Raw genomic sequence first — 72,089 nt, forward strand, 5'->3', positions numbered from 1 at the left:
AAATTCAGCCTCTGGCTGACACAACCATGCAGTTAAAAATAAAGCAGCCCACTCGGCTGTACCAAAACCAAAACACAAAACTGCTAGCCGGCTAGACTTACACAACCAATAACATAAATACAAAACACCACATAACAACGTCAACACTCCAAAAATAAAACCAGAGTACAGAGCTAAACAAACTCATACATAAAACAAACAAACATACGTGAAACCGATAAGTCTTCTGATGTGACGTGGGGACCAGCAGACAGGATGCTCCAAGCGACACCATAAATAACCTGGTACCTGAAAAAGATAGTGTCAACGGGGGTGAGTTCAACAACTCAGCGAATACCAATGGACATGAGTAGTAAGATATATCTAACAGCAACAAACATGGAATACAACTTCCTAATCATATATATAGGGAATATGCAAAACTGAAAGGTAACTGAGGAAGCTGTACTCACCAGGAACTCCTATCCAGACAAAAGGGTCGTCAAACCGAAAGTGTCAATAATCCTGTATGCAGGTCAAAGGTATGCATCCAACCAAAATGCAGCAACCAAATGCAGCAAACACAATCACAATAATATAAATACATCAATGCATATGATGCTAATGATGCGTCCTGGTCACCCCTGACGCCAGTCAGTCCTCTCACACACAAATGGCGAGACCGAGTGGGTAGGGCTATGACAACTGTTGGTGCAATATCCCTCAGGTCAGATGCTGTCGGAGTACTCCTGTCCTGTGACCCCAAATCATAAATGGGGGAGCTCAATGCTCTCAACTCCCAGTACACGATGACGGGGAGGTATCTCTGCCGGCTACCACGCTGAGTCACCTGACCAACGGAGCCAAACAGAGTCCACCGTCTGCCGGCTACTACGCTGCTACACTAAATGCCAACGGAGCTAAACAGAGCGGAACTGACTACCGGCTACCACGCTGGGTCATATGACCAACGGAGCCAAACAGCAGAACCGCCACACACCTGCCTGATATACCACTAAACCATGAGTGGGGGTGTGTGCAGTACATGTAACTAGCGATGGGCTCAACCATAGTGGAGCCGACAATCGCACAGCATGCAATCATGATGCATGTCACTATGCATAACAAAAACTGATCAACATAACCATATCCATATATACAAAATGGGTACTATAAAAGCGATGGTCAATCCACGGATCTAGGGCATACAGGTCCTCTATGGTATAACAACCTAGATCCTAAACATATCTCCTTCCATAACATATGTACCAACAATATGCACATATCAAGAATCAAGGTCTAGGTACACGAATCATATATGATATACAAATAGAGGTACACAAGCCAGTCATGGCATAAAACCTAAGTATCAGACAGTCTCGATACACATGACTGAAACCAAAAGTCCAGAACCTAGTCCTAACCTCAGTAAAACATGGTATGTCACTTATTCTAGAAACTAAGATACTCATGGTAATACAGTACTCATGACAATAAATCACATGATATAAGCACGGATACGTCACAGGCGACAAACCTAACATGCTATGGATATCAAACAGTGACATACCAAAGGCAAACATGTTCATTGCTCGTAGTTATAAAATACTATGCATATCCAAATGACAATATCATAAATGATAAGTCAAGAGGTACCCGCCTCAAATGTAGATCGTGTGTCCTCTAACCAGAGCTCTAGTCTCAAATCAGAACCTGAAATAAATATACAATCAATCACTTAGGTTTATCGTAGATCAGATAATGCAAGCCAAAACCTCAATAAATCCAATCTAACAATCTCATCATTTTCTTCCAAAAATCCACCCAACACTTGATAATCATTTTCTGTTAATATAATCCACCTTAACAATTCCCCAAGTAAATGATTACCAATGAATCTAAATCTGTAACTAAACTACAATCATACAGCAACAGATTTGCTGAAACCCTAATCCTTAGTACAAAACTCACCTCAACAGATGAATTGTGGTTGATCCACAATTGAAGAGCTGCAACTGTATGCTGGACAAGAACACCTCAGCGCGAAAACCACCTTGCTGGATTCTCCCCTTCTGGTCAAAAATCAACCATAAGATCACGAATGGAGATCACGGATCATATCAAGGAATGAAAATCACTAGTCCAACCATAACCTAATTCCAACCAAATCTATTCATCTTACCTTTTCAAACGTCAGTGCTGATCACAGAACAAGGTGAACTAGTTTCTACTGGAAACAAAGTATACCACAGCAAGACCTCCTTGCTAACGTCTTCCCCACAACGCACAAATGCTTGGCTGGAACTCTTCCTCACAGCCGTGATTTCTAACCCACAGTAGGAAAATCTTCACTGAACAGATCACGTATGAAGATCAATAACGGAGATCAAGAATTCAACAAGGCATTCAAATATATCCTACTTCCATAATCCATCTACTAACCTTACTGATCACCAACACCTTCAATCCCACTGTCAAAATTACTGCCGCTTGTTGTCATCTTCTCCAGCTTCTGGTTTTCCGGCGGTCTAGGGCACCGAGTCAACCAGGGCGGCGGCGCACGGTGCTGAGGACAAGAAGAGGGGCGGCAGAGGAGAGAAAGCTAGGGCAAAGGGCAGATGGTACCCTGCCGGCAAGGGATCTGCATCCCTTGTGCTCGCACTGCCGGAGGAGGAAGGAAATCGGCTGCCGGCAAGCATCAATGATCAGCGTCGGCGTCGGCGCTACACAGAGTAGAGAGAAGAGAAGTGGCGCCGGTTGGTGGAGCAGTTAGGGCAGATCAGGGAGAAGAAGAAGAAGAGTCCGGCGCTAGGGATGAGGAGCGGCTCGGCCGGCGGTGGCTCGTGCTCGCCGGCGCTTGGGCAAGGACAAAGGAGAAGGAAGCCGCCGGCACTAGGAGGTTAGGGCTCGGGATGAGTTCGGCGGAGGAGAAGAGAAATGGCACGCAGGGAGGTTTGGGGCACGCACGGGTTCGACGGGGAGAGGAAGGAATTAAACAAAAAGAAAAAGGAAAAGAGGAAAAAAAATAATAATAACTTTTCCTCACTTAAATGGGTAGCCTAAACAGGCTTTCCTGGGCCCCTTTTTATCCCCGTAAAGTCTCTCATACGAGTTCCAAAAAATTTCCCGAAAAATTTCTAAAAATTCCAGAAAATTTCCTTATCATTATTCGCCATTTTTTTCCGGTATTTTACATTCTCTCCCACTAAAAAAAATTTGGTCCCCAAATTTCGTTATCTACCATCAGCAAATACCAACAACAAGTAACGCGTATAAATGCTGAACGGTAAATAAAATCACATATCTCAAATGAAAAATGGGGTATCGAGCTCGGATAGTATCCTCGAGCTCCCGAATAGCCTCCTCGTCCGAATGATTCTGCCATCCGACTTTAACCAGCCGGATAGTCTTGTTCCGCAACTGACGTTCCTTCCGGTCCAGAATCTGTACCGGAACCTCCTCATAAGTAACGTCAGGCTGAACTGGAACTGAGATATCTGTCAGCACATGCGTCGGGTCAGGTACGTATCTCCTCAGCATAGATACGTGGAATACATCGTGGACTCCTGCCAGGGACGGTGGTAGTGCCAACCGGTAAGCTACCACTCCAACCCTTTCCAAGATCTGGAAAGGTCCAATGTATCGCAGAGTTAACTTACCTCTGAGGCCAATCTCTTCACCCTTTTCGTGGGTGAAACTCGTAGAAATACATGGTCGCAAATAAAGAACTCTTAGAGTCTCCGACTCTGGTCTACCTAACTCTTTTGGCAGTCTTATACCTCTGACATCCTTTGTCTAATAGTACGGACCAACTCTGCCTCATGCTAGGCTCTATGAGGTCCCAACAACTAGGCCTTCCCAACCTCATCCAGAGGGTGGGTGTCCGACAAGGCCTACCATACAACACTTCAACGGTGGCATTTGGATAGTCGAATGCAAACCGTTGTTGTAGGCGAACTTTACCAATGGCAAATGGTCCTCCCAACTGCCTCCGAAAATCCAATACACATGACTTCAGCAAGTCCTCTAGAGTCTGAATGGTCCGCTGTGACTATCCATCTGTCTGAAGATGGAAAACTGTATTGAAACAGAGCTGCGTGCCCAAGGTCTGCTGCAGACTCTGTCAAAAACGAGACGTGAATCGGAGTCTCTATCCGAATAATAGTCAACGGAACATCACGTGATCTGATGATCTCCCGGCAAAATAGATCTACCAATCGATTCAGGAAATCAGTCTTCCGGATCGCTAACGAGTGCGCGGATTTGGTTAATCGATCAACGATTACCCAAATCGCGTCATGGCCTCGTTGTGTCCTCGACAAACCTACCACAAAGTCCATAGTAATGTGTTCTCATTTCCACTCAGGAAATAGGAATCCACTAAAATAATCCGACAGGTATCTGGTACTCATATTTCACCTGCTAACAAACCAGACATCTCGCTACAAATTTCGCGATGTCTTTCTTCATACCGTTCCACCAATAAGAACGTCTCAAATCTCGGTACATACGATTACCGCCTGGGTGGATCGTAAATCGAGAGCGATGAGCCTCCGGAAGTAACTTCTATAAGACCGGATGAGACTGAAGTACGCATAATCTGCCTCGGAAGTGTATAACACCCTCCTCGTCTCGTGTGAACTCGGTCTGCTACCCGGAAGCTATCTGGCTGCAAATAAACTGCAAATACTGATCAGCAGCCTAGGGCTCTCGTATCCTCGTCCTGATCAACGATTGAGCAACCATGGTAACTAGAATACCCTGCTCTGTCTGTCCTTACCCCTCAAGGCCCAAATCGGAGAAACCTTGAATCAAGTTTGTGACCACAACACGGTGGCAAGTTAAAGTCCCTTTAGACTTCCATCTAAGTACAACGACAACCACATTAGCTTTTCCCCAAATGATAGCTAATGGTACAATCAAAATCCTTCAGGAACTCCATCCATCTCCTCTGTTGGAGATTAGGTTCCTTCTAAGTAAAATAGATATTTGAGACTCTTATGGTCAGTGAGAATCTCAAATGTAACGTCATATAAATAATGTCGCCAAATCTTCATGGCAAAAATAATGGCGACTAGCTCCAGATCATGTACAAGGTAGTGTACGTGACTCACCTCAAATCCGTAATAAATCACAACATCGTCAACAAAGACAATGGAAACTGATCCAAACATTCTAGGGATACCCCAATCATCGAGTCCATGATAATATCTAGGGCACCGCAAGCACTAATGGTAAAACCAAGACACATAATGTCCGTATCACAGACATTCCTAACCATAAGATCCTCAACAATAAATCAGGAATCTGATCACCAACGATATATAATCACCAAAGAATAGATCCTCTAGTGCGAGAGCAATGCTCCATCACACGAAATACCACATATGTGGGAGCAACGCTCTACCACAAACAATCCGTAATATATGGGAGCAACGCTCCACCACAAACAAACAATAATATGTGGGAGCTACACTCCACCACAAACGATCCATAACATGTGGGAGCAACGCTCCACCATAAACAATACATAAGTGCCCAATGCACCTAACTATCCAGCTAGAGACTGCACGAGATCTCTCTACCACAAATCACTGTGGGTAGCCTAGGGTATAACAACCCAGTAAGCAAATCAAATCTATAGTCAACTCAATCAATATCGTAGTGGGTCACCCGCTGATAAGAAAATGGGTTGACAAGGTAGTCCAACAAATGACATAATGCAGACACTCCACATCCTGCATTCAACATAAGTAGAATCCTCATGATACTACCAACAATACACCTGGCACACGTGCACACACAACATAGGTATAATCGACATAATCCTCCAATTATTGTACACCAAACATATACACAACTCAGGTATATTCAGTATAATACCTCCCACATGTCAATCAGGCACGTACAGCTAACTAAATAGCTATGATCCACAAAGAACCTATAATAACCACATCAAGATGGAAATACCCACACTATCTGCAAATGAACTATCCATCATAGAACTCCTTCAACTCATAACAATCATATCTACACACCACATAAATATGCATAATCAACATATTTTAAATCCAATCTACCACACAAACCCTACGCCACCTTCTAAGTTATCCAATTAGGTACATACAGTCCAAAATTAAAGTACTCATGGAATAGGATACATCGATCCTCTATCGACTGACCAAGTCGTCATTAGTATATGGCTAATTCAATCCTTTCCCACGTCAGTATAAGCTAGGTACTCGATGTGCTCAAGATATCCAACTAAGCACGAATATCCCAAGATTCAAACATCTAAAAGTAAAGTAGGTCAATCCCCTACTGATCGGATCAACAAAACTAATCGGTCATCTACTAACTAATCAAGAATAAATAAAGCCTCTACAAGCATCTAAGGTAAATCGATCACGACTACCCAAGTCAACAAACATCAATCTATCTTCTACTGACCGATCTAACAAGAGTAAATCAATTATCTACGGATGAAATTAACTAAGATAACCTGGTATACTACTGGCTAGGTCAACATAAAGATATAGATACTATCCACTACCCAGCTAATAAAAGCAGAGGCTGGTATGTGCCTCAATCTTCTTACCAACTAGTAATAACATAAGCTAAAAACTACTGGTGTATGATATGATAAATCACCAGAAACTGTAACCCTTAAATTCTATCAAGGTCGATCATCATCAGGGTTTTACCTAATACATAAAATATCTACTATCTCAACTAGACAGGTACTAGTAAGAGTGCTAATACATGTCACAAACTATAATAGTCAACGGTGCATATACTAACAAGAATGTAGGATAACAGTATACCAACATACCTCCTATAGCTTGGAGATGTCCTGCTGCTGCCAGGTCCCAAAACCCGAAAAGTCACATCGAGAAGACCAAAACAGAAAATCCGAAACACCGGGAAAATAAGACTCGTAAGCCGATCTCTGATACCAAATAAATTGATATCAGATAAATCTCAAAAATCCAAAACACATAGCAAGTATCGTATACCGGCTCTGATACCACTAAATTGTCAAGCCCAGAGGAGTCTCTGTCCGAAGAAATTTCGGCAGCATCTCCCCTGTACGGCGGACAATCTGAAACTTTTCTACAAGCACTATATACCTCAGCCACATGCGGCTAGAATAATAACAATAAAAGAAAACAAACACCACGCAGTTAATATCAAATTCAGCCTCTGGCTGACACAACCACGCAGTTAAAAATAAAGTAGCCCACTCCGCTGTACCAAAACCAAAACACAAAACTGCTAGCCGGCTAGACTTACACAACCAATAACATAAATACAAAACACCACATAACAACGTCAACACTCCAAAAATAAAACCAGAGTACAGAGCTAAACAAACTGATACATAAAACAAACAAAACATACGTGAAACCGATAAGTCTTCTGATGTGACGTGGGGACCAGCAGACAGGATGCTCCAAGCGACACCATAAATAACCTGGTACCTGAAAAAGATAGTATCAACGGGGGTGAGTTCAACAACTCAGCGAATACCAATGGACTTGAGTAGTAAGATATATCTAACAGCAACAAACATGGAATACAGCTTCCTAATCATATATATAGGGAATATGCAAAACTGAAAGGTAACTGAGGAAGCTGTACTCACCAGGAACTCCTATCCAGACAAAAGGGTCGTCAAACCGAAAGTGTCAATAATCCTGTATGCAGGTCAAAGGTATGCATCCAACCAAAATGCAGCAACCAAATGCAGCAAACACAATCACAATAATATAAATACATCAATGCATATGATGCTAATGATGCGTCCTGGTCACCCCTGACGCCAGTCAGTCCTCTCACACACAAATGGCGAGACCGAGTGGGTAGGGCTATGACAACCGTGCACTCTGTCGTCACTGCTCCTGATGAGTGACCGAGTGGACGGGATGCTGTCGGAGTACTCCTGTCCTGTGACCCCAAATCATAAATGGGGGAGCTCAATGCTCTCAACTCCCGGTACACGATGACGGGGAGGTATCTCTGCCGGCTACCACGCTGAGTCACCTGACCAACGGAGCCAAACAGAGTCCAACGGAGCCAAACAGAGCGGAACTGACTACCGGCTACCACGCTGGGTCATATGACCAACGGAGCCAAACAGCAGAACCGTCACACACCTGCCTGATATACCACTAAACCATGAGTGGGGGTGTGTGCAGTACATGTAACTGGTGATGGGCTCAACCATAGTGGAGCCGACAATCGTACAGCATGTAATCATGATGCATGTCACTATGCATAACAAAAACTTATCAACATAACCATATCCATATATACAAAATGGGTACTGTAAAAGCGATGGTCAATCCACGGATCTAGGGCATACAGGTCCTCTATGGTATAGCAACCTAGATCCTAAACATATCTCCTTCCATAACATATGTACCAACAATATGCACATATCAAGAATCAAGGTCTAGGTACACGAATCATATATGATATACAAATAGAGGTACACAAGCCAGTCATGGCATAAAACCTAAGTATCAGACAGTCTCGATATACATGACTGAAACCAAAAGTCCAGAACCTAGTCCTAACCTCAGTAAAACATGGTATATCACTTATTCTAGAAACTAAGATACTCATGGTAATACAGTACTCATGACAATAAATCACATGATATAACAGGCGACAAACCTAACATGCTATGGATATCAAACAGTGACATACCAAAGGCAAACATGTTCATTGCTCGTAGTTATAAAATACTATGCATATCCAAATGACAATATCATAAATGATAAGTCAAGAGGTACCTGCCTCAAATGTAGATCGTGTGTCCTCTAACCAGAGCTCTAGTCTCAAATCAGAACCTGAAATAAATATACAATCAATCACTTAGGTTTATCGTAGATCAGATAATGCAAGCCAAAACCTCAATAAATCCAATCTAACAATCTCATCATTTTCTTCCAAAAATCCACCCAACACTTGATAATCATTTTCTGTTAATATAATCCACCTTAACAATTCCCCAAGTAAATGATTACCAATGAATCTAAATCTGTAACTAAACTACAATCATACAGCAACAGATTTGCTGAAACCCTAATCCTTAGTACAAAACTCACCTCAACAGATGAATTGTGGTTGATCCACAATTGAAGAGCTGCAACTGTATGCTGGACAAGAACACCTCAGCGCGAAAACCACCTTGCTGGATTCTCCCCTTCTGGTCAAAAATCAACCATAAGATCACGAATGGAGATCACGGATCATATCAAGGAATGAAAATCACTAGTCCAACCATAACCTAATTCCAACCAAATCTATTCATCTTACCTTTTCAATCGTCAGTGCTGATCACAGAATAAGGTGAACTAGTTGCTACTGGAAACAAAGTATACCACAGCAAGACCTCCTTGCTAACGTCTTCCCCACAACGCACAAATGCTTGGTTGGAACTCTTCCTCACAGCCGTGATTTCTAACCCACAGTAGGAAAATCTTCACTGAACATATCACGTATGAAGATCAATAACGGAGATCAAGAATTCAACAAGGCATTCAAATATATCCTACTTCCATAATCCATCTACTAACCTTACTGATCACCAACACCTTCAATCCCACTGTCAAAATTACTGTCGCTTGTTGTCATCTTCTCCAGCTTCTGGTTTTACGGCGATCTAGGGCACCGAGTCAACCAGGGCGGCGGCGCACGGTGCTGAGGACAAGAAGAGGGGCGGCAGAGGAGAGAAAGCTAGGGCAAAGGGCAGATGGTACCCTGCCGGCAAGGGATCTGCATCCCTTGTGCTCGCACGGCCGGAGGAGGAAGGAAATCGGCTGCCGGCAAGCATCAATGATCAGCGTCGGCGTCGGCGCTGCACAGAGTAGAGAGAAGAGAAGTGGCGCCGGTTGGTGGAGCAGTTAGGGCAGATCAGGGAGAAGAAGAAGAAGAGTCCGGCGCTAGGGATGAGGAGCGGCTCGGCCGGCGGTGGCTCGTGCTCGCCGGCGATTGGGCAAGGACAAAGGAGAAGGAAGCCGCCGGCACTAGGAGGTTAGGGCTCGGGATGAGTTCGGCGGAGGAGAAGAGAAATGGCACGCGGGGAGGTTTGGGGCACGCCCGGGTTCGGCGGGGAGAGGAAGGAATTAAACAAAAAGAAAAAGGAAAAGAGGAAAAAAAAATAATAATAACTTTTCCTCACTTAAATGGGTAGCCTCAACAGGCTTTCCTGGGCCCCTTTTTATCCCCGTAAAGTCTCTCATACGAGTTCCGAAAAATTTCCCGAAAAATTTCTAAAAATTCCAGAAAATTTCCTTATCATTATTCGCCATTTTTTTCCGGTATTTTACATTAAACGCGAGTCAGCATAGATCGTCAAGCGGCGACGTTAAACCTTGTCTCCATGGATCATCGAGCGGCAACGTTAAACTCTTGTCTCCACTAATCGTCGAGCGGCGACATTAAACTCTCATCTCCACCAACCGTCGAGCGGTGATGTTAAAATCTTGTATCCACCAACTATCGAGCGGCGACATTAAAACCTTGTCTCCACCAATCATCGATCGGCGACGTTAAACACAAGTCTACAACAAATCGTCGAGCGGCGACATTAAACATGGGTCTACAACAAACCATTGAGCGGCAACGTTAAAACCTTGCCTCTCCCGACCGTCAAGCAACGACGTTAAAACCTTGTCTCCATCAGCGATCGAGCGACGACCTTAAACCTGAGTCTTCGTCAACCTGTCGAGTGGTGACGTTAAACACTTGTCTCCATCAGCGGTCGAGCGGTGACCTTAAACCCGAGTCTTCGTCAAATCATCTAGCGGCAACGTTGTTGGAATGTATACTAAAAGCCTAGCTTTTTGTATAAACATTTATTTAGAAATAAGAATCACATTGGTCAAATGTCTACATTTATATGTTAAGTGTAGTGGTTCAATTAATTTATATCATAGATAACATGGTGTGTGGTGTCACACACAGAAGATCATGTTATCAGTTCCTTATAATTTATAAATAGTAGCTCACGACTAAGATAGATAGGAACAAACCATTGGAATAGTCGTAGTGTAAGTTGGTATTAATTTATTTTGACTATAAAATTACACTAGTACACTCTGAGTGTATTGAGTAGGACCATTTAAGGTAAGTTCTTTTTATACTGACTGCATAAAAGAACAAGACCTTTGTTATTATGGAAGCGTGTGCTCTTAATCATAATATAATAATGAGCACATATACTCAATATTCATTTCTTTAATTTAACAAAGGGTGTGATTTAGTTCGATAAATCAATAGGCCCGATAAGTTAGGAAATAGTATTATTTATATGGTGTGTTGTTGATTATAGAATGAAACTGCCCTAGTAATCTAGGTTGATAATATCCCCAAAAGGAGCTCATAAGGATTGTCATGTAAACCCTGCAGGTGGACTTAATCCGACATGACGATAAGGTTCAGTGGTACTACTCTTGGAGCTAGATATTAATTAAGTGAGTTGTCAGTAACTCATTTAATTAGTGGGCATTCGATATCTTAAACATAGGGAGATTAACACACTCATGATAAGAAGGAGCTCATATAGTAATATGGGATTGGTGCAGTAGTTCAATAATAACTCTTTAGTAGTATAAGTTATTATTGATGAACTCGAGTTGGGTGTTCGGGGCGAGCACGGGAAACTCAAGTTCATCGGGAGACCAAAACCAATTCCTTCTCTCGATCCCTATCATAGCCTCTTATTTATAAAGTCTTATACCCACCTATACTCACCTTCTTACCCATCCTTAGGTGGCCGGCCAAGCCAAGCTTGGAGCCCAAGCAAGGGCCGGCCAAGATAAGCCTTGGATGGACCAAGTGGTAGCCGGTCGGCCCTAGCTTGGAGCCCAAGCTTAGGTGGCCGGCCACATAAAAAATAAAAGGAGTTTATTTTAAAATCTTTCCTTATGTGGAAGTCATGGTTTTAAAAGAGAGTTTAAAATTTAAATCTGTCCTTTTATAACTTTCTACAAAAGATTAAGAGAAAGGTTTGATATCTTTCCTTATTTGTAGTTAAAAGGAAGATTTTAATTTTTGATGAAACTTTCCTTTTTTGTAACCATCCTCATGGTTTTAAAAGAGAGTTTTAAAATTTAAATATTTCTTTTTATAGCTTTCTACAAAAGATTAAGAGAAAGGTTTGATATCTTTCCTTATTTGTAGTTAAAAGGAATATTTTATTTTTTATAAAACTTTCCTTTTTTGTAACCATCCTCATGGTTTTAAAAAAGAGTTTTAAAATTTAAATCTTTCCTTTTATAGCTTTCTACAAAGGATTAAGAGAAAGGTTTGATATCTTTCCTTATTGTAGATTGAAGGGAAGATTTTAATTTTGGAGAAAATTTTCCTTATTGAAATCATCCATATGTTTTAATAGAGAGATTTTAATTTATAAAAGTTTCCTTTTATAACCAACCATGAAGAGAATTTTAAAGAGAAATTTTTATTTTAAAAATTTCCGGAAACAAATTATGAAGTTTTAATTTTGTGTTTAAAACTTTCCTTGTTTGGAGGAGTTGTAGGGGTTGGCCACATTGATAGAAGAAAAGGAATTTTTTTTAATTTTCCTTTCTATGGCAAGGAAAATAAGGAAGTTTTTATTAAAACTTTCCTTATTTTCCAAGACCAATGAATATAAAAGAGAGGGTAGAGGTGTCTCACCTCAATACAACATATCATCTAGTATTCCTCTCTTCTCTTCCTTGTGGTGGCCGACCCTTCTCCTCCTCTTCCTCTCCTATTCTTCTTCCTTGTGTGGCCAGCGGCATCTTCATCTCAAGGAGCTTGGTGGTGGCCGGATCTTGTTAGAGGAAGAAGGAGAGACAGGAGGCTTTGTTTCTTAGCATCCCTTGGAGCTTGGTTGGTAGCCGAAAGCTCTTCATCTCTTGAAGATTGTTGGTGGCCGAAACTTGCTTGGAGAAGAAGGAAGCTTGGGTGGATTCTCATCTCTGTAGATCGTCACCCACATGACGTCCGAGATAAGAAGAGGAATACGATAGAAGATCGTGATGTTTATTAGCTACAAAGAAAGGTATAACTAGTTGTCTTGTTCCGCATCATACTAGTTTTTTTTGTACGGATTTTGAAATACCAAACACAAGAGGCTAACGATTCTAGGTTTCGAATTTATGATTCAAGTTTGTGTTTCTTTTGTTTTTTTCGATCTTGTCATTCGATTGTTCTTAATGGTTAAACCTAGGGTTACTATAAGGAGATTAAATATTGAATTTCGTTTAAAGACTTTGTCTAGGAAGTGGTGGATGCTCCCATAACCAAGAAGGCCTAGTGCCTCGCCATGTTTAACCTGGAAGCCGATCTCTGAAATAAATATTTAATCAAATTTGTAACATAGGTGGATTTGGATTAATAATGTTAAACATCGTTTGTGATCCAAGTCTAAACCTCTAAGAACAGATAAATTGAATTTGGAATCAATAATGTTAAGTTCTATTTATGATTCCTAATTTAATTTCTAAAGAACATAATAGGTTGTTAGGAAAGGTTCAGGACTTGTATAAAATTTTTGTACAGGGGAACCGGTACGATATTCCGAGTAGCAACCAACAACTCTTGTCCCCCTCGTGGTCGAGTGGCGACCTTAAACTCGAGTCTATGACAAATCGTCGAGCAGCGACGTTAAACCCCTGCCTCTGCCAACGGTCAATCAACGACCTTAAACACTTGGCTCAGTGAGAGGACAAGTAGCAGCTACTCAAAGGCCCAAGTCTGCAAAATACGGTGACCGCTCAGCACTGCTCATCAATGTGCCCCGGGGATCGAGCGGCGGAGCATAGAACTAGTGCGCCACTGAATTTGAAGTGGGTCGGTCGTCCAAGAGGACCAACTATAGACAAGCAAGGGGCATAGGGCCGCGAGTTCGTTTCAAAATCAAAGGGGTCGAAAAAACATGCAAGAAAATAAAAGTCATTCGAATGGATGAGCATTCATTAAAACTTAGAGAATTATAGATTACAGAGCTCTGCCTCACTCGAGATAATCGAGAGTGTCATCGGGCAGTGCGGCTGTAAGCTTGTCCCGGCTTATAACATTACTGGTCAGATCGGCCGGTAGGTGGCCTCCCTCGCGAAGCTGATCGATGGTCCCGTCGATCGCTAAGTCGAACATTCAGAGGGCCCGACCGGTGACTTTATCACAGAATGTGTCCTAGTGGATGTAGGCTTGCTTCATGGCCTCGAACCTACTCCCCTCGACATCCTGATAAATCCTCAATGCCGCTCGGGAGCCCTCCAACTCATCCTTGGCGGCGGCTAGTGCAGCATCTTGGAGGCGATTTGGCCGCAAAGGGGCGTTTCTTCGGCCGAGCGGCTGTTCCGCTCGATGACAAGGAAATCTTCGACCTCCTTCAACTTCTGGGTGAGAGCCCGGACCTCCTTATTCTTCTCATCCAGGTAGGTGATGGCCCGGTTCTTCCTCGCATTCATCGACTCGATCTTATTATCAAAAGTAGTGACCTGCTTATTCAACCGCTCCAGCATGGTGGCTTGCCCGACGCTCTTGGCTCGTTCGGCCTCGTGCATCTTGTCGCTCTTCTCTAGAGCGACTTGGAGTCTGGCCACCTCGGCGGCTGTCTTTTCCTGAGCGACGGAGGATTGGCCACTTGACGCCTTCAGTTGTTTTATCTCCTCGTCCAAAAATGCGAGCCTGTGGCACATGGCAGGCTCTCCACCCAATATTACGGACAAGCAAAAAAGAGTTCATGAGGGTCGATCGGAGGTAAATTATGAACTTACATCAAAGTACTTACTCCGGTGGATATTTGGGTGTGGCTGTTCGCGAGAGCGCCCAGCGGCATCATCGCTGTACTCCCAGATTTTGACGAGCGGCCCCTATGTGATAATCTGGTGCTCGGGGCCTTAATACTTGGCACTTGGCTCGCTGTACTCTTCGGTGGGAAAATGGAGGATCACAGTGATATGACACTGATCGCTCGGGGTCGACTGCATCGAGGTTGCCTGACCCGAGGGGCGAGACATCGTCGCCGGACGGATGCGGGACTTCTAAACCTTGGAGGGCCTTGAAGTCGGTGGCATGAAGGCCACCGGCGACGCGGGGAGAGTCCCTTGGGGTAGATTGGCAATGGACGATGTCCGATCGAACGATAAGGAGGTCGTCGTTTGTTGAATCGGAGTTGGGGTCGAAGTTTCGACCCGCTCGACCGACTGCGCCACCGAACTGGCAGAATGCAATGAAGGTTCAGCTCGGTGCCTCTTGCCCCTGTTCAGTGGCATGTCAGAGGAGGCCGAGCCCGATGGCTCCTCAACGGGAATGATGGGGGGTTGCTCAGTTGGAGGCTGTGAGACCGGGGTGACTCCTCCGCTTGGCGCGTGGTTAGCCTCGCCTTCGCTCACCACCACGAGCGTCTCCTCGCTCATGTCAAGCGGATCTTCGTGGGAGCCGACCGGTTGCAACCCTCGGCTCGCCATTTCTTCAACGGCCACCTCATTGGTTGTGGCATCCTTGAGCTTCGCCTTGTCGGCCATACATGCTTGCATCATGACTTCGACCACAAAAAAAATGGAAAAATCAGTTAGCATCAAAGGAGGAATTAAAGAAGCTTTGTACCTAGGCTGGGCGACAATCGGGTGCGGATCGGACTTAAACCGAAGATGTACAAGACGCCCTCCAACAATATCTTATGGATGTCATATTTATGACCGGCTAGCATGGAGGCTGCGTTCAGGTAGTCTGATCAACTCTTGTAACTTTTCAGAGGAGGTTGAGGCGCCACTTCGAGCTGCCAACTGGTCGAGAAGTCTGGCAACTTGGGAAGACGCATAAAGAAAAAAATACTCTTTCAAGTACTTTTTGGAGGTCGACATCTTGTCAAAGAATACCAAACCGACTCGCGACTGGAAGAGAAAGGTCCCCAGATCAGACAGTTTAGGGTAATAAAGATAATGGAAGATCCGGAGGATAAGAGGAATGTTGTGCAGACGGAATTGGATAATGACTCCACAAAACAGCCGAAAGGAGTTTAGCACAAGTTGAGGAAGGGAAATGAGAAAATATTTACAAATCGTCGGAATACAAGGATGGAGAGCAAATCATAGACCGACGATAAATTGGTATCGAAAAAAACAAAGGTAGACGGTCGGTAGAGAATTAGGTCGATCGGACGAAGAAGGCAAATGATATGATGGTCAGGAGGGATTTCAAAAATATCTCGCAGGTTATCAGCATCACCCCCATCAAACTTGGACTCCATGGAGGTATACCAGGGTCTAGGGATAGGGAGCAAGCAGCTGTGAAGAGCTTACCATCGCAAAAACATACGCAAAGAGCAAGAAATGCGATCGAAAAGATAGAAAAATGTCAGTGGAATGTCGCCAGAACAAAGAGAAAGGCCGAAAAAAGATCAAAGGCAGACGCGATGGGGAGACAGCTTACGAGAGAAGGGTCACCGGGAAAACCGAGATCGCCTGAGAAGAAGCACCGAAGATCGCCAGAGATCGAAGGAAGCAAGAACTCGAACACCAGGGAACTCACACGTGAAATGTACGAAGGAGAAGTGGCGCAGCGACCTTATAAGGCTCGAGCTCGGTCGACCGGAACCGTCCGATTTAGGTCGCGAAAACCCAGGACAAGATCTCACCATTGAATTCAAACCGCCAGATGTCACATCACGCCTATCACGTCAGGTGTACGACGGCAGCGGGTGCGACACATGGAGCACTGCCATGGGTCGACATTTAATGACGCATGGAAGTGCGTTCAGCCTTAATGCGTAGGGATTTGCATGATTTCCAAGAAATCTGGATGACGTCAGCCGAATTGAGCTCACCCGACATAGTTCAAGGAGAATTTTTACAAGTACAAACCTTTGTCATGCCGATCAGACCGAGAAAGCATACTTATGCTCATTCGACAAGCTTTAATAGGTCGATCGACGAGGATCAAGCCTATCCCAATCGGAGGCCACACAGTAACGAAGGCTGATCGGGAGGGAACTTGTTCACATAATCGTCCAGTCAATCGGACTACAACCTCCTTCGACTAGACTTGAAGGGGAGGCTTGAGATGCGATGATTAGGAGGGGCCCCATCCTACTGCCACGGTGGAGGTCAAAGGCAAGACGGTCAACGGGTGAACGATGTTGGCCGGTCGGGCGAGGTATACTCCAACCAGGGATTAAGCACCGACCCACCATCTTCGACACAGCGCTTAGCCCAACAGCAGACTAGACATCAGACGAGCACGTGGACAATGAGCTACCCGCCGAGCGACTATCCCATTCGGCCCCACAATAGAACATGTGGACAGTAGGCCTCCTGCCGAGCGACTATCTCACTCGGCCCGACAATGGATGACACTTGGACAGTGGACTTTCAGCCGAGTGGCTATCCCGCTCGGCGTGACAGCAGACAACACAGGGATAATAGAATTCCGACCGAGCGGTCATTCCGCTCAACCGAGCAACGGACACAACAGGATATCTTTTGGGGCTAGTGCCGCTGACAGGCGGCATGGTCAGACAGAAGATCGTACGGCGAAAGCTTCTACTGTCACTTCAGAGATATGCTCGGCCCGTTAAGGTATTGTATCAAGGACACTTTGCTGACACATCTTTTCAGGAAAAGCTTTGAGATGCATGCTCACCTTGGGAAGTGTGTACGCGCACTTCCGGGGCTCTATATAAAGGGGGTCTAAGCATCGGCGGAAGTATGTTTTACACTCGATTTCTACTGTTGCGCTACAGTTCTCATTTCTTCTTCTTATTTCTTGTTTCGTCGGAGATTGACTTGAGCGTCGAAAGGCCATCGTCAGGAACCCCTTCCCTGGCTCGACACTAACGCTGCTTGTGTTGCAAGCGGCATGGTTAGACAGAAGATCATACGGTGGAAGCTTCCACTGTCACTTCAGAGATATGCTCGACCCGTTAAGGTATTGTGTCAGGGACACTTTACTGACACATCTTTTCAGGGAAAGCTTTGAGATGTGTGCTCGTTTTGGGAAACGTGCACGCGCGCTTCTGGGGCACTATATAAAGGGGGTCCAAAAATCGGCGGAGATATGTTTTACACGCAAATTCTATTATTGCGCTATAGTTCTCGTTGTTTTTTTCTTGTTTCTTGCTTCGCCGGAGATTGACTTGAGCGTCGGAGGGTCATCGCCGGGGACCCCTTCCCTGCCTTGGCACTGACGCTGCTTATGTTGCAGGCAGGGACGAAATCCACAAGAGATCAGCAGGAGTACCACGCTCCCAACATCCCTCTCATCGACTTTCGGACAGGATCAACTGGAATGGCATCAGTGAATGAATTTGAGCTCAAACGAAAAATCAACAGAAATTCATAGCTGCCGACCCATGTTGGTATTTCACGAGAAAATCTATTCTGGCCCATGTCCAATATAGTTAACTTTCCACAATTTTTCAGAAAAGAAGGAAATCTCCCAGAGAGTTTGTTGTTGTTCAAGTGTAAATAGACCAGATCGTTGGGATATGAGTTGCTGCAATTGGGGAATTCCCCAGTCAAGTTGTTATCAGACAGTTCGAGAGTTAAGAGGGCAGTCAGATTGCAGATGGAGGAAGGACTACTGCCATTGAGCTTGTTATGCGACAACGACCAAAAAGTAGAGGGAACTATCATGGTTAACACTCAGTGGTATAGGGCCAACAAAAGAGTTATTGGAAAGATTGATCCAGCTAATTATAGACCCCAATTGAGGTAATGGACCAGTCAAGTTGTTGGAATCCAAGTAAACAGCGGCCAACTCGAGATTGGAAAACCAAACTGGAAAATTTCCCGACAGTCCAACGCTTGACAAGTAGAGAAATCACAAGCTAGTTTGGTTCCGACCCCAGTTAGGAAACGCAGGTAGATGACAATAGCTCATATCAATGTAGAAGACATGAGTAAACGGGGGAATCCAATCACTCGACAGCATCACATTCAAGGAGTTGGAAGAGATATTCAAAAGGTACAAATTGGTGAGGTTGGAAAAGTGAGTTTCGTTGATGTCGCCTTGGAATGAGTTAGACGACAGGTATAAATTCTGTATTTGAGATAATTTGCCAAGCCTTGTGGGGATGCTCCCGCTCAAGTTGTTGCCCTGAACATTCAAGGATGACAGAGGCGTTCCCTGAGCACAACTAGACAAACCATCTAGCAAATCTGTCAGCTCTCCATCTATTTTGTTCTGGGATAGATTTAATTCTGTCAAGTTGCACAGATCGCTCATGGTTCTTGGGATCTGCCCTGTAATGGAGTTGCCTTCTAAATGCAAAACTCTAAGTTTTGTAGATTCCCAATCGTTTCTGGAATCTGTCCAGAAATAAGGTTATCAGACAAGCTTACCTCCTGCAGCAAGACGAGCTTCCCCAAGCTCTCTGGAATCCTTCCGGTGATGTTTATTATAGGACAGATCTATTTCTGTCAAGTTGCATAGATCACCCATGGTTCTTGGAATCTGTCCTGTAATGGAGTTGCCTTCTAATGGAAAACTCTCAAGTTTTGATTGTTCCCAATTGTTTCTGGAATCTGTTCAGAAATATTGGTATTAGACAATCGTACCTCCTGCAGCCTTCTTGGAATGTCGTTGTCCAGATTTACGGTCCGTTTATTTGAGAGAATTAAAAATAAAATTAGGAGAAAATTTCTAAAGTTTACTTCATTAAAATATATTTTTAGATGAAAAGATAAACATAATTCATCAATAGATAATTTTAAATTAAAATTAATCATCTCAAAATCAAACAAAAAATAATAAATAAAAAAATAACAGATGTACCTTTTTTATTTATAAAATTATACTATATATAAAAAAATGACACTTTATCAAAATAAACAATGTAAAGAAAGATAATTTTTCACTATAAATTTATTCCCTTTTCTCATTTTCTCATATGTATTTAACATAATATTAAGTGATCATATTTAATGCATTAGGTCTATGCCTTCTAATATAGTTGGAATCCCTAAATTTTTATATTTATATTATTTATATATATATTTAAAAAATATTCAACCTTAAATTTAGATAAATTTAAAAATTTTAATTTTAATTTTAATTTTAATTTTAAATTATTCTAATTTTATTTATTATTATTTTTTTAATTGTATGTTTTAATTTTTTTAAACATAATTGATTTTTTTCTCCCGTTCTTTTTCTCCTTAAATCATTGATCTTATCTCGTTCTTCTCTCTCATCAATGATACTTTCAAAGATGTCATTTTCCTTTCTAATTAATTATCTATTTTCTATGTTTTTTCTTCCTCTTTCGTATAAGAACAAAAAATAAGGATTCTTTATGGATTCAATTTAATACAAAATAGTATATTAATTTTTTTTAAACATCAAATTAATTTCGGATATTAAAAACACATTATTCCATCAAAATGTAAACTATATATTTGTTAATAATTTTAAAATAAAATCTCAAAAAAAACATTTGAAAATTTGAATGAAAAATTAATTAAATTTTCTTTAGAAAATAATACTTTAGAAAAAAAATAGAAATAATAAATCCATATTAAAATCAATACTTAGTTATGAACAAAATATTTTTTTAATACATGAATAACTTGTTGGATACTATTAATAATATTTGTTAATATAAAATCATAAAAAAATTAAAAATTAAAATTAATAAAATTTTATTTATGTTCAATAATATCTTATAAAAATAAATAATTTAATAATTTTATCCCCAAAAAAAATTATTATCAAGGTTAAATATAAAATTAAAAAAAAAAATTCATCTCAACAAAATAAATTTTATATAAAATAAATTAATATTATTTTTTAAAAAAATATTAAAAATTTACTTAAGGCCTTTAACCAGTTAAGACTGTCATGCAGTCTTTCCCAGGCTCTCGAGTATCTGTCTGACGAAGCTCCTACAAGATTGAAGAAATAAGGTAGCTGGTAGATAATGAATTGAAAAATAGATATCTAAATTTAATAAAGAATCTTTTTTATTTTAAATTATGTAGATAGAAAATTTGGGATGAATACTCTAAGAATCAAATTAATAAGACGGGGCTTTCAACCATTTTTTTTAATTAATTATTTTAACTTTGAATAATTTGAAATATACGGAGATAATTTTAAATTTTTTGTATATTAAAAAAATTGACATGTCATTTGAGGCCGGCCGGAGTACTAAAAGAATAATAAATCAAGAAGTGAAATCTTAGATACTAATCTAATTAAACATAATAATAATAAATTCGTTTTTTCGATGCATGAACAATTTATAAAATACCACCTATAATACTTTTAGTCTAGTTTCAATAGACAGGGTTTTCAAAATTAAAATTAATAAAATTTTATTTATATTAATAATATCTTTTAATTAAATAATTAAATAATTTTATCAATTAAAAAAATTCTTATTAAAATTCAAAATATAAAAAATTAAGTAATAATTTTGCAATTCAAAATGTCAGAAAATTAATTTTATATAAAGATTTGTTTTTAAAAAAATTGGTATTTAATTTTTTTGTAAAAAAATAATAAGATTCTAAATATTTTTTATTAAAATTTAATTTTAAAAATGATTGAGACAACCAGGAGGAAGATAACGAATTTTGATAAACCGTAAGAAATCATTTGTTTGCGATATGGAAACTGGTGTGATGATATCGATGGGAGAAATCATTTGTTAGACCCCACTCAGGCAACCTGCAATAACGTCCACGAGCAGTACTGAAGGTGGTGTTACTACTAAAGAATAAGTCACTCAATATTACATGTCGATAGGTTCTAAATGTCTCATCATTTTTAAGCTTACAAAATAGACCTACTTGGAGTATCATTTTCTGAGAGTTGCCACTCTTCTCCAACAAAATAACTCACCATATAAAATTTGTCATATTGATTTAACTTACATGCCCTTGCACAGATTCAAATCAATCAGGTCTAGTTTACATATATAGCACCCCAAATTTGCTGCTTACTCAGAGCAAAAAAACAATTGATTTTTGTCCTGTTCCTTTGGAGCCATATTTGTGAACGTACACAACGATCACACAATTGAGTTGTGTGGATGTTCCCATCCACCAAACCATTGTTTCTTCGTCAAAAAAGATTACATTTCCATTGGAGAGATCAGGTTCAAGGATTCTGTAGATGTGTTGAAGCACTTGGTCCTATTGGCGATCCATACTACATTTCCTTCTCCAAGTGGGAGATTGTCATGCCAGATTCCTATGCATCGGTTCGCTGAAATGTTAACATAATCGAAGAAGCCCACCTGGAACAGTCTCGTGTTGATATTAATAAGTGAGCTGCTTCGGATCATTGTATCTCCTGCACAAAAGTCAATAAATAAATGAATAAAATCCGGCCTTATAAATATTAATTTATCATTTTTATATATTTTGAATGGTTAATACTGGACCATTTTAACTGTAACACACTATAATTCAGGAAATTATTCAAGTATGATTTTGTCCCGTCTTCATCTAGTATGTATTAAAAAGATACATCAACGCAACAAAGATGATGATGATGGAGCAAGTAAGAATCAAATTTTGACTCTACTTAGAATCACTTCATAAACTAGATCAAATATAAACCTGATGTTAAACATTCGGTTAAATTTTATATACATAAATAGGCATTAACTTCAAACATAAACATGAAGTGAACTTTCCTACTATCTAGGCTCCAACTCTGATATTGAAACATCATTTTCAGAAATTTTCAATAGAATTTCATTGCTTCCTCTAGAGTTCCCTCTCCTTGGAATGCCATTTGATTCACCGGTAGTATTAAGGTTGCTAAGAAATGATGGTGCTGAAGGAATAGGAAGGTTGACAAAGTGGCTGTTGAGCATAAGAACAACATTGGCCATGGTGGGTCTTTGAGTTGGATCTTCTTGCACGCATAGTAACCCTATATGTATGCACCTTAATATTTGGGGAGCATCACATTGTTTAACTAGATCTTGATCAATCACTTGCAGGGCACTTCCTTGGGTCCAATGGCGCCAAACCATCTAAAATGAGATGATAGCATGTGTAGTTAAGAACTTTACTTCATTTGAATAAAATGTGTATCAAATTCTTATCACTCAATCAAATGGATGATTAATATAATACTTACATAAGTAACAAGTTCAATTGGATATTCAATTCCTCGGTGACCACTATTCTTCTGACTCATTAGAATCTCCAAGACTAGCACACCATAGCTATACACATCTGATTTAATTGAGAAGAGCCCATGCATGGCATATTCCGGTGCCATATATCCACTGTCATTAACAAGAAAAATATATTGAGATTTTCTCTATTTTTCAATGGTTCTTGTTCATTTGAAGTGTTAAATTTGGTCAACAATGATAAATAGAATATTTACGTACAATGTTCCGGCAATTCTTTTAGTGTTTCCTTGGGTTTCATCTGCACCAAAAAGCTTCGCAAGACCAAAATCCGAAATTTTAGGATCCATGTTTGCATCTAATAAAATGTTACTAGCTTTTAAGTCCCGATGAATGATCTTTAGTGGTGAATCTTCATGAAGATAAAGAAGTCCTCGACTGATGCCCTCAATGATCTTAAATCTTGTTGTCCAATCCAACTGCTTCCTCTTTGAATTATCTGCAACATCCATATGTACTATTTGGTTACTAATTTTGAAGATCATGGTGTGTACAATAGAGGAATGGAATCTTATACACAATCAATCTTAAAACATATATTCAAGAATGGAATTGAACAAGTACATTACTAAGTATTGTATTAGATTAGCAAACTACTAGATAATCAATTCCATGGATTGAGGATGTTGTCATGAAAAACGGAGATTGAAACTATACCAAACAAAAACTTGTCAAGACTTGTATTAGCAAGGTAACTATAAACGAGTAGTTTCTCCTCTGATTCTAAGCAACAACCCAATAGCTTCACGAGGTTTCTGTGTCGAAGTTTTGCAACTAGAAACACTTCATTTTTCAACTCATCTAGTCCTTGTCCTGAGCTTCTTGAAAGTCTTTTTACTGCTACATGCTCTCCGTTTGCCAACGTTCCCTGTTTTCAAATGTCACCAGAATTATTACTCATTTATCAGAATCATCCACAGTTATATACAACATTGCCCTAATCTTCGGATTGACCTTATAAACAGGCCCAAATCCTCCTTCTCCTAGTTTGTTTCCATCAGAGAAGTTGTCCGTAGCTATCCTAATAGCCACTAGATCAAACAATAGAGATTCTGCACCTCTTATTTCATGTTGATCTTTATGATCTGTTCAAAAGATATTTTTCGTAGTAAAGAATAAGCAGGTATATATATATGTTCAAACACCATAAAATAATAGTTCAGTAGCCATACTGGATGTTGCTGCAAGTAGGTTCCCTTTTCGTATCGTTGCTTTTGTTCTTCGATGGTAAATAAAAATTGCACAAAGGAATAACAGTGCTGCAGCAATAGAGATGACAATAAATAGAAGTCTTCTCCCCGTGCAATTTTTTCCTAAGCAAACATGAAAAATAGATACACATTTAATTGGATGTCTCAAAGAGAAATTGTAACATGGAAAGCATATTTCTTATTTTATTTGTCTTGCAAAAGAAAAAAAAAACTGCCTTTTTAGTGCTAAATGGTTAGTGAATAAACAAGTTAATGGATAAATTAGTGAAAAAAAGATAGATGTTTGATTAATCGTACTTGGATGATCCAGCAGATGCTCTCCTGCGAGCCGAACGTATAAATCATTTCCTCCAACGACAAAAGCCCTGAGATCCAGAAGATCACCAGGCCAAGTTATGCATGATCCATCATCCCCGCTGATCAGCGCATACGCCACGCAGGAGCAATCATTCAAGCACCAAGTCTTGCATTCATCGAGACTCATGTTTCCTCGTGCTGTAGCGTTCTCAGTGTCGGGCACCTTCACGTTGGGCACCTTGGAAAACTGGTTGTTCGACGAGCATTTCAAAGGCTTCTTCCTCTCGCACCACCCGGCCTCGCTACTTCCGTTCTCGACAATCTTTATGAACCCGTCCAAGCAATCGCAGTTGACGGTATAGTAGTTCCAGGTGCACACACTATTGCGGCCGCAGTGATTGTACATATCACAGTCGTCCTCCGGAACCTTCCAAAGAAGTTGCCACTCTCCCTTGCCACCACTGTCTAGACGCCAACTCTGGAGGGTTCCATTGGCACACAACACCGACCGTGACAGCAAAGGCGTCGGCGAGTCCGTGTAATTAGCCATAAAGTATATCTCATTCTGGTTGTACACAAACGTGAAACTTATTGACCTCGCCTGGGGTCTGCTCGCCATCATTGGATCGCCGACGAAACCATATCCGTTCCATGGGCCGCCTCGATGGGTTTTGGCGGATCCTTTCAAGATAACAATATCCGGAATAGCTAAAGCAAGAACCACGTGGGTGTAGTCTCCTGGAGAAGGATCCTCGGGGCTCCTCCATGACACTTGCCGCCGTGAAGTATTGGTCCGGAAGTTAAATCCGAGCTTCATGCCTGGGAGATACGTCTGGCTGTCGCCTGGGTGGTCGAAGCTCTGCCATAGATTAATCGAGTTGCTGTCGTTCAGCACGAGATTTCCAGAATCTAAAAGATGCAAGCGTGTATAATTTAGTCCTGTGGATCTCGTTCCCGTCGACCAAACAATTCTGTCTTCCTCAAACAAGATTAGATTTCCATCGGAAGTGAGGTTGAAGGATGCCATGGATGTGTTGATAGACTTGTTTCGATTGGCGATCCATACTACAGTGCCTTCTTGCGGTGTGAGATTGCAGTACCAGATTCCTAGGTATCCCTTCCCTGAACTATTATCTGGATTGAAGAAGCCCAGTTGGAATAACTCTCCTGTCGATCTCAACGTCTGGCCATTCACAAGTGAACTGCTCTGGATCATTGCATTAAGATCTCCTGTATCAAAGTCATAAATACAATAATTTTAGTTAACTGTGGATGAATTTGGATGATATCTTTGAGAACTTAGGTTTATTATTCCCCTAAACTATGTTGATAATCATTTTTTTTTATGAATTTAAACTTTATAAGAGCGTTAAACATCATTTTTATTTTAATTAAAAGTAGTTGAAACACTAGAAACCTCATATTCATGCCAAGCTAGGGATGAGAAAATACCTGAAATTTTGGTATATTATATATATTGTACCGATATTTATTATTTATATTGAAATTTTTATATACTGAAAAGTTTGATACCATACATAACTTTTCTATATGAGTATTGATATAATATTTATCATTTTTTTTGATATTTTGATATACACCAAAATACCTAATGTATATTTTTAAATTAATTATTATTTTATTTAAACTAAAAAGTTACATGGGGCAGACTAAAGTTGACATTAAAAATTGATAATAATCATAATTACATTGAATTGAGATTAAATATAAATTATTTATTATTTTTAAAAGTAGCGTTGGAATATCAGCTAGATAAAAAGTTCTTCCTTTGAATCTTTTCTCAACTCCTCCATAATCTTCATCGTCGACTCAGACGAAAAAACCAAGCCACTCCTACTCCCCACCTTAAGCTTGTCAATGTCACCTCCATCTACGGTTGACTCCCTTCTTTGATCTCTTTCTCCTTTCCTCTTCTCGAAAACTCTACAGAACCCAGTTCTCTTAAAACACTAACCCCAAACCATCTTCTCATCTCCCTTCTTATTTTTCTTCACGATCCCTAACTCGAAGTTGCATACACTCCTCAATTACTTGAAATATTTGTTGAAGTATTCATCGTCTTCACAAAGTCTATTCTAGGATTTCAACAAGAAAGCCAAAGGTTTAATTTCTCTTATCCAACTTTTATTCTAGATTTTTTACTCTCTTTTTTGGATTTAGTATTGTATTTACTTATTATCTTTTGTATCATAAATTCTCTATTTCCACATATAGCGAATCATATAAACATTACCCTTTTTCAAGATGGAATGTATTGTGCCGCCAAATTCATCCCAAACATCAAACGCAATAGAATAATTCGAAACACAGATATTTACGGGTCAAAAAGGAATTAGAAAATCTTCAAAATCAAAGCATCCTATAGCTCCTACATAATCCAAGAATCCATTTATAAAGTTCAAATCCCAACAATCTACGAAAGTACTAGCAAATTAAAAAACCACTTGATAAAGAGGTGTTAAGTCAAGTCCATTCTACAAAGTGAGTGAGAATGATGAAAGTCAAACTATATTGACTAATAGATTATGGGACAAGGAACTGCATTGGTTCCTCATACTTTTAATCAAAAAATATGTGAATTGAAATTGACAAGGTATGTGATTGTTGATGAAGTGCCTTTTAGTGTTGTCAAAGGGAAGGGATTTGTAGATTTATTGTACGAATTACAACCGAGATTCAGAATTCCCGATCGAAAGAAAGTTGCAAGTATGATTTATGATTTATTCTTAGTTGAGAAAGCTAAAATACAAAGTTAGATTAATGATCAAAGGGTAAGTGTCACAACTGATACTTGGACATCCATTCAAAACATCAATTATATGGTAGTGACAGTTCACTTTTTGGATAGTAATTCGAAGTTACATAAAAGAATAATTAACTTCACAAAAATCACTAGTTATGTAGGAGAAGAAATTGGCAAAATGGCTAAGGTTTGTCTCAAGGAGCGGGGGCTAGAAAAAAGTCTTTTCAATTGTAGTTGACAATACTTTCTCTAATGACACTGCAATTGATTACTTGAAAAGAAGAATGAAAAGTGAAAATTCATTATTATTTGAAGGGAAATACTTACACTTGAGGTGTGTCATATTCTTAACTTAATTGTTAAGGATGGTTTGAAAGAGCTTAATGTTTCAATTAAAGGTATAAGAAATGCAGTTGATTTTATTCATTTTCTCCATCAAGATTAAAAAAATTTAGGGAGTTTGTCATACTAGACAAGTTTTCTAATACGTCAATAGTACCTATGGATGTCAAAACAAGGTGGAATGCAACTTATAAAATGCTTGAAGTTGCATTAAAGTATAAAAGGGTGTTCGAAAGGATTGTCGAAGAATGGTTTCTTTTTATGAATTATTTTCGTTAAAAAGATGAAAAGGGAAAAGAATGGATGGGACCTCCAATTATTGATGATTGGGAGAATGCAAAAACTTTTGTACACTTTCTGAAAAGTTTTATGATGGCTAGTCATGCAACCCAATTAATTTATCAATCAATGATTGTACTACAAATTGAGATTAAGAAAAAGAGAATTGATGATTCAAATCCAACTCTTCAAAAGGTAGCATGTGAAATGAAGTTAAAGTTTGACAAATGTTGGGGGAATTGGAATAATATGAACTCTTTGATATTTATTGGGAATATTTTGGACTCAAGGAACAAACTTAGATGATCAAAGTCAGTGTCAAAAAATTTGGAGGTACTCCTACAAGGATCCAAGAGTTCGCTGATAAGGTCAAACAAAACTTAGGAACTTTGTGGACGGAGTACAAGGGAATAAATGATAAATTGAATGTTGAGAGTCAAAGTATACAGATAGAATGTTGTGGTAGATATGGTGGTACTAGTGGTGGTGGTGGTCTTTGTGATGAATTATTTAATGATGTGGAAGTACAAAAAAAAAGAAGAACAACTTCAAGAGATATTCAATGAAGTGGATAATTACCTAGCCGATGAGATTGAAAAATGATCTAATCAATCTTTCAATCTTTTGGAGTGGTGGAGAGGAAGCGAAACTAGGTACTCAATCCTTTCAATTATTGCCAAGGATATTTTTGCAAATCCATGCTCAACCATTGTTAGCGAGTCCGCTTTTAACTTGGGCAAAAGGATTGTGGATCCTTTTAGGACCAGTTTGAGTCCTAAAATGTTAAAGGCATTAGTGTGCACTAGTGATTGGCTAAGAGCGGAGGAGTTTAGTTTTGGAAAGATCCAACAGATGATGACCTTGAATTATATAAGAAAATTGAAGAAATTGAAAAGAGTAAGAGTTTTTTTATTTAATTAAATTTAAATTTAAATAATATTTATCATTGTTAATCTAACATAAATTATAATGTTTCTTTTCACAACCATAAATTCCACTCAAAACTATTCCAGAGCTACTTGTTCTACTTCCACCTCTACTTCGGTCTAACTTGAAGAGTAAAATTATATTTATATTGCTAACTAGATGTCTATGTAGCATGGATGCTCTGGAATATTTTTTTGAGGTATTGGATACAGATACAGATATGATACGGGTAGAAGCTATGTAGCTGCTACTATATAATGTAGTTGCTACAATTGTAGCAGCTACATAACTGCTACAACACAAAGTAGCTGTTATAATTAAAAAGCTATGTAGCTGCTACAACATACTACAACATAAACACGGTTACAATTGTAGCAATTACGTAGCTGAGACAACATAAAGGAGCTACTACAACACAAAGTAGTTGCTACAACATGAAGTAGCTGGTACAATTGTAGCAGTAGCTACACAGCTGCTACAACACAAAGTAGCTTTTATAATTGTAGAAGCTACATAGCTGCTACAACACAAAGTAGTTGCTACAACACACAAAATAGCCGCTACAATTATAAAACTACATAGTTGCGACAATATAGACTTTGTGTTGTAGACTTATAATAGCTATAAGCCCGTAGTTACTACAACGTAGAGTTTGTGTTGTAACAGCTATGTGCTCGCAGTTGCTACAACATGATTAAATAAATTATGATCACGTTGTAGTAGCTATGGTTATGTAGCTGCTACAATAGTCAACATAGAGTTAACATCCGTCGCTATTACAATAGAAAAAAAAATCTGCTATATATAGTGAAAATGGGGCATAGTCGTGCAATGGAAGTCGGGTAGGATATAATTTCTATTGATTTTAAAGTTCTCATCCATGGATACTTTAAAATAATTAACTATCTATTATCCTCATCTTGCATCTATTTCTACAAGTGTGTTATATGCCTACTGCAGTGAAGGAGCAGATGTGAGATGTCACTTCACATTCATTTAAAAAGTGGTTTGATCCTAATACAAATTATAAAGTATTTACTTTTGTGTTTTTTTGGATAAGTAAATTTTGTTGGATAAGAAAAAAATATGTTTTTTGTAATCAATATATACTTTAGTTTATGTTAATTGTTACTGGTGAACTTTCTTTTATAATTCAATATTTTAGTTGTTGTTAATAATTGATCATATTCGACTAAATTTTATTGTTGGTTGTCAATTTGTTAATGCATTGTTATTATGAGTAGGAGTATTATGTGACTTTTGAATTAGTTATATTTCTTAGTGTTAAAGTGATTTCGGTATACCAAAATTTTCGTAATACGAAATCTTTGGTATGACCGATATGTAATTTATATTGTACTGAAAATTCGGTATACTAAAGTTTCGATATACCAAAGTTTTGATAATCTACCGGTATAAATCTTTTTATATTGAAATTTTTGTTATATCATATCGAACCAACCCTATGCCTAACGTGCAATATTGTAATTTTAATATTCTCTTAAATTTGTTATGTTAATTTTTTATCCTATATAATTGTTAAACACTATTAGCTAAAAGAATTTGATCACTACAGATGATTCTAATCGACTGAAATGATTTTTAGCCAACTAACTAATTGAAGTCAAATTAAGCAGGTCAAACTAAGCAGGTTGAGCGAAAAAGCATTTTTTAAATCTTTAATAAAATTAAATGCATAAATTATCAAATAAATAAATTAATCAATCCTACGGTGCTATAATTTATTTCTAGACTAAGATTTCTTTATTAAACGTACCAGAAGCTGAGGACCGGACAAGAAAGGAGAGCGTTACTGCTACTGCTTTTAGGAGCCGAGAAAGAAAGAGCTGCATCTGTCCAATGGAAGCTAAAGCTCTACAATGTTGTATTGGCTTTTAGAGTTCTACAAATCCTAACAAAAAGTCTCAATTCAACGCCTTAAATTCCAAACTGATGGTAGAAGTCCAGTCAATTGTCTTATCGGTGTTAAAAAGATTGAAAAATTGTGTGTATGTAATTAATTTGGAGATTGCAAAATGGCTGACTTAAGTCTACAGTTTGTACATGTGATCTACATAATTTAGAGATGAATCTTAAAGATATTAGAGTGAATGTAATTATCTTTATTATAAAAAATGCACCAAATAAATATTATTGTATTTTAAATTTATTTTCCTTTATTTTGAAGTTTCGACAAACTAAAAGTATTTTCTAAATATATTTGGTTATTTTAAATTTTATAAGATTGCCAAATGTTTTTGAACAATAATGAATAACGTCTAATTGACTATAGATTATTAAATATTTTTAATAAGGAGTATCTGATGTTAGAGGTTTTAAATTTATTTTAAATAGGCACAGTTTGCAGTCTTAATTATATATCAAACATATTCATTTGTATTGATTTTCAACCTTGTGAGATCATTAAATATTTTAACTAAAATTATATATTTAATGATATTGAAGGTCTAATATTTTGATGTTCAATTCTATTAATTTTTATTTTATACGATTGTCAAATATTTTCAACCCAAAAGACTTATTCCATTCCCGATTTAAGCAATAAAAATGGATGAAATGAAGCAAGTCAAGTTAAACAGAGGATTTAAAGAACAAGAGGAATGCATCTTAGGTGAAAGTTCAAAATAAGATGAGTTTTTTTTAATATTTAGTAAAATTAAATATGGACAAGTATTTCTTTCTTAAACATACCTGAAGATGAGGAGTGGCCAAGGACGAAGAGCGTTACTGCTAATAGAGAAAGAAAGAGCTGCTGCATCTGCCCAATGAAAGCTTAAGCTCTTAATGATTTTGAGCTGCTTCCAACTGCAATTTAATCGGTTGTATTGCCTTTTAGAGTTGCTACAAATTTTAGCAAAAGACATAATCTAACATATTTTTTTTTTAATGGACACCTTTAAAATCTGATGGGAACCGGGAACCAGGAAGATAGACAAAGAGATGAGAATGGTTGACTAATTCAACAAAGTGTCAACATCCGATTAGAAAAATAAATGGGAACAATATGAAGTGGACGACCTAGTCGACGACTGAGTCCATGTAACATGGTAGTGAAAACGTGGAATTCGTAATCCCAGTAATATATATATATATATATATATATATATATATATATATATAGATAAAAGAATTTTTTTCTCTTAATTTTATCAAGATTTGAACTCTTACCTTATGATAGTAATTTTATTTCGTACTAGCCAACTCAACTTTACCCAGGGGCACCTAGTCCATGTAACATGATGGCAATAGAAGAATATACTCATTTCAGCGCTCCCGCTAATTCGTCCCAGGGCCAACATAAAAGAGGTAAATCATAGACGACTACTAACTTTTGGAATAATAATTAGCACATAAAAGAGACATTTACTATAATTTTATTAAAATTCGAATCCTAAATCTCATGATGACAACCCAATCTATGTAACATCCACCATGAATAACTAATTTAATTAAAATAATTTTATGAAGAAAAACACATTTTTTTAAAATGTCTTTTCAACAGTTAACCCGTCACCTACTTTTACAAAACTACCCTTATTCTTTTAAATCAAACTATTAAATTTTCTTTCTCTTCTTTTATCTCCTCCTTAAAAGTCTTTTTAGATCAAATTATTCTTATTTTTTTTTAGACTAGAAATAAATTTATTTTACAAAACGAAAAGCCACAAAACACTCTTTCCAATCATTCTAAGTCACCAATCTCTTGCCCTCTTCTTACAAAAAAAAAAAAAAAAAAAAGCTTCTTCTCCTTTAGCTTATGATTTGATGTATCACATTTTCCGTTACTTCTCTCCCCCCTCCCTTTAGATTTTGGCATTTTAGAAACATATATTATGTGTTAATTGTTAGTTTGGTGCTTTAAGTTTTCATCTATTTTGATAGTAGGAATCTTAAATATTTTCTATTATATAATTGTTGAATATTTATTAGTTTTATCATTTAGGATTGATTCTAAGTATCTTTATTACTTGACAAATTATGTCTTGATTTCTTGTAGAACTATTTAATATGTCAAGATATTTTTTCAAGAAAATCAAATGTTCAAGAATCATCATCTTCTAAAAAAAAAGGAATACTGATCAGTCCACTAAAAAAAAAGAATTATGAAACTTGTGTTGAAAAAACTCTCAAGAATCTTCTGATAAACTTCATATTAGTTCTATAAGAATTTAAATCAAATTTTGTACTAAATAAACATGATAGCTGAATGTAAAAAAATAATAATCGATTATTATCTCCAACTATTGATATCTTGAAAAATGCCTTGAACACCACTTGAATGATGCTTAATGTTTTAGAATCTTCTAAATACTCCAAACCTCTTATGTAGATGATGTTATTATTCTTGAAAGGTTGTATATTTAGGGACCCTAAAGGCCAGAGACTCATTACTATCATTGAGTTAATTCTTAAGATTATGACAAATCATGACACAAAAATCATAGCATATTAAAAGATATGATATGCCTATTAAGGTAAGATTTTGATTAATTATGCACATTTAAATCTTACAATATATGAATACTTAATTAAGATAAAAAATGTGCATTAAATAAAATCTTAACAAATTTGAGTTACTTAATAAGGTAAGATTTTTACTAAAAATAAAATCTTTCCAACATTCTCCCACTTGACACATATATATCTTATCATTCACTAAATAAGTGAATAAGATACATGAATCATGATGATAGATTCTCTAAACATGAGTATTATCTTCCATCTATCACAATGCATCATGCTTCTCAACCGATGTTTCTTAATGAATACACCTTATACTTATTCAAGGTCCAACTTTAGTGATATTTCTCAAATTACTGAATGTGTACACAAATATGAGAATACATCATGATTGAGTTTCATTAATTACCAAATTATTTTTACAACTAAAATTAAATAGAAACAAGTTCTATTCTTTTTTACATGATCCCTAAATTTCAACTGTGGCATGCCTTTAGGATCAACAATCATCAATTCAATGCTAATGTTTTCAATAACCACTGTCCTATCTCTAACATATTCTTTTATGACTAGATACTTAATGCCAATATGTTTAGTTTAATTCCTACTTTTATTGTTTTTATCCCCAAAAAAATAACAACTGAATTGCCACAATATATCGTCAATAATCTATAAATAGAATCCATAATTCTAAGCCCTGAAATGAAACTCTTTATCCAAATACTATGTGAGGTCACCTCAAAATAGGATACAAACTCATCCTCCTAGTGAAAGTGACAGTTAACGTCTATTTTGCATTTCTCCAAGACACAACTCCATTAGCTAGCATAAAAATATATCATAAAGTTGATTTTCATGAATCAATATAGCTATCGTAGCTTGAATCAGAGTAGCCAATCACTTCTAATTTTTCAGCACGTCTAAATACAAACATGTAGTCTTTAGTCCCTTGAAGGTATCTCATCACCTTCTTTGCAGCTTTCCAATGGTTTATACTCAGATGACTTTGTGTAGGATCGTTGCGCTAGAGGGGGGTAAATAACGCTCATGATTTTTCAAGTTTTTCGAAAAACATTTGAGAGTAATAATAGGCAGCAAAAATAGAATGTAAAAGCAAATAAACATTAACACAACCAAGTCGTAATTGGTTCGGAGCCTATGATGACTCCTACTCTAAGGCCTATATGTGAGAGTGCTTTCGTTGGGCAATCACTAATCAATCGTAAAGATTACAGATACAATATCAATTTAAGTGCAAGTAATTTGAAATGTCAACAATATTGATGACTCAAAGGTAGGTCTTTAGCGTAGTCATCGTTGAAGTAGCTTTCGGGCATTGTCGAGTCATCTATCGAGCAGCGCGCAGGAGAGAAACTTGTTCATACTGATGTTTGCAAGCTGCTAGTCAAACCCTCTTTTTATATCCCCACCCGAGTGCTTAAATCCCCTCCTGGATGTCTGGAGTGTGCTGACATGGTGAGCTCTTATTGAAACTTTATCCGAGAAGTTTATCGATGTCCATGCACCGAAAACATTGACATGGGTCAACAAGTTGATGAGTTACTATTTGATATAGTCTTTTGGGTTAATATTTGGTGTATTACATTTAATTTCACATGTTTATATTTACTTTTTATCATGTTTATACATGGAGATTGTTTTATCTCAAGTGTATATTGTTTTATCTTAATTCATGATATTAATCTCACAATTTAAATTTAGTTTTGTAGGGCACTTGAGTTGATTCAATTGGTACATGATCAAGGCCAACAAGTGATCCATTCCACAAATGGAGAAGATCATACCCAATCTAGTTCAACCTATTCCTACTTATTCATCTTAACCCAAGTCAAACCCACCTCAACAAAACCCTAATGTTGCATTTGAATCTAACTTAAACCCCCAAATAAACTTGGTTCAAAATCTGATATAAAAACCCAGATTTCATGGATGAACAGTGGCTTGCGCTACTATTCATCCGCGATCTTCTTCATTGCACGACGCAACCCACCATCTTCTTCCTCCAGATTTTATTCTCAGTAAGTTTCATTGACGACGAGGTTCCCAGCTACTGGTGTCCAGGTTCCAGCCATCTAAGCTCGCTTTAAGGTGTTCCTGTGTTGACAATTCTGGTTCGACGACTCTATTTCCGCCCTAATCAGTGGTGTTCCTTCAATTCATTGGCTCTGCCTCACAGCAGTGATCATCGGCGGCGTTCCTTTGGTATCACTCGATCCCTTCCGACAACCTTACATCCACCACTAGTGCCACATTGGATCAGAGTTTCTAGAATCACAGAATTGCAGATCCCCTGAGTTTGGCAGCTCCGATCTTCATCAGCTTCACTTGGAGAGTTGTCCTATGGTTTTGGCAAAGGTCAAGTTGAGTATAGTGTTTGTGAGCTTCTTCTCCGATTGCCGAAGTGAGGTTTCACCAAGCTTCCTTGTGTAACAGTAAGGAGAGACTTGATTGAGAAGTGGTTTGGTGTGGAGATGGTTTAGATTTCATTTTTTTAGCATTCTTTTTATTGTTGGTCGATTTGGATTTCAATGTGTCATTTGGATTCAGTAATCATAGTTCTTTTTAGCTTAATTGTTTGAATTCAAGTGTAGTGGATACTTAGTTTCAATTGAGTTCCAAGTAGTTGTTCATCTTGCTTTAGCTTAGATTTTGGTTCTATTGAGTAGTTTAGTTTTCTTTAGCTAGGATTTAATTCTTGCTTTATATAATTCATTTGTGTCTTGCTATTTCATACCTTAGTTTAATTGTGTTGATGGTGAAACTCATAGCGTAGAGTGACAATACGTTGTGAATTAATTATTGGTACTTAGTTAGATTTCATTCATGCATTAAATTCATTTCTTACTATTTTGCTTTTACATTGGTTAGATTTAGAATTAAAATCAAACAACCCCCATTTTAATAAAGAAAAACCTCAAAATAGTTCTAAGTCTAAGATAAACATCCGATTGTTAGTTCCTCAAGAGATTCGACCCTGGGCTCTTTATTATGACATCATTGTGAAGTTAAGGGGTTTATTGGAATTACATTGTTAATTTGATAAGTATACTCATGACGCTCAATTTAGACTCTTATCAAATTTTGGCGCCATTGCCGGGGAACATCGGTGTTTGGTGATCTTAGAATTATTTTACTAAATTGTTTGGTGCCTTGATACGTATTTGTTTTATATATCCATGTGTTTGATATTTTAAGCTTCCTGTGTCTGGCAATATTGTTGGTTTCATTGTTTCAGGAAAGACCAGGATATGTATTTAGTAGCCATGGATCCATTTGAGGCTTTGATGATGGAGGGAGCTAAACATGATAATATTGATCACATGAAGAAGATGCTCACTACCATTAAGTGTACTCCACTTCCTTATTGACTCCTATTATTGAACCGTATTCGACCACCTGAAATTCAGGGGAGTTTGTTCCATTCCATCTTTAATTTGTCATTGAAGATACCATGTCTTTATTTTGTTGCATGAATAATCTCTTGGTTTACTTTAGCACTCTTTTTGGTTTTCATAAATAAAATGTACCCCTTGGCATTTCTTTATATCATTTTAGAGATGTTGAAAGCTAGTTAAATTTGATTGTTAAGTAATGTACGTAGATTATATGCACTTTTATGCATGTTTTAACACACATCTACTTGTATTTTATTAGCATAATCTATGTTTATTGTATCCTATTTCATTATGATGTTATATTTCCACTTATTTTGTTTAGAGATATACTCTTTGATTATTTTGATTGATAGGATGTGATTTGGAGTGAAAATGGAGCAAAAAATGTACATTGGAGTAACTTATGAAAATCTAGCTCAAGCTTTGTGAAACCACATGGCCGTGTGGTCTTGCCCATGCAAATTAAGTTCTGGCCATGTGAACTCACACGACCGTGCCATACTCCAAAAGAGAAGCAGCACACAGCCATGTAAATATACATGACCGTGTGACTCTACATGGCCGTGTGGTCGGACTAGAGGAGGAGCAGTACGTGGCCGTGTGATCCCACATTGCCGTGCCACCCATTCAGAGACAAAGACGAACACGACTGTGTGAAACCACACGGTCGTGTCACCTGACCAAAGGCTAAGAAGAAATTTGTTGTGTGGAGGAGAAGCTGAGGTCGTGTCACCCATCCAGCAACAAGTAGAGTATAACCATGTGATCCCACACGATCGTGCAACTCTAACAGAGAAGGAGCAGAACACGACCGTGTGAATCAACATGGCCGTGTCACTAAGGCCGAGACCAAGAAGGCTCCGGCCGTGTGGATACCACACGGACGTGGCACGGGCCTTGTGAAGCCCGTACCCAACCCTATTTAAGGGGGTTTTCTCCCTTTTTGGAGGATCTTTGGCTTGGGGATCACCCCCATTCCTTGGAGAAGGGTTCCCCCCTTGGAAGAACCCTAGATCTTCCATCTTTGCTAATCCGTCCACCTCCAGAGTAAGGGAATGCCTCCAAAGACACTACGCTTCAAGGATAATCACTCTCCTCTCTCTATTTCTATGTATTGAGTTGTATTTTGCTTCTTTCTTCATCTCTAGTTGTATCTCCCTTGCTACGAAATAAATTTCTAGATTTAGGATGTAGGAAGTAGCTATGATGTGATTGTGGATGTATGAATTATGTATTCGGATATTTTCTTGTGCTATGAAGTGTTTATATCATGTTCTATTTGTATTGTGCCTTATATGTGTTCGATGAAATGTATGTGAGGTCAATTCATGTAGATGTATGGTTTTGATCACCATGTAGAGGAAGAACATTGGATTGCATAATTATGGGGCGTTATGATAGAAGATATTCCTTACTTTCTACGGTGTTTCCTTGAAACAGGGATCAATTCTCTACTAGGGAGGTTAATTAGAGTTTGGAGGGTTCTCCCAAATTAATGTTAGGAAATGACTTGTATAATCTAGGAACATATAACCGGAGGGCCCTGTGACAGAGCATAACCCTTTAACGAAACTTCCTAAGTTACCTCTTATACTTAATTGTATTAATCGACCATTAGAAAGTAAATCAGGTAACTCTAGAATTGAATGACCGAGGGACCCTAGTGATAGGAGTATCCCATTAACAGACTTTCTAGAGATACTTCTTTACTTAATAGCAGTATAACTTGGGTAGACTCTCTGGTGCAACCTATTCGGGGTTGTGCTAAGCTTTAATTAGGATCCCTACATAAGTGTAAGCATGAAGTTAAGTAGATGAATAATGCATAGATACATTAACTAGTATCATAACGAAATTGAAATCCTATAATCTATTCACTTTCACTCACTTACACTCTTTCTCCCTCTATCTACTCTCTCTTTCCTTCTCCCTCTCTTCAACCTCTCTTCTAGCATTTGTGAACCATCCTTCGATTGTTTAGATAATTCATTGTACGAAGTTAATTAGTACTTAATGAATAGTCCCTATGAGTTTGATATCTTTTGCATTGCTGACGACGTAATCGTGCACTTATGCACTACAAGAAAAACCTTCATAGACATCGGTGGAACAACAACGGTTTTAAGCAAAAACCGATGTCTTTGAGTATTTTACACCGATTTTTCTAAAAACTGGTGTCTATGAGCGCAGATTTTCGTTCATAGACATCGGTTTTTTAGTTGGTGTCTATGAGCGCCTTTTTTTGTTAATAGACATCGGTTTTAACAGCGGTTTTTAAAACCCAGTGTTAATAAACAAAAAAAAATAATTTAATTTTTTCACCGGCCAAAATTTACAACACTTCACAAAATTCCCTCCAAACCTAAACCAATATCGTGCCCCTTCTCTCAGCCTAAACCTAAACCTCAGCCTCATCTCCCTCTTCCACTTCCGCCGCCTCGCCCTCGGAGATCTCGCCGTCGCCGTCCCCTTCGTCTGCAAGTCCTGGTACCGCGCCTCCCTCGACCCTAGCTGCTGGCGCCGCCTCAACTTCCGCTCCCTCGGATTCACGCCCTGTAGCCCTTTCTCCCGCGCCTTTGCGCTCCGCTACTGCCTCCACTCCCCCCTCTCCTTCTCCGCCTTCCTCCGTTTCACCCTCCACCGCTCCCGTGGCATCGTCGACCAACTCGCCTTCCCCCTTTCCTCTGCCGTCTCCATCCATGACCTCGCCTATGCCTCTGTCAAGTGAGTCTACGCCTCCTTCTGGTTTCGTCGCCCTCATTGCTCACTACTTGTTCGACGAATTTGCTCATCGATTATTAGCGCAGATGCCTGAGATTGAAGGCGCTGGCTTTGCCGGACAACCTGATGCTGGAGGACGACCTTCGAATCCCGGAGCTGGTGCGGTGGTGGAAGGATCTGGAGCATCTGGAGATGGAGATAGTTGGCATCTTCGCCCCACCCATCCTCTCTTCCTCGCGCTCCTGCAATCTATCCTTTGCTATCCCCATCTCCCTCCCCAAACCTTTGTCTTTCGCCACCTCTTCCCTCCCACGCCTTCACTCACCTCCCTCACGAAACCCGGGGCCTTTCCGTGCCCAAGTTAGTGTCTCCGCTGCTCAGAAGACGAAAGATAGGTTGCCAGCCAACCTCATTGTGACGGAGACCAAAGGGCCTCACTCCACTGTCTGTACCTTTCCTTTTTCTACCTTCTAAATCGTTTTTACTTCTAATTGATCTGATAGTCAAGTGGAAGTGGTAGTCTTGCTTCAAGGCTATAATTTTCTTACTTTCTACCTATCTTCTTGTATAATTTGGAAATATGTTTGTTTGTTCATCTGGCAATTGAAATGAAGAGGCAATCTTGCTTCAAGGCTATAGCTTTCTTGATATCTCTCTTCCCCTTGCTTGAGTGCATTCAATCGATTGTTAGTCCTACAAGTTCACGAGAATCAATTTGTCCAGGAAGTATGGTTATGTCAATTCCCTGATAGCTCATCTTATTTGCAGATTAGGTTAAGCGTAGAAGTTCCTCCAGCAATAAGCCAAGAATGTTACGGAGAAGTCTTAGATGAATTTTCTAAGAAGGCAAAGGTATTATTTTCAGTATGCAGTCATTTAAGGGGTCTATTACTGTTACAGGATGAATAAGAATTCATCTGTAGGATAATTTTGTACTTAAATTATTTTCCATTTTCTGTTTTGATCATTATCACTCTATAGTAATCAGAAAAATTTGAATATGCTACCTAACTTTTACTAAGCCCTCTGGGCTCTGACATATACTAATCTATATTTCTTCTTTCTTTCTTTGGAATGTCAAGGAATTCAATATTGTTCTCCCCTTTTATCTTTTCATCCGATCCAAGTTTGTTGATAGTTATGTTTTCCAGTACCTGTTATTTACTTATTTCCACTTAAAGCATGATTGGAATTGCTTGTACTGGGGTTTAGTCATTTCTATGCTGAACTAAAGTTGAGGGAAGACCATGCTAAGTAAAAATGGCCTTTTAAATGTCACTGGAAGCTTCTTCTCTTTTTCTACCTTCTGTCTCTAGTACTAGATTCTAATTCCTTTATCTACCTTTTCTTCTTGAATACTCATTATTGAAGTAGTATGTTGTGATGCCATGCAATTCCTGATAAAAAACCTTATTCATACAGGTTCCTGGCTTTCGGCAGGGAAAGAAAGTTCCAGAAAATATTCTTCTAAACTACATTGGTAGACAGAACATTCAACAAGCTGTAGTTGAGGCAACTTTGAAAAAAACTCTTCCACATGCTATGTCTTCCGTACGTGAACATAACATTAGCTTGCCAACTTGTAGTAGAAGGCAGTCATTTATCCATCCAATATTATGACAAATTTCTGTTGAAATAACGGGTAGAGATTGTTGTCATACTTTTTTATTAATCCACTAGCATAAATCTTTTAATTGGTAGAAATTACCTTCAATGTCATTATTGTTTTAAGTGCCAATCCCTAGAAGTGGCAATGGGCATGGGATGAGCGAGATGTGGCCAGCCCGCATTCCATGCCTAATATCACGTCGGCTTAGAAATGAATGGGCTGGGTTAGGTTAATCTAGTCTTGAGTTGGCGCGACAAGTAGGTTTGGAAAGTTTAGCGTGCATGACATGCAAGACTAAAGCTAGTATGGTGCACTTTACACCTTACAACAACAACCAAACCTTATCCCACTAGGTGTGGTCGACTATATGGATCATTTTACGCTAGCTCTATCTCCTACTATATATGGATCGTTTAATTGGTTTTGAAGGACATCTATTGCAAATGCTCTTTTCGTGAAAACCTCTTCTTTTTTTTTTCCTGAAACTTGTCTCTTCTTCTCACTTCAAATCTTTATGGTTCTTGATGGTTTCTTGAGATTATCCTGTAGTTTTGCCTTTCTTTCTTTAATTTCAATGACAAAGAGAATAGCCAGTCTGATGACTTGGTATCGTTCTTAGCATCTTTAGAATTGTGACATCGCTGCGTTTCCTCTATAAAGAAATGTCGTTTTGTTTTGTGTAGGATATTCTCGGATGTTGCTGGGGATGTAACTATTTATGTGGATGGCCAATCGTTCCTATTGCACAAGGTATACATTCTTAAACTGGCTCTGCAGACATATCTTGATATTGTTTTTCATAACTTCCTTTTCAATTTTTGCATATTGTTGTCCAAGTTCCCTCTGGTTTCACGAAGTGGAAAAATCTGGAAAATGGTAGTTGAATCCAGGGAGCCAGACCTTTCCAGATTAGAGCTTCATGAGGAGATATGACTTGTGTGTGTGAACAATTTTTATCTTCTTTGAATTTTTATATATGACTTGCGTGTCTAGCAGGGCTGGATAGAAGATATCATGTGTGAACAATTTGAATACCACTGCTTTATATGTTAATAAATTTGAAGAAATATAACCACGGCTGGCTATACATAGTATAATCTCATCATGGTCTAAGGCCTTCATCAAAAAATGGTTCAGCATCAAAATCAAAGGTCAGGAGAGCCATGTCGACGAGATTGATAGCAAAGGTATGCCTGGTTTCTTCTTCTTGTTCAATTCCAGAAACCCTAGTCGACGAGAATAAAGTGCACTTGTTTGCCTGCTTTTCTCTATAGTCGTCTTCATCTTGTCGACAAGATGATTTATTTGTCTGTTTGCTGGAGAAAATGATACAACAGTTAGAGGAGTCTGATGTAGCTTGTTGGCACTTGTTTGCCTGCTTTTCTCTCATCTTTTTTCTATTCCTAGCTTTCAAAGCATTTGTCTATCTTAGACTTGTTTGTTTGACAAAATCAATATGATTTTCTTCCTTTATAAAGAACCAAGGACAATAAAAATTGTCACAAACAATTTGGTGAGGAGATCATGGCCTCCGTGAAAGCATGTGCTCCATACTTCTATATGATTGTGTCCCAGTTCGCGTATGCTGGATCCAGCATCCTCGGCAAGCTTGCATTAGGACAAGGACTAAGTGCACTTGTCTTCGTAGTGTACAGGCACCTTATTGCCATGCTCATCTTGGCTCCTCTTGCTTATGTGCTCGAAAGGTTCAAGGAGCATGTCTCATTAGAATTGTTGAGAATAAGATATATGACTACAAATTGAATGTTTTTAAACTCATCTCATGGTTGTAGGAATCGAAGACCCAGCTTCTCATTTGGTGTCATGCTAAAAATATTCATTCTTGCTATGTTGGGTATAACAATTCAGCAAAATGTATACTACGTTGGACTCCATCTCATTTCTCCAACTGTTGCCAGTGCCTTGGGCAATGTCATTCCTGCTTTTACTTTCTTATTGGCAATTGTACTGAGGTTGATTCAGATATTAATTCCAAGTAATTTTACAGTGAATTTAGTTCATTCAAATATCATTCTATATTTGGTCTTTTTTTGCTCAGGATGGAAAAGCTCAACTTGAAGACTGTAAGAGGGAGGGCCAAGCTTGCAGGGGCCATCTTCTGCATCACTGGTTCCCTGATCTTCACATTTTGGAAAGGTCATTTTGTTGGGGGCCTTTGTTACTTCACCTATGATCCAACTTCATTTCGAAAGTCCTGAGAAAGGCGATGCCTGGCTTAAAGGCTCTGCTCTTATGCTATTCGGCTATTTTGCATGTAGTGTATCACTTGTTCTTCAGGTATTGCGTCAATGGTGTCCCTTGTGTTGTCACATGTATCGCTTTTGATGTAAAAAGAATGTTTGGGTATTTTATGGATATTGTTGTAAGAAGATTATTTATATAATTTGTGAATATTTGTGTATTTTATGGATATTATTGAATGAAGAATATTTGTACAATTTGTGAATATTTGTGTATTTTTTTTGTTATTATCGGTTTTAAAATCAAATCTGTGCTGTTAAAATATATACATATTACATCGGTTTTCCACCGATGTAAAACCGGTGTTATAAAGTAATATTACATCGGTTTTACACCGTTGATGAAACGATGTTGTTAAGTAATACTACACCGGTTAATAACCGATTCGAAGACCGATGTCGTTAAGTGATACTACACCGGTTTTAACCCGATGTCTAAAATGACAGACTTTTAACATCGGCTTCATAGACATCGGTCGAAAATCAAATAGACACCGGTGGAAAACCGATGTCTATGAGCGATTTTGTTGTAGTGATGGTTCATAATAAGTTTTTGGCATCGTTGCCAAGGACTATTTTTTATTAACATTATTCGATTATCGTATTAGTTACTCTAGATATGTTAATAGTTTTTCTTACTTGTTTGTTTTTATTTCTACACCTTTCTTTCTTGCAATTTAAATTTTACATTTACTTTTTGTTATTAGTTTAAAGTTCAATTTTTCCTTTTCTTAGTTTCTACTTTTTCTTTCTTGCTCTTAAATCTGTATTTTTGTTTTTTTCTCTCATAATTTTTTTAGATATCCATGAGCACTAACATGTCAAGCAGGCCTTTGAGAGAATTTTCTGCACCCATTTCTATAAGATTTATGTCTCCCATTATGCAACCTCATATTGAATTAAAAAGTTTCCAACTAGACCCAGAATTAATCACCATGATACAAGGTTATAAATTTGGAGGAGAAATATCAGAAAACCCATACTTCCACCTTGAAGAATTCCTAGAGCTTTACGATATCGTGAACTGTGAAGGAGTGTCTGTAGATGCAGTTTGATTGATGACATTTCTTTTCAGTATCAAGGATAAAGCAAGGATTTAGTTATATTCCCTCCGTCCTCAAAGCATTACGAGTTGGGAACAATTGGAGCAGCAATTTCTTAATCACCTTTTCCCTCTAAGTAGAACTGTTTACATGAGGAATTGCATCACAAATTTTGCTCAGGCAGATGGAGAATCCCTATTTGAAGCATGAGATAGATTCAAGAGTCTACAAAGATAGTGCCTTCATCATGGCTTGGAAAGTGGCTGACTCTACATATATTCTATAGGGAATTTCTTTCTCAGATAAGTTTTTATTAGATTCATTAGCTGGAGGTTCTTTATGAACAAAAGTGTGGATGAAGCATATACATTAATTGATCGAGTAACATTGAATCTCCAAGAATGGTCAAATAGAAATTGGATGGAATTTCACCTGAGAACTTTAGAAGTGAAAGTCATAAAGGTAAAAGAGTCTGTCATACAAAATATAGTTCAACCTTATAAGATTTTGAAAAATCACAAGTCACAGAATGAGGGATTCAATTAGTTGGAGGCAAGGATTGATAACATAGTTCAAAATGGTTCAAGCATGACCTCCTGTTATGCAACCACAAGTGCACGGTTTCATCGCCAGTAATAAAAAGATTATCGATCCCATATGGACTAGTTATAAGCACTAGAGATGTCTCACAATGAATTAGCTAAACAATCGACAAAGGAAGTGAATGTAATAAGTAGCAACTCGAAATAGAAATAGAAAATCAAATGTAAGAACTTGGGTTTATGAGAGTTCTAGGAGTTCGGTTTCATTGTGATATTTATCAATGTGAGGTGATCAACCAATTCTTATCCTCGATTGTCATGTATTTACAGGAAGTTGCTAGTTTTCTCCTGCAGAACTTAACCAACAAGGAACTTTTATCTATACCTCTAGTAATTTAATAGTCATAATCCCTATGAAGTCCATTAGCGGGGCCGCCTGTCACCAACGCCCCTTGGTCATACAATATAGAAACACATCACCATTCAATCCACATAAAGGCATAGGGGATAAATGCACTTAACTATTCCACCTCTTTGTAGAGACTAGCTTCACCTTTCAAGGTGATTACCTAGACGACTGTTAAAAGGGCAGCGTGTCACTAGCGCCCCTCGGTCATACGATCTAGGGAATCCCTCTACAAGATCCACAAGTAGGACAAACATCCAATCAAGCATGGTAATTAGATCCAAACACAATAATCCATATAAGATCAAATAGATACAAAACATAACAACATCATTGAGATAGGAAATTGACATATCCGTAAGATTCTTACATCAAATCACACCACAAATACTCCCTTATTCCTAAAATAATGAATCTACTCTATAATATAAAGATAGAGATCCAAAGACAAAGAGATCACAAATATTTCAATCTCAATCAAGAGAAGAGATTAGAAATGCTTATCTAGTTACGATGAGTGATCTTCGGAACTAATCCCTAGATTCTGGAGTTAAATCGGAGATGGAATTGCTTTGGAATGCTAGATAGGTTGGAGAAGGTGAAGATTGGGCCCAAACTTGATCTCCACAAAAGGGAGAGCTTCCCCCTTTGAAAGGGGGAGAAACCCCCTTTATATAGAGCAGGGCACGGGCACCACACGACCCCAATTGCTTTGCTCTCGGCCAAGGTCACACGACCATGTGGCCTTCACACGGTCGTGCACTTTTCTGCCACTAGTTGGCTCACACAGCCGTGTGGCTCACATGTCCTGGCAAATCTTGGCCTTTGAAATTCTTGCACGGCTATGTGGCACACATGACTTGGGCTTGCCTCTTCTCTGGAAATGTTACACGACCATGTGGAGATGTTGCTTGGGCTGTGTAGATCTACACGACATCGTGTTGCTGGGGTGACATGGCCGTATGGATCCATACAGCCATGTCAAGCTCCTCCTTTGCTGAAGCTACACGGCCTGCCTTCTCCACACGACTAAGGTCATTTTTCTCCCTACTCCTTCAGCATGGCCGTGTGGCTCATATGGCCAATGTTGTCTTCCTTTGCTTGTTGGTTGGATCAACCATAAACATCATTTCTTCTCCAAATTTGACTCCTGAAGATAGAAAATATACAAGAGCAGATCTCCAAACAAAGAAGAGTATTTATACTGAAAGTAAGACAAAGAGTATGAAGGTGCTTAGACAAAGCATGCATAAAATATATGAATATGCGTCAAAACATGCTAAATAAGTGTATATAATCTACGCACATCACACCCCCAGACTTAAACCTTTGCTTACCCTCAAGTAAAATGTCGTAATCTAAACTCATGTGTTCTATAATACATTATAATACCTAGTGTACTTTCCTAAGTCTATCTATAAGTTTCATTGATAAGCATGATCGTGAAAATAACTCAAGTATGACATAAGCATAAGTTTCTTGTGCATAGTGCAATAAGTGACCCAAACTCTTCAGGTTTTAATCTTTGTCCTAATCAAGTCATCATCCAATCGAGTTCCTAATGTTCCCGGTGATAGACACTTACCTGCCACACACTTGGTTCATATTTCTCAATCAACCCAAGGTCTCAAAGGTGTGCTCGATATCAAGAGAAACATAGAAGTCATTTCCCCAGTAACCGAACTCGGTCTCAAAGGGGTAACTTACTTGTTTCCACTTACGACAACTATTTTTTATATCCCTTATTCATTATTTTTCCCTTTATTTAGTGATTGCAAGATACAACACTTGAACACAAATGTATATAAGTGCAAATGTTGGGATATTTTGATTTTTCCAAATGAGCTTACATGACTTGAGCATCATCTAGTAACCAAGATGTAATTTGAGAAATCACCATGGGAACTAAGTACTAAACAAATAAGATGAATCATGACTATTCCAATGATATCAACTATTCAAGCTCAAGTAAAGTGATAATAGAATACTTAATATTAAGCCAAAACTCAAATTTGTTTCCATACAATACTTAGCTCATATCATGCTACTTAAGATAGAGAAAAGAGGTACACTAAACATACTAGCATTATATCCAAAACATGATGAATCAAGAAATAAACGCGCAAACACTTTTGCTCTTAGATAAGTTAGCAGTAATGAGGAATGATGTTCTCAATATGCCACAAAATGTTTCAAAAGACAATCAAGTGACAGTAAAAAAACAAGCCAATCAAATAAAACAAAGAAAAACTGAATGCAAGACATAAGAAAAAACTAAATGCAAGCAAAGTAAAAAAGAAAAATTGAAAATGTAAAAAAAAAACAAAAATTTTAGGTTATAAACACCCCCCCCCCCAGACTTAAACTTTTCATTATCCTGATGAAATCAATATCGTGGTGGTGGAGGGGGAGGGCAGGGAAATGGAGGTCTACACGGTCGGCCAACAGGAAAACTAGGAGTCTCGCTTAGGATCCTATGATATTCATAGAGGGCATCAACTTATTAACACGTAACGGTCATGCCCTCTATGAACTCTCTCATTCTAGCTTGATCCGTATCATAATCCTGGACAAATTCAGCCACCTGATCCTAAAAGTTCCTTGTGAACTAAAAATGACCTTGCACCTCTCTATACTGGTCATCAGACAAGGTGAAGCAACCCTTTAACATTACTCGTTGGGCCTCTTTCTTCTCTTGAAGCGAGTCTAGAGAGGCACGGAAATCTGAAAAATCAAATCTGGAGTGACTCGTACCATAGGCAAAAGAGTGCTTAGTAGGTTCCGGATGTCCGGACGACTACGAGTGTCTAGATGACGAGGGCTTAAGGTGGGACTCGGTGTCTTTAGACAAGGAAGAGACATTCTCGGGATCTAAATCAGTGATCACCTAATTAGCGGGGTTACGAACAGAGGTTCGCTCGGGATAAGGAAGGGGTAAAGAAAACCCATGCTTCTTAGGAAAGGCAAAATCATTCTCATCTTGACAAATTAGCTTCATGGCAAGACATGCATCGATATCGATCATGTCATTGCCATGAACAACTTCTAACTCGTCTAGATCATAACCCAGATTTATAGCTATTTGGGTAATCAATCCACCAAAGACAATCAATCCTGAGGATGCTTTCCCGGCTCTCACTAGGTTTTGCAAAAAATGGAAACCAGAATCAAAGTCAACCTTATGTAACATAGCCCATAGAGCATAAAGTTCCACTTTCCTAATGACTCCATCGCTTTCTCCTCTACCAAAAATAATTTTACTCATAACTCGGTGTAAGCTAAAGATGAGGTTTTGCATATGAGAAGCTTTAGCTCTAGAAGGCTCATAAGGTTGATCCAGTCTGGTGATTGAATTCCAAAAACTATTCCAATTAAATGTAGGGTCAAACCTGCGAGAGCCGCTAGTAGATAAACCAAAATAACTGTTGAAGTCACTAAATGGCCACTGAATTTCTTGATTCATTAACCTAAAAGTAATTTTGCCAACATAATCATCTTCATTTGAATAGTGGACATCTAATGAGCTTAAGAATTTAAATATAATTCGTGGGTATGTAGGAAGATGTGTGTACATAATGTCATCCTAATCTAGAGAACTAACATCCAATTTACATCATCTCTAATTCTTAAAATGTTTAAAATAGTTGGGTCCATGTATCGTGTACACACAACCTTCCTTGTGACAAGAATATCAAATCTAGCTTTATGATCCTCATTTCTAAAAATGATATTGAATTCATTATCGTTATCTTCGTCGCGTGCCCTCCATTTGCCTTTCCCCTTTATGACTTTCTCCTTGCCCTTTTCCTTTGATAGATCCTTTTCTTGGCTTAAACCACCACTTTCTTTTCGAAGCTTCTTCAAAAGGTTAGACATGATGTCGAGTTCCAAGAGGGAAAAGTGTTGTTTATTTGGAGAAGTGAGATCTTGAGAGAATGGGTCTTGAAAAATAGGATCTTAGGGAAGGAAGTTGTAGATCTTGAGGGTACGAGAGGAGAATTGCTATTTAGATCTAGATCTAGATGCAGTTTGTGGAAAAAAATTATTGAGAGATCTAGATCTGAGAGGTTAAGAAGGAAGGTTGAAGATGAGAGAGGGTTGGAGAGAAGACTTGGCTTGGGGGTGTGGCCGACACGGCCTTGGCACGACCGTGTCTTATAGACACGACCAGGTCGAGATGCTCCACACGACCATGTAGATCTACATAGCCCAAGCAGTCCTCCTTTCAGTCAGATTCACATGACCATGCCAAATGACATGGGCAGTGCCATCTCTTCCTTGACTGGGCTCACACGGCCAGTGTGTGTCACATGTCCGTGTTCATTTTCTTCTTTGTCTTCCTCACATAGCCATGTGTGTCACATGGCCTCCTTCTTCTCCTCCTCTAGAATTTTCACACGGCCCTGTGAAATCACACGACCTTATCCTTCTTCTTCTCGGGTGAACTCACATGGCCAGTGTGAGTCACACGGCCTTGTGCTCCTCCACCTCTGTAAGTGCCACACGGCTATGTATGTCACACGGCCGAGTTCTCCTCCTTCTCTGGAAATGTCACACGGCCGTGTATGGTACATGATCGGGCTCTGTCAAGACCAAAAAGTGCTACATTTCCTCTTTTCTAACTTTTCCAATACCTCCATGCCCATGAAATAATCATAGCCAGCTCATGGAAGTTATGTTCAACCTGAAGACAAAAACAACAACAGATTAAAAGCACTAACTAATGAAAAAGAAAACTCAAATTGAATCTAATAAAAGAACCCTTGGGTTCCCACCCAAGAAGTTCTTGTTTAAGGTCATTAGCTTGACCCCGTTTCCATTTTCATGGCTATACCCAAGGAGATACGGATTTCTCTCCTAGGGTTGAGTGTGCTCCTTCTTCTCTCATTCTTACCCTCGGAGGACAGATGCATTGTTCATTTTTAATGGGAGGCCTTCTCCCAATGCTCGCCGGATCATGTTCTTTGTCTGACAACCTCCCATGAGGATGGAGGTTCCAATCCTCAAATTTGTAAGCATCTACCCTACTGCAAACACTTGCTAGAAAAGAAGAGACATGGTTAGAAGAATTAGATAGATCATATTCTAACCTTTTTTTACCGATTACCAATAAAAGTCTATGGTTTTTCACATCAATTATTGCTCCAGCTGCTGTAAGGAAGGGTCTTCCCAATATGATTGAAATTTTCAGATCTTCTTCCATGTCAAGTACCACAAAATCTATGGGAATAACGCTCCAACCAACCTCTACTGACACATCTTCCACAATATTCATAGGGTACCTGCAAGAATGATCAGCTAATTGTAGAGCCAAGGTAGTAAGTTTAAAGTTTTTGAGCCCTAGCTTATTACAAATTGAGTATAGAATGAGGATAACACTCGACGCCAAAACACAAAAAGCCTTTTCTATAAATTTAGCTCCTATAGTGTAAGGTATATAAAAGCTTCCTAGATCTTGGAGCTTCAGGGAAGTGTTCTTCTCAAATAAAGCACTACATTCTTTAGTAAGAGCTACGGTCTCGATGTCTCCTTTTCTTCTTTTGTTGGATATAATATCCTTTAGAAATTTAGAAAACTTCGGCATTTGTTGAATTGTATCAATCAGAGGTACCTTAACACAAATATCTTTAACTTTATCTAGAAATCTGCCGAACTCTTCATCTTTCTTCATCATGACTAATCTTTGAGGAAAAGGGATTACTTGGATTTGAGGGTAAAGTGGAAGAGTCTCTTCAACCTTCTTGGCACTCTGCTCTTCATATTGAATCTGAATTTGTTCAAGTGTTGGAGGAGAGATCTCTTCTTGAATTTTCATCCCTTTTGGAGCATTCACGTGAGGATCTCCCAAGGTCCGTCCGCTCTTAAGTTCAATTTGTTGCAGTCTTCCATTGGGTTGACATCAGGTTTACCTGAAAATTGTTCTAATGCTCTTAAAGGTGATGAAGCTATCTAGGCAATTTGGATATCTTGTATTTTCTGGAGCTTCTTTGAATTATCCATTCTCTGAGTGAGTAGCTTAATCTGTTGTTTCATTTCATTTTGATTGGAAATAACTTCTTCAATCATTTTCTCCAATTTAGAATTGATAGCCTTGATAAGATTGTTGTTGATAGCTTTGCTGTCCAGGCCGATAGCTTGGTCTAACTCCCCGTGGATGGTCCTTGTTCTTGATTATTTCTATAAGAGAAATTTGGATGATTCTTCCAACTAGGGTTGTATGTGTTGGAGTATGAATTATTCTGTTTCTTATTGTAACTCATGATAGCATCGCATTGCTCTAATTGATTAATTTATGTAGAAATATCTCCTAAAGGACATGAGTCTTGAGAATGATCTAAGCTTCCTCAAGTTTCACAAACACATACTATGGCATTGACCGATGCAGAATTTGCTCCCATATTTTCTAGCTTTTTAGTAATGGCATCTAATTTTGAAGACATCAAAGTGATTACATCTACATTAAATTTTCCTGATGCTTTAACTGGGTTTGGATAGGAATAGCCTCCACTTCTTTCTGTTGCCCATTGATGATGGTTTTGCGCTACACTCTCAATAATATCCTCGACCTCATCTAAACTTTTATTCATAAGTGCCCCTCCAGTTGCAGAATCTAAAGACACCTTAATATGATAGTTGATGCCGTTATAAAAAGTATATATAACTAGCCATTTTTCTAACCCATGATGTGGCATTGTCTGAGCATATTGTTGTATCTATCCCATGCTTCAAATAAAGATTCTAAGTCTGACTATCTGAAGCTTGCAATTAGATTTCTCATATGAGCGGTCTTACTTGGAGGATAGAATTTATCAAGGAATTGTTACTCACATTGCTCCCAAGTGGTTATGGTATTAGTTGGTAAAGAGTTCAACCATTCTTTCGCTCTATCTCTTAAAGAAAACCCAAATAATAATAATCTCACTATTTTTGATGGAACACTGTTCATCTTCATGGTGCTGCAGATTTCATATAAAATTTCAAGATGTTGATTTGGGTCTTCGTCTGGTCTGCCTCCAAACTGATTTTGTTGTACCATAGTGATTATTGCAGGTTTGATCTCAAAATTGTTGGCTTCAATAGATGGTCTTGTGATACTAGAACGAAGTCCTCTGGTATACGGTGCTGTATAATCTTTCAATGGTTTGTTTGCCATATTAGAATGTTCTTGTTCTTCTTGATTTCTTTGAAAAATCTTTCTCCTACGAAAAGTTCTATCAATCTTTGGATCAAGAGGTAATAAATCTCCTGCAAGGTTAGATCTTCGCATGCAAAGAATAGGATCACAAGTAACAAAATTTTCTCTTTACTTGAAAAGCAAGGAAAACTGAACTAAAATTCTGAAAATATAAAATACAGAATTTGAATTGCAACAAGAAAAATTGCTGAAAAAGTAATCAGAAATAAAAGATAAGATTGAGAAAATAGAATTTCTAAGACTAGTTACAGCTAGGTAATAGAAAAGTAAAGAAAAATCTAGTCTAACTCAAATGATTATCTCTAATGTTACAGACGATGTCCCCGGTAACGACGCCAAAAACTTGTTATGCAACCACAAGTGCATGATTTCATCATCAGTAATAAAAAGATTATTGATCCCACAGGGACTGGTTATAAGCACTAGAGATGTCTCACAACGAATTAGCTAAACAATCGACAAAGGAAGTGAATGTACTAAGTAGCAATTAGAAATAGAAATACAAAAAGCAAATGTAAGAACTTGGCTTTATGAGAGTTCTAGGAGTTCAATTTCATTGTGATATTTATCAATGTAAGGTGATCTACCAATTCTTATCCTCAATTGTCATGCATTTGCAGGAAGTTGCCGGTTTTCTCCTGCACAAGTCAGCCGGTAAGGAACTTTTATCTATACCTCTAGAAATTTAATAGTCATGATCCCTATGAAGTCCATTAGCGGGGCAACTTGTCACCAACGCCCCTCAGTCATACAACATAGAAACACATCACCATTCAATCCACATAAAGGCACAGGGGATAAATGCACTCAACTATTCGACCTTCTTATAGAGACTAGCTTCACATTTCAAGGTGATTTCCTAGACGTCTGTTAGTGGAGCAATATGTCACTAGCGCCCCTCGGTCATACGATTTAGGGAATCCCTCTACAAGATCCACAAGTAGCACAAACATCCAATCAAGCATGGTAATTAGATCAAAACACAACAATCCACACAAGATCAAATAGATACAAAATATAACAACATTATTGAGATAGTAAATTGGCATATCCATGAGATTCTTACATCAAATCACACCACAAATACTCCCTTAGTCCAAGAACAATGAATCTACTCCATAATATAAAGATAGAGATTCGAAGATAAAGAGATCACAAACATTTCAATCTCAATCAAGAGAAGAGATTAGAAATACTTATCTAGTTATGATGAGTGATCTTTAGAACCAATCCCTAGCTTCTGGAATTGAATTGAAGATGGAAATTTCTTTGGAATGCAGGATCAAGGCTGGAGAAGGTGAAGATTTGCCCAAAACTTGATCTCTCCAAAAGGGAGAGCCTCCCCCTTTGAAAGGGGGATAAACCCCCTTTATATAGAGTAGGGCACGAGCACCACACAACCCGTGCCATGGTCGTGTGGCACACATGACCCCAACTGCTTTGCTCTCGGCCAAGGTCACACGGCCATGTGGCCTTCACATGACCGTGCACTGCTTTGCTACTGGGTGGCTCACACGGCTGTGTGGCTCACACGACCTTACAAATCTTGGCCTCTGGAAATCTTGCACAGACGTGTGGCACACACGGCCCCGGCTTGCCTCTTCTCTGGAAATGTTGCACGACCATGTGGAGATGTTGCTTGGGTCATGTAGATCTACACGACATTATGCTACTGGGGTAAAATGATTGTGTGGATCCACATGACCATATTAATCTCCTCCTTTGCTGAGGCTATATGGCCTGCCTGCTCCACACGACCAAGGTTATTTTCCTCCCTGCTCCTTCGGCATGGTCGTGTGGCTCATATGGCAAGTGTTGCTTCCTTTGCTTGTTGGATGGATCAACCATGAACATCATTTCTTCTCTAAATTCAACTCCTGAAGATAGAAAATACACAAGAGTAGATCTCCGAACAAAGAAGAATATTTATGCTGAAAGTAAGACAAAGAGTATGAAGGTGCATAGACAAAGCATGAGTAAAATATATGAATGTGCGTCAAAACATGTTAAATAAGTGTATATAATCTACGCACATCACCTCTTTCCTATACAAACAAAGTCTAGTGAACTATGTAATGATATTAAGTTGAGAAGTGACATGAATCATGAAGAACTTATAGAGAAGGACTTGTATAGAATTAAAGAGAAGAACAATAAAAAACTATAAAAACTCAGTTTCATTACTCTAGGAAGTGTCTAAAGGCCACTAGTACCTTTCCCTCAATGATTGATCACACCAACACTAGACAAGCAAGTTGGACCTCCGACGCAAGCTCAAAGGGAATATGGGAAAAAAGAAGTTCAATATTTCCCAAGACCTTTACTAAGAGTTCCTTTTACACAAAGGCTGTGGGGGCCGATAAAAATAAAGATTTTGGCAAATTCTGTGATCCTAATATGGTTGAGTGCAGATTTTAGATGTATATAAAGATGAGGACTCTTCAAATGAGGATTGTAATGTTAATGAAATGAGTTGTAAATTTTCAGATCTACGTCCAGGGTTTACAAAGTATTATGGTGAAATTGAATCTTCAGATGATAAATGTACCGAGGTAGATCAACTTAAGAATGCAAATGAAGTCAGTGATCCTCTTATAATTGATTATCCTCATGAAGATATTTATGTGGGAATATTCTTCATCACATATGTTGATGTTAATGATATGGAAGGATGTGTAGGGAGCTGTGTTGTGGAAACAACATCTCAAGAATCACCTCCTTTGTCCACACAACCCTTAGAGACTGACAATTGCAAGGATTGAGCTTATTGTCAATCAATGTGTAGAGACTTATGCAGAGTTAGCAAAGTCTCAGGAATCACCACCTTTGGTGACACCAACACCTGAGCCACAGCCAGAACCATCAATTGATTCAGAGAAAGTCACATCCACATGTTTAGAACTTTCAGGTATCTCTTAGCAAAGCAAGGTTATTATTTCTTGTGATCTTTTAGAAAATTTTATAGAGATGCCTATAATTGACTTGTTGGATGTGATTTAATTTTTATTACTTATTCAACTTACCTTGATATGGTTTTGTTTGTATCCTATATAACATGTTTGTGAGAGATTTGTTTTTCTTTTGGGTGTGCAGAGTTCACTGAGGCTAGAAATTGGAAACTTAGTCTGAACCATCTTCAACCTCCTGAAAGAACTTTTAAGAAGACAAAGATGGAGAGAGAGTTACTTCCCATTGTAGATCCTATGTTGAAAGCTCTCTCCATAATAAGATCCCTTGGTAGTGTTGGTTGCTACTCAGAATATCTTACTGGTTCCCCTGTATAAAAATTTTGTACAAGTCCTGAAACATTCCTAACAACCTATTGTGTTCTTTAGAAATTAAATTTGGAATCGCAAACAGAACTCAATATTATTGATTCCAAATTCAACTTATCTGTTCTTAGAGGTTTAGACTTGGATTGCAAACGATGCTTAACATTATTAATCTAAATCCACCTACGTTACAAATTTGATTAAATATTTATTTCAGAGATTAGCTTCCAGGTTAAACATGGCGAGGCACTAGGCCTTCTTTGTTATGGGAGCATCCACCACTTCCTAGACAAAGCCTTTCAACAAAATTCAATATTTAATCTCCTTATAGTAACCCTAGGTTTAACACTTAAGAACAATCGAATCACAAGATCGAAAAAACAAAAGAAACACAAACTCGAATCATAAATTCGAAACCTAGAAACGTTAGCCTCTTGTGTTTGGTATTTCAAGATCTAAACAAAAAGATGAACTAGTTATGATGCGAAAACTAATAACTAGTTATACCTTTTGTAGCTTATAGACCTCTCAATCTTCTGTCATATTCCTCTTCTTATCTCGGACGTCGTGTGGGCAACGATCTACCGAGACGAGAATCCACCCAAGCTTCCTTCTTCTCCAAGCAAGTTTCAGCCACCACCTATCTTCAAGAGATGAAGAACTTTTGGCCACCAACCAAGCTCCAAGGGATGCTAAGAAACAAAGCCTCCTATCTCTCCTTCTTCCTCTAACAAGATCCGGCCACCACCAAGCTCCTTGAGATGAAGATGCCCCCGGCCACATAAGGAAGAAGAATAGGAGAGGAAGAGGAAGAGAGGGCCGACAACCACCAAGGAAGAGAGGAATAATAGAAGATGTATTGTTCTAAGGTGAGGCACCTCTACCCTCTCTTTTATATTCCTTGGTCTTGGCAAATAAGAAAAGTTTTAATAAAAACTTCCTTATTTTCCTTGCCATTGAAAGGAAAATTTAATTAATAAAAAAAAATCCTTTTCTCTTATTAATGGCCAGCCACCTCAAATCCTCAAAGCAAGGAAAGTTTTAAACACAAAATTAAAACTTCCTAATTTGTTTCCGGAAATTTTAAAATAAAAATTTCTCTTTTAAAAATTCCCTTCATGGTTGGTTATAAAAGGAAACTTTTATAAATTAAAATCTCTCTATTAAAACATGTGGATGATTTCAATAAGGAAAGTTTTCTCCAAATTAAAATCTTCCCTTCAATCTACAAATAAGGAAAGATATCAAACCTTTCTCTTAATCCTTTGTAGAAACTATAAAAGGTAAAATTTAATTTTAAAACTCTCTTTTAAAATCATGAGGATGATTACAAAAAAGGAAAGTTTTATCAAAAATTAAAATCTTCCTTTTAACTACAAATAAGGAAAGATATCAAACCTTTCTCTTAATCTTTTGTAGAAAGCTATAAAAGGAAAGATTTAAATTTTAAACAGTCTTCCACATAAGGAAAGATTTTAAAATAAACTCCTTTTATTTTTTATGTGGCCGACCACCTAAGCTTGGGCTCCAAGCTAGGGCCGGCCACACCTCAACCCATCCAAGCTTTATCTTGGTCGGCCCTTGCTTGGGCTCCAAGCTTGGCTTGGCTGGCCACCTTGGAATGGGTAAGAAGGTGGGTTTAAGTGGGTTTAAGACTTTATAAATAAGAGGCTATGACAGGAACCGAAAGGAGGAATTGGTTTTGGTCTCCTGATGAACTTAAGCTTCCCGTGTTCGCCCCGAACACCCAACTCGAGTTCATCAATAATATCTCATTCCACTAAAGAGTTATTATTGAACTACCATACCAATCTCATATTACTATATGGACTCCTTCTTATCATGAGTGTGTTAGTGTCCTTGTGTTTCAGATATAGAATGCTCACTAATTAAATGAGTTACTGACAACTCACTTAATTAATATCAAGCTCTAAGAGTAGTACCACTCAACTTCATCGTCATGTCGGACTAAGTCCACCTGCAGGGTTTACATAACAATCCTTATGAGCTCCTCTTGGGGATATCATCAACCTAGATTTCTAGGACACAATTTTCTTCTATAATCAACAACACACACTATAAATAATATTATTTCCTAACTTATCGGGCCTATTAATTTATCGAACTAAATCACACCCTTTGATAAATTAAAGAAATAAATACTAAATATATGCACTTGTTATTATATCAGTATTAAGAGCACACACTTCCATAATAACAAAGGTCTTGTTCTTTTATGCAGTCAGTATAAAAAGAACTTACCTTAAATGGTCCTGCTCAATACACTCAGAGTGTACTAGTGTAATTTTATAGTCAAGATAAACTAATACCAAATTACACTATGACTATTCCAATGGTTTGTTCCTATCCATCTTAGTCATGAGCTACTGTTTATAATTTATAAGGAATTGATAACATGATCTTCTGTGTGTGACACCACACACCATGTTATCTACAATATAAATTAATTGAGCAACTATACTTAGCATATAAATGTAGACATTTGACCAATGTGATTCTTTATTTCAAAATAAATGTTTACAAAAGCTAGACTTTTAGTATACACTCTAACAATCTCCCACTTATACTAAAGGACTATGCTGTCATAAACACTGTCATACATCTGATTGTCATTCCTTCAAAATGTCGATCAAAAGCTTTAGTCGGAAGGGCCTTAGTGAAAGTATCTGCCAGGTTACCTGTTGATGCAATCTTGGCGACAACAACTTCTCCTCGCTTTACGATGTCTCGTATCAGGTGGTACTTATGCTCTATGTGTTTACTCGCCTTATGGGCTCGTGGTTCCTTCGAGTTTGCTATTGCACCACTATTATCACAATAAATTGTGATGATTTTGGAAAAACCAAGAATCACATCTAAATCCATTAGGAAGTTCCTAAGCCATACAGTTTCTTTGGCTGCCTCAGAGGCTGCCACATACTCAGCTTCCATGGTTGAGTCTGAAACGCATTTCTGCTTAACACTCCTCCATGCAATGACTCCACCTCCTAAAGTAAACACATAGTCTGATTTAGACTTACTATTGCTCCTATCTGATTGGAAGTCAGAATCCGTGTAACCCACAGGGAGCAAATCATCTGTTTGGTAAACTAGAATATAATCTCTAGTCCTTCTCAGGTACTTTAATATATGCTTTATAGCAGTTCAATGTCCTTGTCCAGGGTTACTTTGATATCTTCTAACCATACCCACGACAAAACAGATATCCGGTCTCGTACACAGCATAGCGTACATTAGTCTTCCGACAGCCGAAGTATAAGGATCTGCCTTCATGTCCTCTATCTCCTTTGATGTCTTCGGAGACATCTCTTTAGATAAAGCTACTCCATGCCTAAAAGGTAGAAAACCTTTCTTGGAGTCTTGCATGATAAAACGAGCAAGGATTGTATCGATATATGAAGCTTGGGACAAGCACAACATCCTTTTCTTACGATCATTTATTACTTTGATCCCAAGAATATGAGCGCATTCTCCTAAGTCCTTCATATCAAATTGCATGGACAATCATACCCTTACTTCCGACAACACTTTGATATTATTTCCAACTAACAAAATGTCAACTACATATAGTACAAGAAATACCACCACGTTTCCATCATACTTCTTATATACACAAGACTCATTCGGACACTGAATAAATCCATATGATTGGATTACTTCATTAAACCGGATGTTCCAAGATCTTGAAGCTTGCTTCAGTCCATAAATAGACCGATTTAGCTTGCAAATTAGATGCTCTTTGCCTTTTTCAATAAACCCCTCTGGTTGCCTCATATGGATGTTTTCTTCAAGACTTCTGTTAAGGAAAGCTGTCTTGACATCCATTTGCCAAACCTCATAATCCATATGAGCTACAATAGATAAGAGTATCCGGATAGACTTAAGCATAGCTATTGGTGAAAAGGTTTCCTCATAATCGATTCTCTCTTTCTGAGTATACCCCTTCGCTACAAGCCTTGCTTTGAAGGTTTCCACCTTCCCATCTATCCCTCTTTTCATTTTGTAGATCCACTTACATTCAATGACTTTTACATCATTTGGTGGTTCTACAAGCTCCCAGACCTTGTTAGAATACATAGATTCTATTTCAGAGTTCATCTCTCTTTGCCTAGATACTGCATCTTTATCTTGGAGTGCTTCGACATATGTCCGGGGATCAGGTTCATGTTCACCAAGGACCAAGTCCGAAGACTCTTCCAAAAATATGAATATCTCAGGTTGCCTAACTACCCTCCCACTACGACGAGGCACTGTCTATTGTTGTCTATCATTTGTGATACGTGTTACAGTTTCTTGTGATATTTCATCTTGCACTGTTGGTACTAAAGAAGGCGTGTCCTCTCGCATTTCTTCTAGAACAATTTCACTCATGGGCTTATGGTTCATTACATAATCTTCCTCTAAAAATTGAGCATTGGTGCTAACAATGATCTTCTGATTTTTAGGATTATAAAACAAACCACCTTTCGTTCCCTTAGGATATCCTACAAACAGACAAACTTCTGTACGTGATTCCACTTGTCAGTATCTCCCTTCAGCACATGTGCTGGACTACCCCATATCCGAATATGACTCAGACTAGGCTTATGCCCATTCCACAATTCCATGGGAGTAAAGGATACTGATTTAGAAGGTACCATATTCAAAATGTACACTGTTGTTGATCCTATTCATTCGTTCTACCACACCATTCTGTTGGGGTGTACCAGGTGCAGACAATTGGGATTGAATCCCAGCCTCTGATAAGTAATTCCTAAACTCTCCAAAGAGGTATTCGCCACCACGATCAGACCGTAGTGTCTTGATACTTTTACCATGACGTTTCTCCACATCAGCCTTGTACTCTTTGAACTTATCAAAGCATTCAGACTTGCGGCGCATCAAGTAAATGTACCCATATCTCGAATAGTCATCTATAAAAGAGACAAAATATTTGAAACCACTTCTTGCCTGGATAGACATAGGATCACACAAATCAGAATGAACCAGTTTCAACACATCTTTGGCTCTATACCCCTTGGCCTTAAAGGTCTCCTGGTCATTTTACCTTCCAAGCAAGATTCGCAAGTTTGAAAGTTTTCCAACACTAATGAACCCAAGAGTCCATCGGCTATAAGCCTTTGAATCCTACTCAAGTTAATATGACCAAGCCTTAGATGACAAAGATATGTTTGGTTCATTTGCGAAGGTTCCTTTCTCTTATTAGAATTAGAAGATGTGTTATTAATTTCTATTTGTTGCTTTATGGGAGTTATTGGATTTAGAGTATACCAATTGCCTACTATTGTACCAGAATAGATAATAACCCTATTCTTCTTGATAACTACTTTGTCATCAAAAGAAATAGAATATCCATCCACAAACAATTTAGAAACTGAAATTAAATTTTTTCTGAAAGTTGGTACATAAAGATAATTTCTCAAAACCAAACTTCTATTCCTATCAAATGATAAGTAGATGTCTCCCACTGCAACAGCCGCCACGTTCGTAGCATTGCCCATGTAGACGGTTATCTCTCTCTCAAATAGTCGTCGGGTTTCCTGGAACCCCTGCAATGTATTGTAGACATGATCAGTGGCACCTGTATCTACACACCAAGTACTGGTAGATAACACCGCTAAACATGTTTTAACTACTAGAGAATAAGATATACCTTTATTATTCTCTCTCCTACGAGGAGAGCCCGCCTTCCAATGTCTAGTCTGCTTGCAGATGAAGCATTTGACCTTTGGCTTCTTCACTCCAGCTTTAGGTACAGTACCTAGAGATCTTTTCACATTTTTTGCTGAGCCAGCCTGTTTCTTCTTCTTCTTGCCTTTCGACTTAGAAGTAGAAACATTTTCAGCAAAGTGAATCTGAGAACTATGACGAAGTATACCTTCTGTTGCCTGAAGTTCAGTCAGAAGTTCTGAGGAGCTTCCTTTGGCCTCATCCTAGTTGTCGAATTATACCATCACACTCGATTAACCTCAAACTAGCCTTCTAGCCTCCTCCATCAGCCTTGCGTCCCTCGGATATCTCTCCATCCTTCATGCCTTACCTTCAAGAGCTTCCTTCGGCCTCATCCTAGTTATCAAGTTCTCCTTGCCAAGTCACATTAGGACTTACCTTGCCAATACCACATGCTTGGACTTACAACTTGTGCCAAGATCACACTTGGACTTTCCAATTGCCTGGCTCCTCACCAGGACTTTCTCATTTGCCAAGATCACACTTGGACTTTCCACCCTTTGCCAAGATCACACTTGGACTTTCCAATTGCCTGGCTTCTCACCAGGACTTTCTCCTTTGCCAAGATCACACTTGGACTTTCCAATTTGCCTAACCTCCAGTTAGGACTTTCACCACTGCCTAAACTCTAGTTAGGACTTCCACCACTGCCTAAACTCCAGTTAGGACTTCCACCGCTGCCTAAACTCCAGTTAGGACTTCCATACGCCTAACTTCCAGTTAGGACTTCCATGCGCCTGACCTCCAGTTAGGACTTTACATACGCCTAACCTCCAGTTAAGACTTCCATACGCCTAACTTCTAGTTAGGACTTTCCTAGTCAAGTCTCTTGTCAACCTTGATCTACTTGACTTGTATTCTCATCAACCTGGTCAACCCTTTGACCATCTCCATAACTGGATGATTGCCCTAGCAATCTCCATATATTGTCAAACATCAAAAATCAAACCCCGACTCAAGCTTGACTCAACTCAAGCTTAGTCAAACTGGTCAACCTCGACCAAGGGAAATTGCCCCAATATAAATTACCCTTTTGAGATCGAGTTAGATTACTGGGGAAATAACTGCTATGTTTCTCTTAATATCGAGCACACCTTTGAGACCATGGGTAGATTGAGGAGGATGAACCAAGCATGTGGCAAGTAAGTGCCTATCACCAGAAGCACAAGAAACACAGTTTTATAATGACTTGACTAGGCTTAGGGATTGAAACTTGAAAAACTTAGGTCACTATTACACTGAGCACATAGAACTATTTCATAAGCTATACTAAAAAAATTTTTGTATCTTGCTCACCAATTAAATAATTTGATAGTGTTGGATTGAGAAGCGCTAGAGGGGGGTGTGAATAGCGCTCGTGGCTATTTCTCATTTCGGAATCAAAAAACAATGGAGTAACGTAGCAGAAATAATGAAAACAAGCAACACACAAACATAAGCTGTTTACTTGGTTCGGAGCCTGTGACGACTCCTACTCTAAGACCCACGCTTGTTGAGCGTTTACATTGGGCAACAACTATAATCACGAAAAGTATTACAAACTAAGGACAATTATGAACTGAAATAAACTTTATACCGACAATAACTAGATTGAAAATGAAGCTCCGGGTCGTTGGGATGTCGCTACAGCACTTTGGGATCGTCTTGTTAGCAGCTTGTGGTGTAAGGATCGCTTAGAAGGTCTTTTTTTAGACTGTTGGTCGAAAGCCCCTTATAAATTGTGTTCAAGGCGCCTCCATTAAGCTCCAAGGCACCTCCTACCCATGGTTTTATCCTAACTCAGCCGTTGTCGATCAGGCTTTGACCGCTGCTCGTTATCCACTTAAAGGCGCCTTCAACGCCACTCCAAGGCGCCTCCAAGCCGCGGTCCAAGGCGCCTTCAGTCCCCATGAAGACGCCTCCAACTCGTCTGCACAGCTGGCTTCGGCTTGCACCTGAGGCATCTCCAAGCTCAATGGAGGCGCCTCGGACACTGTTCATCCGAGGTGAAGTGTGCTCTTTTGTCCCTGCACAATGTGTTAGTTCACAAAATACACATATACTCTGCAAGACAAAGTTAGCACACATAAATATGATAAGAAAGGTGTTTGACAGTCTCTGGACTGTCCGGGTCTGACTTCAGATTTACAACCGGAAGCCCTAGGTCGACCCGACGCCTATTGTTCCCTCTACGGGGAATGCGTCCTCACCTATTCCTCTCAGGAGAGTTACCTGTTGCCAGTATAATCCTCCAGATCGACTGGACTTTTGCTCGGCCCTCGATGCTTCCGGACTTTCTGCTGGACGCCCACTTCCCGACCCGTCCAATCTTTCACCTGGTTCGCGACACCAGGACTTTTCACCTAGGGTTACCACCCCCTAGGACTTTTTCCTGAAGCCTTCGACCCACCAACACTTTCCACATAGGGTTACCACCCCCTATGACCTAGGGTTACCACCCCTAGGGTTTTCCACCTGCCAAACCTCAATTAGGACTTTTGCCTAAGTACACTTAGGACTCTCCTGCAAGCTCATTCAAACTGTTAGATCACAACATAATCTTAAATTTGAATCCTTTGTCATTATCAAAACACTGGTTCGATCGTCGGATGCTTCCCGCACCAACAATCTCTTCCTTTTTGATATGACAACTTAAATTCAAAGTTAAGTAAAACAAGCATAAGTAAACGAATGTATCAATAAACATAAGCAAGCTTTTTAAGTAAAAAGTTCAAGTAAGAATGTAAGCAAGCTAAATGTCTAAGGCTCCCCCTTAATAACATGGCCCAGCCATGGGGAGTTGCCCAGGCCGTGTGGAGATCTTGGCCGTGTAGCTGCAGTAGGAAAGGAAGATAGCTTGGCCGTGTGAACCTCACACGGCCGTGCCAAGATTTGAAGCCAAATGGAGCCAGGTCGTGTACACCACACGACCATGTAAGATATCCAGAGACCAGGGAAGCCCTAGCCGTGTACACCACACAGCCGTGCAGGGTTTCCAGTGAGCAAGAGGACTTTGGTCGTGTACACCAAACGGTCGTGCCAGGTTTCCAGAGGCAGAAGTAGTCCAGGCCGTGTAGATCTACACGGCCATGTAAGGGGGGTCATGGAAGATGCATGTCACGACCGTGTACCACACATGGTCTTTTCTTGGATTTAAGGGGATTAAGAATGCTTGTAATCTTCCTTTCTTCAGTTTTCTTTCATTGTTTTATGGAGTAGATTTCTTGTTCTAGGATGGAGGGAGTAATTGTAAGGATGATTTGATGTAAAACTCTTGTGGATTTGCCAATTTCCTATGTCTATGATTTTGCCCTATTTTGTATCTATTTGATCTTGTGTGGATTGTTGTGTTTGGACCTAATTACCATGCTTGATTGAATGTTTGGATATCTTGTGGATCTTGTAGAGATCGTACCTCATTTGATTTTATGAGGGACGTTCGTGACAGGAACATGCCCGTGTAAGGACGTTTGAGGGATGATCTTGAGGGAGAAATAGGGTTATTCAAGGGGGTAGGATAGATTGTATGTGTATGTATATTATATCTCGATGTGGTTAAGGAAAGATGAACTCTATGTTGATTTTCCGAGGGACGCACGTGACAGGCTAGCCCGTGTAAGGACAACATATGTTCATTCCTAATTGATCACATTTATGTATAGATTTCAATCCTAGGTCGGTTGTCTATTGCAAGAGAGAACCAGCAACCTTCTACAAATGATGGAAAATTGAGGAATATGATTTGGTAGATCATTTACATGGAACAATCCTTACAAAGAAACCAAAACTCCTAGAGTATTGCCTTTATCGTCACCCTTATTCTTGTTTCTTATTCTTTCATTTTCTATCTTACTTTTCATAGCTTTATTGTACACTTGTCAACCCATTGATTAGTTGTTAGCTAACTCACGTTGAGACATCTTTAGTGCTTATTCCAGTCCCTGTGGATACGATATCTTTTATTATTATTTACGACATTTTCGTACACTTGCGGAGAGTCAACACCTAAGAACACTTAGGACTTTTCTGCAAAGCTCATTCAAGCACATTAGATAACAAACCAACTTAACTTGAATCCTTTGACATAATCAAAACACCGGTTCGATCATCGGATGTTTCCCATACCAACAATCTCCCCTTTTTTTATTATGGCAACACGGGTCAAAGTTAAGTAAAAATATGACAAAATTTAAATATGAAATTAAGAAACTTAAACATGAGCATGAATGTAAAAATTTGTAAAACTTATGCTCCTCCTTATGTTTAAATTCTTAATTCTTAAGTTTCTTTAACTTTGCCCCCCCCCCCCCCCCCCCTTTTGACATAAATCAAAAAGAATAAGTAGAGAGAAAAAATATTTTATGTAATTTTAAGCTCCCCTTGAATAGTAGCACTTAGCAAAATTTAGCTTTGAAAATACTTAGCTAATTAAGGGATATTTTGAAAAATATCTAACTTTTTCAACAAAAACATAGAAACTTTTATATCTTTTTCCAAAAACAAACTTAGCTAAATTTGAAAAGCCTTTGAAATATTTTGATAAACCCCTAAAAGTATTGATAAATACTTAACTTTTAAAAGGATTTTCTTGATAAAAGTTTAGTTTAAGTACTTAACTTTAAGAGGATTTTCATAAAAGCTTAGCTTAAGTACTTAGCTTTGAAAACATTTATATTTTCAACAGAGACTTAGCTAAATTTTGAAAGTAAATGTTTTGTCATGTACTTAGCTTTCAAATTTTAACTTAAAAATACTTTGATAAATTTAGTACTTAGCTTTAATCGTAAAACACTTAGCTTCAAGTAGAGGTTTTTTAAAAAAAAAAAACACTCAACTTTAAACAGATTTTGATAAAAACTTTAGCTTAAGAAAAAAATTTAAAAGAATCTTAGATTTAAAGTTTAAAACTTAACTAAAAAATATTTTCTTGAAAAATTACTTAATTAAGTAAGTGATTTGAAAAATACTTGAGCAAATACTTAGTTTTGTAGATATTTTTTAAAAAATGAATTTTTGGAAATATTTTGAAACAAAATTTTTTTGTAAAAAAAAAAATAACTTAGCTCGACTCCCTTCACTCTCCCTTGATTAATACCTTAATAAATTCTTAGGGTCCTAGAGTCCAGGCATGTAAAATAAAAAACATTGTTAAATTTTTTACATATGATTTTCTTAAATTTCCATCTCACCTATTCTAAGTTATCTAGCATGTTCAGCTTATGAATGAGTGTGAGACGAAGTTGTCTTTATTAAAATATAACTTTGAATTTTCCATGAGTGTTAATTTAAAAAAAAGTAAACATTTTAAAATCTTGAAGATTTTGAATATATTATTAATTTAGTTTTAAATCATAATTTAAAAATATGATTTGAGAATTAATTGAGATTTTTAAAATGAATTATCATTAAGATTTTGAATTAACTATAATTTTGAAGATTAATTATTATATGATTTTAAAGATAATTATCATTTGAAATTAATAATGATTTTAAAAGTTAATTAAAATTTGAAATTAATTATGATTTTTAAAAATAATTATAAAATTAATTATGATTTTAAAAATAATTATGATTTTAATAATTATGAAATTAATTATTATTAAAATTAATTAAGTTAAATTTATTAAATTGATTAAGGTTGATTAATTAGATTAAATTAACTTAGGTTAAATAAATTTGACTAAGTTCATCCTAGGTCCATCTAACTCAATTCTAAATTATTAATCAAGGAATCTTATTTAGTTTTGTGAGATGGTTATCTTTTAATTTAGATTATGCCTAAGGATTAATTTACATTTGAGTTAGACTTAGGTTTTCCAATTAGTCAATTAAATACACATTTCAAAGATTGACTCCCAGACTGTGGCAAGGCACTAGGCCTTCTTGGGTATGAGATCTTCCACCACTTCTAGACAGAGCCTTTCAAATAAATCATATATTTAATTTCCTTTTTGAAACCCCTAGGTTTAACTAAACAAGTGTAAATTACGTCTACGTCCTTAATCTAGCCTAATCTAAACATATAATAAAAGCAGTAAAAAGCAAGCATCAAACAATTCTATTTTATAATAAAAATGCTCTTTTTATTAGCTCCCCCTGGATCATAGCCTCGATATAGTCTATTAAGGTAATGGACTTGTTCCTTGGGGACCCAATATAGGCCAAGACCAACTCGATTGACCAAGTTAGACTTGGGGACCCATGCTTGGATTATGTTTTTATTTGATCTATTTACAAGTGACAAATATGATTTGAATTTATGTTTGCGTTTAAACCCAAGTCCAGATCTATTGTAAACGACTCTTTGTTTTCCAAGAATCAGATTAAGATTCTTGGAACCCAATGTAAACCATTCCAACGTATCTTTAAGTTCTTTAACTTGAGTTTTCAGATTGGTATTTTCTTCCTCAAGTTTTTGGACTTGAGTTGAACTTCCAGTTTGAACTGGCTCAGTCAAAGGACTCGAGTTAGTCACTTCCTTAAGGGTTGTTACCTCCTTTTGGAGTGACTTGACCTGGACATTAGATTTAGCTAATTTCTTTAACAGATAAGGAACTAAATTTTCTAGATTAATACCAGAAATTAAAAGTCTTACAGTGGGTTTGGGTCCTTCGGAAATGGATACGGGTCCGTGGCTTTGCTCGGACTCGGTTTCTTATTCGCTCTCAGTTTCGGACTCGAACTCGGACTCGGTTTCGACAATGTTCGCTTGTACCGGTAGAGTGAGGAAGCTTGATTGTTCTTCTTCGTCGGACTCGTCTGATGATTCAGACCATGTTGCCGTCAACATCTTCCTTCTTCGTTGCTTCTGGTTTGGACAATCTGGCTTGTAGTGTCCCTTTTGGTTGTAGCCATAACATGTAACTCCAGTCTTCATGTTCATTTGAGTAACTTTTTTTCTTTTTGCACATCTTTCGTACGAGTTTTACTAGTTTGGTAGTAATCTCGTCGTCGTCTTCTGAGTTCGTTTTTTCTTCGGACTTGGGTTTGGTTCTATGCTTTGCTTTTGGTTCGTGTGCTCTACTTGTACCTGCAATCAAAGCTATACCCTTCTCGATCGGATGTGAGTTTATCTGTTCATGCAATTCAAATTCTACGAAAAGTTCATCTAGCTTAATTAAGGAAAGATCCTTAGAAACCTTGTAAGCATCTACCATAGATGCCCACAAGGTATTCCTTGCATGGAAAGATGTTTAAGGCATACCTTAGGATGTCACGGTTCTCCACTCTTTGTCCGATCGTGTGAAGCACATTGAGCAGTTCTTGTATCCGGGCGTGGAGCTGACTAGCCGTCTCACCTTCCTGCATTTTCATATTGTATAATTTATTAAGTAATAAATAACGTTACTTACCTTCGTGTCGGACATTCCCTCGTGCAACTCGATCATTTTTTGCCATAGTTCTTTGGCGCTCGAGAACAGACCGACGCAGTTCAGTTCCTCCTTCGTTAGGCTGCACTGAAGTGTACAGGTTGCTCTGGCCTTTACTTCTACTTTCTTGATTATGCCTGCATCCCAGTTCACACAAGAAACCAATTCTCCAGAGCCGTCGAGAGGAAGCTCGAGTCTGATTTTGATGATCATCCAGACTTCGAAGTTGGTTTGAAGGTACGCCTCCATCTATCCCTTCCAGTAACCGAAGTCATCTCAGGTGAAGAGTGGTGGGCAGGCAGTGCTATAACCTTCTTTGAGTGCCATAATAATGAAATCTACTACACAGAAAAATAGAAAACTTGTCCCAGGACTTGATCCTGGATTAGCAGTGTGGTTTAAAAGAAAAGATATTACGTGATCTCGAGTGGTGTTGCACCAACTTTGAGACAAATCCGATTACAAAAAAAACTAGATCAGAAGACAACAATAATACCGATTCTGATCGACTCCGAAAAACTGAAAATCACCATGAAAGAATGCTTGACTGGTGGTTGCACCAAATCGAAGTGACTCCTCTTTGATATCAATTGTTGGATCGAAAGTGCTAGAGGGGGTTGAATAGCTCTCGTGGCTTTCACTTATCGTAATTGAAAACGTTTTGAGAGTTAAGTAGCGGAATAAGAAAATAGCACACACAAAGACGCCAAGTATTTACTTGGTTCGGAGCCTAGGGTGACTTCTACTTCAAGGCCTGTAATCGTTGATCACTTTCGGTGGGCAACAACTATATTATCGCAAAAGAGTACAATTGAATGTTACAATTAAATGCACTGGAAATTATACCAACAATAAGAATCGTAAAACTGAAGCTCCGGGTTGTCGGTGGCTTGTTACAGCATTTTTGGAACGTCTCTTGAGCAGCACACGGGAGAATGATCGCTTGGAATTCATTGATTTAGAAGCTGCTCCCCGAGACTCCTTTTATAGCCTCTACAGGACTGATCTAGATCCTCAAGGCTCGAGATCAAGTTTGACCCCAAGCGGATCGGTCGACCAATCCCCACGTTCGGTCGACCGATCAGATGATCTCCTCCTCATTCGATCCACTCGCTCCGCTTCGATCTGGTCAACTCTCATCCTTGGTTCGATCGACCAATCCCAAGGTTCGGTCGACCAATCCGTCGACTGAACCCAGTCTGCAATCTGAAAATTTGGTCATTTGTGCTACAGTTCGGTCGACCGATCAGGCCGCTCGGTCGACCGATCAGGCCGCTCGGTCGACCGATCAGGCCGCTCGGTCGACCGATCAGGCCGTTCGGTCGACCGATCATGGCTACGTATGACCCTATAGAAATGTTAGTTTCCTACAAAACAGAGTTAGACAAATAACAACTAAAACAAATAAGTTGATAGCTTTTGGGCTGTCCAGTTCTGACTTCGAAGTTTCTACCAGAAACCCTAGGTCGAACCGACGCCTACTGTTCCCTTCGCGGGGAACGCACCCTCACCTACTCCACTCAAGAGAGCATACCTATTGTCAGTCCAGTCCTCCAGGCCGACTAGACTTTCTACCTAGGGTTACCACCCTCTAGGACCTAGGGTTACCACCCCCTAGGGTTTTCCGCCACCTAGGGTTACTCCCCCTAGGACCTAAGGTTGTCGTCCCTTAGGGTTTTCCTCTACCTAGGGTTACCACCCCCTATGACCTAAGGTTACCGCCCCTTAGGGTTTTTCTCCACCTAGGATTACCACCCCCTAGGACCTAAGGTTACCGCCCCTTAGGCTTTTTTTCCACCTAAGGTTTCCACCCCCTAGGACCTAGGGTTACCACCCCCTAGGGTTTCCCACCTACCTAACTACAGCTAGGACTTTTGCCTAAGAACACTTAGGACTTTCCTACAAAGCTCATTCATGCAGATTAGATAACAAACCAACTTAACTTGAACCCTTTGACATAATTGAAACACCGGTTCGATCATCGGATGCTTCCCGTACCAACATTCTCTAGCGTCGATCGTCATCGGTCAACCTATCGAACAAGTCTCGTTTATGGTGCACATCGACCGAATTGAGGCTGTAATCTTCCCGAGTGACTGGAGAATAACCCTGATGGAGTTTTTGTAGTCGAGAGTTGTACCTGTCGATCCCCAAGAAGCCCACTTACTGAAAAACAGGGTCGACCAGTTCACTTTGATTGGCAACCAGCTCTACAAGAGAGTCTTATCCCAGCCCCTCCTCAAGTGCGTCGGACCAGAGGACGTCGAGTACATCCTGAAGGAGGTGCACCACGGCTCTTGCGGAGGTCATCCGAGCGGTCGTGCATTAGCCTGAAAGATTCTCCTGGTAGGGTATTTTTAGCCAACCCTCCAGGAGGGCGTCGCTCTGATGGTGGTCACATGCATGTCCTGCCAAAAGTATCACAACATGCCGCACCGACCAACCGAGGAAATGAAAGCGTCCACGGTATCATGCCCGTTCGACCAATCGGGCATGGACATCGTCGGGCCTTTCTCTATGGCTACTGGTCAGCGAAAGTTTCTGCTCATTGTGATGGACTACTTCTCGAAGTGGGTAGAAGCCGAGCCGCTTGCAAGAATCACCGAGCAGATGGTCACCAAATTTATTTGGCAGAACATCATTTGCCAGTTCAGAATCCCACGTCAACTCGTGTCCGACAATGGAAGAAAGTTCGCCAGATGGGAGTTGAGATAGTGGTGTGAAAGGCTATGGCATCCAACAATCCTTCACCTCGGTAGCTTACCCTCAGGGCAACGGGCAAGCCGAAGTCGTCAATTGGGAGATCCTCAAAATCTTGTGCGCTCGGCTCGACCACATGGGAGGCAGCTGGGTCGACGAGCTCCCAAGCACTACAAAAATTACCGCGAATAACGACTGAATATTCCATCGGAATTCCGTCGGTGAATGAGAATTCCGACGGAATACCGACGGAATTTTTGATATCGGTAAGAATTGGGTCAGCGCTTAATTTACCGACAGAAATGATATTCAGTCGGCAACTACCGATGGATTAATGTATTCCGTCGGTATATATTAACGACAGAAAACTTATCCCGTCGGCAAA

The 72,089-nt window shown here is 38.7% G+C and overlaps 3 protein-coding genes and 1 non-coding gene across 8 annotated transcripts; 2 read left to right on the forward strand and 2 right to left on the reverse strand.

The window, feature by feature from the left end:
- Positions 1-21,735: 21,735 nt before the first annotated feature.
- Positions 21,736-31,853, reverse strand: LOC121970360 (G-type lectin S-receptor-like serine/threonine-protein kinase SD1-1). Of its 5 annotated transcripts, XM_042521041.1 has the most exons (9): positions 30,735-30,850; positions 24,646-25,875; positions 24,310-24,450; positions 24,092-24,222; positions 23,795-24,005; positions 23,339-23,576; positions 23,080-23,230; positions 22,884-22,972; positions 21,736-22,281 (listed from the first exon to the last, which is right to left on the reverse strand). In XM_042521041.1, exons 1-9 carry the CDS (start codon positions 30,808-30,810, stop codon positions 22,248-22,250), a joined length of 2,301 nt encoding a protein of 766 aa, XP_042376975.1. In that variant the 5' UTR covers positions 30,811-30,850; the 3' UTR covers positions 21,736-22,247. The 5 variants fall into 5 exon arrangements, with proteins under 5 accessions (XP_042376975.1, XP_042376976.1, XP_042376974.1 ...); XM_042521042.1 differs by lacking the exon at positions 22,884-22,972; XM_042521040.1 differs by lacking the exons at positions 21,736-22,281; positions 30,735-30,850 and adding an exon at positions 31,670-31,853 and having other exon boundaries at positions 22,535-22,972.
- A 6,057-nt stretch (positions 31,854-37,910) lies between these two features.
- Positions 37,911-40,050, forward strand: LOC121972553 (F-box/LRR-repeat protein At3g48880-like). The gene is made up of 3 exons (XM_042524206.1): positions 37,911-37,966; positions 39,265-39,579; positions 39,663-40,050. The coding sequence occupies exons 1-3, from the start codon at positions 37,911-37,913 to the stop codon at positions 40,048-40,050; spliced, it is 759 nt and encodes a 252-aa protein (XP_042380140.1).
- A 2,809-nt stretch (positions 40,051-42,859) lies between these two features.
- LOC121970362 (WAT1-related protein At2g40900-like) lies at positions 42,860-43,445 on the forward strand. The gene is made up of 2 exons (XM_042521044.1): positions 42,860-43,158; positions 43,245-43,445. The coding sequence occupies exons 1-2, from the start codon at positions 42,950-42,952 to the stop codon at positions 43,402-43,404; spliced, it is 369 nt and encodes a 122-aa protein (XP_042376978.1). The 5' UTR covers positions 42,860-42,949; the 3' UTR covers positions 43,405-43,445.
- Positions 43,446-44,637: 1,192 nt separating this feature from the next.
- LOC121973928 lies at positions 44,638-44,743 on the reverse strand. The gene has a single exon (XR_006109832.1). It is a non-coding gene; the product is annotated as a small nucleolar RNA R71 (small nucleolar RNA).
- Positions 44,744-72,089: the final 27,346 nt, after the last annotated feature.

This window comes from Zingiber officinale, chromosome 4A (assembly GCF_018446385.1).
Source record: "Zingiber officinale cultivar Zhangliang chromosome 4A, Zo_v1.1, whole genome shotgun sequence".
In the NCBI taxonomy this organism is placed as follows: domain Eukaryota; kingdom Viridiplantae; phylum Streptophyta; class Magnoliopsida; order Zingiberales; family Zingiberaceae; genus Zingiber; species Zingiber officinale.

Coding starts and splice junctions, on each gene's coding strand:
- LOC121970360 (XM_042521039.1), bottom strand. CDS start 30,810: ATGCAGCTCTTTCTTTCTCGGCTCCTAAAAGCAGTAGCAGTAACGCTC. Junction 23,577..23,794: donor TCTTGACAAGTTTTTGTTTG/GTATAGTTTCAA, acceptor TGGATGTTGCAG/ATAATTCAAAGAGGAAGCAG. Junction 23,231..23,338: donor AAAAGAATTGCCGGAACATT/GTACGTAAATAT, acceptor TGTTAATGACAG/TGGATATATGGCACCGGAAT.
- LOC121972553 (XM_042524206.1), top strand. CDS start 37,911: ATGCCTCCAAAGACACTACGCTTCAAGGATAATCACTCTCCTCTCTCT. Junction 37,967..39,264: donor TCTCCTCTCTCTATTTCTAT/GTATTGAGTTGT, acceptor CCTAAACCTCAG/CCTCATCTCCCTCTTCCACT. Junction 39,580..39,662: donor CTCGCCTATGCCTCTGTCAA/GTGAGTCTACGC, acceptor TTATTAGCGCAG/ATGCCTGAGATTGAAGGCGC.
- LOC121970362 (XM_042521044.1), top strand. CDS start 42,950: ATGTTTTTAAACTCATCTCATGGTTGTAGGAATCGAAGACCCAGCTTC. Junction 43,159..43,244: donor TTATTGGCAATTGTACTGAG/GTTGATTCAGAT, acceptor TTTTTTGCTCAG/GATGGAAAAGCTCAACTTGA.